The sequence below is a fragment of the Gossypium raimondii genome, chromosome 7, assembly GCF_025698545.1.
Source record: "Gossypium raimondii isolate GPD5lz chromosome 7, ASM2569854v1, whole genome shotgun sequence".
Taxonomy (NCBI): Eukaryota; Viridiplantae; Streptophyta; class Magnoliopsida; order Malvales; family Malvaceae; genus Gossypium; species Gossypium raimondii.
In genome coordinates this window covers 21,793,785-21,865,873 of record NC_068571.1, presented here as the reverse complement: position 1 = coordinate 21,865,873, position 72,089 = coordinate 21,793,785, and the positions used below count along the sequence as shown (strand labels likewise).

General features: G+C 33.8%; 3 protein-coding genes across 5 annotated transcripts; 2 read left to right on the top strand and 1 right to left on the bottom strand.

Moving 5' to 3' along the window:
- Positions 1 to 35,917: 35,917 nt before the first annotated feature.
- Positions 35,918 to 36,376, top strand: LOC128042509 (secreted RxLR effector protein 161-like). The gene has a single exon (XM_052633874.1). It carries the CDS (start codon positions 35,918 to 35,920, stop codon positions 36,374 to 36,376), a length of 459 nt encoding a protein of 152 aa, XP_052489834.1.
- A 6,941-nt stretch (positions 36,377 to 43,317) lies between these two features.
- On the top strand, positions 43,318 to 46,010 carry LOC105784681 (uncharacterized). 3 transcript variants are annotated; one of them, XR_008197888.1, is made up of 3 exons: positions 43,318 to 44,036; positions 44,146 to 44,534; positions 45,656 to 46,010. XR_008197888.1 is itself a non-coding variant. In XM_012610592.2 (2 exons), exons 1-2 carry the CDS (start codon positions 43,548 to 43,550, stop codon positions 44,248 to 44,250), a joined length of 594 nt encoding a protein of 197 aa, XP_012466046.1. In that variant the 5' UTR covers positions 43,318 to 43,547; the 3' UTR covers positions 44,251 to 44,716. The 3 variants fall into 3 exon arrangements, 1 of the variants encoding a protein (XP_012466046.1); XR_008197889.1 differs by having other exon boundaries at positions 45,651 to 46,010; XM_012610592.2 differs by lacking the exon at positions 45,656 to 46,010 and having other exon boundaries at positions 44,146 to 44,716.
- Positions 46,011 to 61,476: 15,466 nt separating this feature from the next.
- Positions 61,477 to 62,775, bottom strand: LOC105784692 (uncharacterized). Its single transcript, XM_012610612.2, has 2 exons — positions 62,311 to 62,775; positions 61,477 to 62,193 (listed from the first exon to the last, which is right to left on the bottom strand). The coding sequence occupies exons 1-2, from the start codon at positions 62,316 to 62,318 to the stop codon at positions 61,638 to 61,640; spliced, it is 564 nt and encodes a 187-aa protein (XP_012466066.1). The 5' UTR covers positions 62,319 to 62,775; the 3' UTR covers positions 61,477 to 61,637.
- Between the last annotated feature and the right edge of the window lie 9,314 nt (positions 62,776 to 72,089).

Here is a 72,089-nt window from a genome sequence, read left to right as displayed (position 1 = left end):
GTCAGGTTGTTCTCATAACCTTGTAAATACCTGTATATTTGCACAAAACAACGGAAAGGGTATTAGTTTGGGAGAGAAAATAACAATAAGGGAAGAAAAATGACCGAATGTACCCGGAAACTTGTCCATTGTATATCCATGGTCTCCATTCATCCACTATCTTATATCTTATCGATCTAGTCCAGGCTTCACTCCCAGTAAATGGAATGTATATATCATGATCCTCGCTGCCATAAAAGTACAATGCAGATCGCTTATCAGAAATTACAGATCCCATGGAGGATTGCGAATAAATATAGAGTTTGCAGTCTTAATGCATCTTCAGATAAATACAATGTTCAGGGGTTTGATCAAAGAGAAACAAATTATAACCAATAAGAGAATATATTGAAACTCAATAGTAGATGACACTAAGTGGAGGTAGTTGCAAGCTTAATGCGTCGTTTTGTAATTCATAGCTCGGGCTCTTACGCATAGAGTTTTGATTATTGTGTGATAGCAGCATATAACATTCCAAGCCATCAATCCCTTAAGTGTTTTCACTTGGATTACATTACCCGCAGAAAGTACTTTGGGGAACCATAAGAGTGACATTTATTTTGTGCAAGATTAATTTAATTATGTGCCAACAATGCCTCCCTTAAATTAAACTTGCTTCGAACTCCCAACCTTTCAACATTTTTCTTGAAGACTTGTCCACTAAGTGGCTTTGTGAAGATATCAACCATCTGATCTTTTGTCTTGCAATACTCAACTTGAACATCACCATCATTCACAAGTTCCCTCAAGAAGTGATACCGAATGTGAATGTGTTTTGTCTTTTTATGAAGAACTGGATCCTTTATGACCGAAATAGTAGAACTATTGTCACAAAACAAAATCGTTGACTTGTTCTGCTTCTACTTAAGACTCTCCAAAATTCCACGTAACCAAATCAATTGACATTCTGCATAAGATGCAACGATATATTCAGCTTCTGTAGTCGAAAGCGCCACAACTGATTATTTCTTTGAGCTTCATAAAACTTCACCACTACCAAGGTGAAAAACATAACCAAAAGTGCTTCTGCTATCATCAATGTTTCCTGCTAAATCACTATCCATATAACCAATGAGATCAACTAATGTATTAGATTTATAGAAAATTCCATAATCAATGGTTCCCTTCACATATCTCAATATTCTCTTGGCAGCCTCCCAGTGATTGGAGTAAGGTTTCTCCATGAATCTACTCACCAAGCTAATAGCATACATGATGTCAGGCACTGTCAAAATCAGATACATCGACTTCCCAACCAAACTTCTGAATATGGTGGAATTGACAAGCTTTCCTTCACCCTATTTAGATAACTTCAGACCTATGATGCATAGAGTAGAGACTGGATTAACATTTTCCATCTTGAACTTTTTTAGAACTTCCTTTGCGTAGCTCTCTTGTGAAATAAAAATTCCTTTCTCGGATTGATGAACTTCAATGCCAAGAAAATGATGAAGTTCTCCCAAATCTGTCATCTCAAATTCTGCCATCATTGAGTGCTGAAATTCTTTCAACATCTTCACATCATTTTCTGTGAAAATAAGATCATCAACGTAGAGACTTACAACCATGAATGTTCATTGATAAATGCCTTTGATGTAGAGAGTATGCTCATATGGACATTTTTGGAATCTACACTTCTGAAAATAAGAATCGATGCAGTTGTACCAAGCTCGGGGTGATTGCTTCAACCCGTACAAAGCTTTCTTCAACTTGTAAAATTTTTCTTCTCCTTTTTTGACAAACCTCAAGTGGTTGATCAACATAGACTTCTTCTTTGAGAACACCATTCAAAAATGTAGATTTTACGTCCATTTGGAACATTTTCCAATTATTTTGGGCAGCAAGAGAAATAAGTAGCCGAATTGTCTCAAGTTTTGAAATTGGTGCAAATACCTCTGTAAAATATTCTCCTTCCTTTTGCTTGTATCTTTTTGCAACCAGTCTTGCCTTGTACTTGTTGATAGAGCCTTTGGATTTATCTTTATCTTGTACACCCATTTGACTCCAATTGAATTCTTGTGCGGCGGCAAATTTGTGAGCTCCCATGTATCATTGTTTTCAATTGAGAAAATCTCTTCTTTCATGGCTTTCCTCCATATTTCTTCTTGATATGCATCATAAAAAGAAATTGGATCTTCTCCTGCAAAGAAGGCAAAGAATACAACATCATTTTGCATAACTTCATCAGTTACATTATATAACTCTTGGATACTTCTCGTTTTTCGGATCGGGCTAGATGAAGAAGAATTTGATGAAGAACTTGGGGAAGTAGGAGGATTTCCTACTTGAGCATCATCTTCAGCATTCTCAATTACTGCCTCTTCTTCTTCTTCAAGTTCAAAAGGAAAAATTAGCAAATTCTCCTTTTCAACTTCTATATCTTCAAACATGGAATTTTCATCAAACCGAACATCTCAGCTTATCACAATCTTCTTTGTCACCGGATTGTACAACTTGTATGGCTTACTTCTTTCACTATAGCCAATGAAAATGCATTTCTCTGACTTGTCATCCAACTTGCTTCTCATTGCATCTGGAATATGAGAGTAAGCAACACTCCCAAATACACTAAGATAATGAACGCTAGGCTTTGTACCATACCATGCCTCGTGTGGCGTGCAATTCTCCAAGCTTCTTATCGTCGATCTGTTTGATAAACTGCACAAGAAACAGCTTTAGCCCAAAATCTTCTTGATAACCTCTTCTTCTTAAGAAGAGATCTAGCCATCTCCATAACTATTCTGTTCTTTCTTTCACACACACCATTTTGCTGAGGTGTATGGTGGACTGTCATTTCATGCCGAATGCCATTGTCTCTGCAATATTTCTTAAATTCTTTTAAAAAATATTCACCTCCACAATCTGTTTGCAATGTGTTAATTTTCAGCCCAGTAAAGTTCTCCACTTCTGCCTTAAAATCTTTGAATCTCTGAAAAGCCTCTGATTTTTCTTTGACACAATACACCCATAACTTTTTTGAGTAATCATCAATGAAAGAGATAAAGTAGCGATTACCTCCCAAAGATGAAACTGTCATTGGACCACAAAGATCCGAGTGAATAAGTTGCAATTGTCTTCTTGCTTTCCACGATGATTGAGAAGAAAAAGCAATTTTGTGTTGCTTTCCAAGCTGACAAGCTTCACAAACATCATCAAGTCGGTCGATCTTTGGTAAACCTCTGACCATCATCTTCCTTGAAAGCATCTCCAAATTTCCATAGTTCAAATGTCCATATCTATCATGCCATAACTTTGAAACTCTTTTATGGGCACCAATAAAACAAGACGTATTCTGATTTTGAAAGGTGAGAGAAAAAAGATTATTTGATGATTCTTTCCATCCATTCTCTGTGCTTGCATTTTCACCTCTTCCACGAGCATTTGAGACTCTTCCTCTAAAGTTTCATCCTCTTCCACGACCACAATCTCTCCCTCTTTGATTTTTAAAATCTCCCTTCTTCTCATTTAGAGACAACTTTGACTAGAGTGCTTCATCTAAATCTACTTCCTTCTTCTTATTGTTTAATCTTTCTTCATGGGCTTGCAACGAGCCTGTGAGTTGATCAATGGTCATGGTACTCAAGTCCTTTGATTCTTCAATGGCTACCACAATGTAGTCAAATCTGGAATCCAAAGAACAGAGGATTTTTTCAACCACACGAATATCATCCATAGTTTTAGCATTTCTTTTTAATTGGTTGACTATGGACAAAACCCATGAATAGTAATCAGAAATAGATTCCGACTTTGTTTTTTTCAATCTTTCAAACTCCCCTCGAAGAGTTTGCAACCAAACTCTTTTCACGTTTTCATCTCCTTTGAATGAATTCTGTAAAATTTCCCATGCTTATTTTTCGGAGGTGGCACAAGCTATTTTTTCCCAAGCCGCTTCATATGATTGAAATCCTTGATATATCCAAATAAGGATTGTTGATTTTTCTTCCTTGATTTCATTATACTCTCTTTTTGAGCTTGTGTTAATCTTTCCTCCTTTCCACCCTCAACTTCATTATAGCATTTTTCAACAGTCTCCCATTATTCTAGAAATCCAAGAACAACCTTCGTTTGGATACTCCATTTGCCATAATTTTCTTTGGTTAATTGGGGAACGGAAGAAAGAGGAATAGAGTTGTTCATTTCGATCGAACTTGGCTCTGATATCAATTTGTAGAAGATTGATTAATATTTGGAGGAGTAAACAAAGAAAATGATAAACAATATAATGGAGAAGAGAAATAAATTTTGTATGGAAGAGGGAAACACCGTTTCTAATAAACTTTTCTTTTCTATTTCACACACTCTATAAATGCTTCATCACATATAACTCTTTATATAGGAGTTGTAAGTGACTATTCATCTACATCACTTAAGTGCTATAGGAGTTGTGACTATTCATCTTCATCACTTAAATGCTATAGGAGTTGTGACTATTCATCTACATGCATGTGTGTAACTCTTCATATTCAAGTCTCTTCACATTTCTAACTCTTCATCTTCAAGTCTCTTCACATACCTAGAAACTACATAATTTATTTTGTGCAAGATTAATTTAATTATGTGCCAACAGTACCATGAAGGTTCTTATACTAAGAGTCAAATTGCATTTTCCCTTTCTACTAAAAAAATGGGCAAAATTAGTCCATATACGTTACATCAAAGAGCAAATCGGTCCTGTTAAAAATTTCGTCCGTTTCTATTGTTAAAAACTGGTAACCAATTTTTAACTATAGAAATAGATGGAATTTTTAACAGAAAGAACTAGTTTGCTCTTTAATCTAACATACAATGGCTTACTTTTACCCATTGAAACCTTAATAAATTATGCAACTGACCACAGAATAGACTCACTTTAATTTTTATTAAGGACAAAAATAGAACAACTAAGTTAATTTTGGGAACCCTAAACCCCTAATGCATCTAGGGAAGACTAAGAAAATCAATTGCAGAACTTCAGTTTACCTTCTTCCACTGCTCATCAATCTCACAGTTTAATAAAACATTTCCAGCAGTCTAAAAAACCCAAATAAATAGAATACTATTAATAGAAATAACACAATATCAGATAGAAATGAAACTTTTTTTTGGGTGAAGATGGTCTATAGCATAATACCATGCTCATAAATAAAACCATTAAAGCTTGAGCATCTAGGTCCACCATGGAGCCAAAGAACCACTGGATCTTGTGATGGTTTCCTTTCAGATTCCACAAAATAGTAAAACAAATTCTTGCCATGAATTTTATCGATATTCACATACCTTTAAGCAAAAAAAAGAAAAAAGAAAAGAAAAAGAGTTTGACCACCAACTATTACAAGTCCTACACTAAAGGAAACAAGAAGAAAACATGAAAATGTTGCAATGAGAAGTTGAATCAGGGAATACCCAGAATAGTGGTTTGAAGGGAAAATGCTAGAAAAGCCTGGAAGATGAGTGATCAAAGCATCCTCAGGAGTTGACTGAGTTAATACCGCAAAACTAAAAAACAAGCAATAATAGTATATGAGTTTACAAAAGCCAAGAGTAGTAGCCTTAGCCAGAGCTATAGCTATAGTGATCGGAATGGGATTGATTGATGATATTTTTGTTGACCTTAAAGAATCTATTTTGGGGACATTTGTTTAATGAGAATAATAGTGATTCATACAAATTGATGGGCTCTTTTATGTTGTTTACCAGGTTGGTATAGTTTCTTTCATGGTTTTAAGGGCTTTAAGACAAAATGAGGGTAAACGTTACAAACAAAAAAAGGAATTTGTCTGACTGTAGCAAGCAAATACCGCAATAAAAGTAAGGGTAAACTATATAGAATTACTCACGCAACAATTACTCTTTCATCAAAATTTTAATTTAGTCAGTAATGTTTTAAATTATTTTTAATTTGAACACTTATATTTTAGATCATTTTATTTTGATTACTCTTCATTAAATGGTTAATGGAAGTGATGATGTAGTCTTTTCTAATCGGTATAATAATACATAATCCTTAATACTTACACATTCTATCAATTAGACTTCCAAACACATATAATTAAATATAAATTATATATTATGAAAATGTAAAAAATATAATTATATAAATAATATTATATGTGTTTATATTTAGTTATAATTACAAGGCTCAAATATGCATTTAGCCCCCAGAATTTAACACTTTTTGTAATAGTCTATTTTTCTACGGCGTCAGAAACAATGATTTCGGGATCACAATTTCGATAAGGGAATTCAAAAACATTAGGAATTCAAATTTAAGAGTTAAGTATAATAGTATGATGTATTTTGATTGGATAGATTTTATTAATTGGTTAGTTAGTCAAGATACAAGTGGTGCGTACCTAAAATCAGTGGTTTTGGAAAATGAGGTATTGGGACCTCATTTTCATAAATCGAGCCTATAAATATTTATAAGGAGTTATTGTGTAAGTAAATTAGCTTTTGGATGGGTAATTTTGTCGAATTAGTGACCAATTAAGGTAAAATGATTAAATCATAAAAGACGTAAAAGTTTATTGCTATAATTGCAAATTGAAATAATCATGGAATTGACCTTAAATTGGACTAAAATAGGATATGTTATGTGATGATGTGATGAAATGAGCTGAACTGATTCAATTTAGACTGGTTGATAGTAATAAGGACCAAATTGAATATAAGTAAAAGTATGATAAAAAAATTATATAGGATAAAGGCAGCCTCTTGAAAGTTTTGTCTCCTAGAGTACCCTTAATTGAGTCAGTCGATAATATAATGGCATGACTACAAGACCAGTTCAAGCAAGAATTGATAAGCAAGATTATTGATGAGCCGGATGCAAATCTAAGAAATTAGGAAAATCTGCAGCATTAAATTGGGTTTGTTTTACTACTTTTCAATTTCATTAAAATAATAATGTTGAACTTTAATTTATCCATATTTGGATGGATTTGTCAAAGTTGCATGAATGTGAAATTTCCTCGCACTCTTAAAGAATATAATGTGGAGCACAAGCTGTATATTGTTAGCCTTTTGGAGCCAAAGGTTAGTGGTGGAAAGGAAGATGAAATTATTACAAAATTTGGTTTTCAATCCTCACATTTAGTTGAAGCTAGAGGCTACGATTCATCTGGAAATGATTCAAAATCACACCCAGTTTATCTTAGCAAAAATATATTATGGTGTTTGTATGCAAGCTATTTTAGTCACCTTTGTATATGACAGTTGTAACACCCCTAACCTGTCTCCAGCGTCGAATTAAAGTTACGGAGCATTACCGTACAATCGGAAACATTTAACATCATAATATTAAAATAAACTAAACATATCATAAACCAATCATCCACATACATTTTGTCCCTAAATCAAGCCTTTGAGACTCTAAAAATAGCTTTGAAGCAATTCGGGACTAATTTGAAACAAAACATAGGTTTTAAGAAAAAATTGTAAAAATTGAAAAACAGGGGTCATGCGGCCGTATGAAATCTCCTTTGGCTGTGTAACATTCGAACAAGAGACACACGACCATGTCCCAGCCCATGTCCTCACCCATATAACTCATTGAGATGCCCCACATGCCCGTATGTCAGGTTGTGTGCTAGGCCATGTAACTCACTGACTTGGAACACTAAGAATTCTCAGATGACATAGGGCTGTGTCGCCAGGCTATGTTACAGCCCATGTCCCAGGCTGTTTGAACCCAAAATTTACCTAAAATCAAGCATTTTCATAACCAATTCATGCATAACTAACCATTCCATTTATGCATATTTTTAAAAGACTTGAGCATCATTCAAATACATATAATCATGCCATTTCAAACAACTTAATTCACCTAACCAATATGCCATTCAAAAGGACCATAATTTCATTCAAACATCATTTACCTAAACATGTCAATATTGCCATTTTTCAAACATAATGCCTTAGTTCAAATATGTACCAAAACATGTCACAAGTAACCATTAGTTCAAATATGTACCAAAACATGTCACAAGTAACCATTTTCAAGCCATCATAAACATGGCAAAAGAACCTTATAAACAAGCACTTTAAAGTAACCAAAATGACATAACTTGATAAGGCATCAAAGTGTACCAAACCAATATATCTCACCAAAACTTATACATGCCGAAACACCATTAACACATTCACCAAAATATCATTACAAATCACCCTATACATGCCATTATAAAGCTTGGCCAAAATATTTAAAAACTACCGAATTAATTGTTGGATAGTGTGATAGGTCTCAGAAAAGCTTCCAACCAATCGAGCTTCCGATAAAATTATAAAACAAAGGAAAAAAATACGTAAACAATGAGTGCTTAGTAAGCTCATATAAACTAAAACATAACTTACCATGTCATTTATACAATTCAAAGATTAAACATAAACATCAATTCCATAAGCTTAGTAACAGTCTATATAACATCACCTACTCACAAGTAATTATACTTGTTCATGATACAAATGAAATCAACCATAAGATGAGTAAATTCCATAGGTAAATACATCATTTAGCCCATAAACCCTTTCCATAAGACATGATTCAATCCATTTACATACTTACCATTTTATTTCTTTTTCTTACCCGTTGAACCATCTAGAATTACATAGGATACTTGGGAAAGCTCACACATAGTGTGCCTTTACATATAACCGTAACCTTTTCTTTACATCAATGCTCACACGAGCTGTGGAATGGCATGCTCACATGAGCTATGGGTCGGAATGTGAGCTACATGATGTTGCCCACACGAGCTATGGAGAATCCACAACAAATGCAGGACCTCAGCCATCGGTAGGACATTCAAGACCAACACTCGAAACATGAAATCCCTAATGACATGTCATTCGTATCCTAGGAATTCTTAAGGTTCAACCGGGACTTGATATCCGTCAATTCATCATAGCATGAATACATTCATATATTGATTCATTTACATTAAAAAAACATAGTAAACATTTAATTTAGTTAACATTAAAACGATTACAGTTCATACGAACTTACCTCGATAGTTAGGGGCGTAGTAGTATCGAACTAATCCAAAGCCTTAGCTTTTCCTTAATTTAGGTTCGATTGTGGTTTATGTTGATCTAAATAAATAATTTCATTTAATTAAGTAATTCTAGAATTTAATTTAATCCATAACTCATATTTATGAAAAAACATGAATTTACCTCTAACACTTTGCCTTTTCGCAATTTAGTCCTTAAGCTTATAACTTAAAATCTAACCATTTCAACCTAAATCCAACTTAACCCATGTTTCAAGAGACCTTAAAGCAACTCATATTTAGTAACAATTCATAATAAAACCTATAGATTTATACCTTTAATAATTTAATCCCTAATTCTAAAATTCATCAAAATTATATAACCAAAACTTATTTATTTTTCAACAAAGATTCATAATCTATCAACTAAAATAAAAACTCATTCAAAAAAATTCTTGGCAAGTCCCTCAACCTTTAAATTTTTTGTAAATTAATCCCTAGGTTAGCTAGATTAAGCTAAAACGGACTAAAAAACATAAAAATTATTAAAAACGAGACTCAATATCACTTACATGAAAGATGAAAGGCCAGCAAAATGCTCAAACCCTATAAAAGTGGTGATTTTTGGTTGAAAAAAATGAAAGGAAGAAGATGATGACTTTGTCACATCTTTCTTTACTTAAATTTTCTTTTAATTGTTCATTTACCATTTTAACCTTTAAAAATTATTAAAATTTCAATAGAAGCTTGTCCATAACTATCCACTAACTCATTCAATGGTCTATCTACCATTCAAGTCCTCTAGTTTAAGATTTCATAGCCACTAAACCCCTATAACTAATAGAACTCAATTTTTACACTTTTTACTATTTAGTCCTTTTTTCTTAATTAACAATGTAAACTTTAAAATTTCTTAATGAAACTTTAATACGAACTTAATATAACCCTGAAAACATTAAAATAATAATAAAATATAACTCTTTTGTCAGAATTATGGTCCCAAAACCATTTTTTTCGACATTACTGAAAACAGACTATTACAGCAGTCTCAACCGCATAAAGTGGAAGGCACTATAGAAGGTCTTAAAGGAAACTATACCTACTAGTTTGACCCCTTGGATGGTATTAGGCGATTTTAATGCTATTTTGTCTACTTTTGATAAGAAATGTGGTGATTCCATAGGTAGATATTGTTCGCATTTTGGCGATTTTATTTAGTCTAATAATCTACATGATTTAGGGTTTCGAAGACCTTCTTTCACTTGGAAAAGTGGAGGGGTCTTTGAAGGGCTCGATCGATCTCTGGGGAAGATGGCATGGATTCAAAACTTTCCAAAGTGTTTGATTACGCATTTAGTAAGAATCAAATCCAATAATCGGCTTTTGCTCATAAAACTTTGCCCAGATTTCAATTTACCTAAAAGACGTCCCTTTAGGTTCTTGGCTAGTTGGACACAACATCATAATTTCTCAGGTATCGTTAAGAAAATCTGGAGGTGTAATGGAGATATGTGCGATATGTTAGACAAACTCACCATGGGTCTCAAAGATTGGAATAAAAATGTGTATGGGCATAGTGGGATCCGTAAACAAAAAATTTTAAAATCCTTGAGTTGGGACCAAAATGAGCTAGAGAAGTCAACTTCAAATTCCTTATTTAGGAAAGAGATGGTCATTAGAGAGGAACTTGCAGAAGTGCTTACTCATGAGGAAATGCTTTGGAAACAAAAATCTAGGTGCAATTAGCTCAAACTAAGGGATAGAAACACAAAGTTCTTTTATAGTCGAACAATGCATAAAAAGAAGATTAACCGTAATAATGCTCTATGTAATTGCCATGGGGATTGGCTATATGATCTAGATGAAATACAGTTAGAAGTAGTTAATTACTTTCGCAAGTTGTATGGAAAAAATCCAAATAGATGGGGGAATTGCCTCATAATTGCTTCCTTCAAATGGAACAGAGTGACAAAGACTTTCTAGGAAAAGAGGTCTCAAATGATGAAATTAAAATGACACTTTTTGAGATGACCCCTTTAAAAGCACCGGGAAGTGATTGTTACCATGCTTTTTTTGTTTCAGAATCAATGGGATAGTATTGGGGATGAAATTTGTGAATAGATCAAAAGAGTTTTCAATGGGAAACTTATCAACCAAGGACTTAATAATACACTCATTGTCCTTATTCCAAAGATTACGCAACCAAAAGAAATCTCCCAATTTCGACCTATCAGCCTTTGTACTGTCCTTTATAAGCTAATGATGAAAATTATAGCCAACATATTTAAAATTGTGTTTCTCAAAATTATTTCACAAGAACAGGTCAAGTTCATCGCCAGAAGAAACATCTCGAATAATATCATCATTGCATAAGAAGTAATCCACTCTATGCAAGGAAAAAGAAAAAAAAGTGGATGGTAGTTAAGATTGACTTAAAAAAGCTTAAGACAGGGTTCGATGGGATTCCATTTATAACACTATTCAAGTAGCTAATATTCCAAATTATTTACGAAAAGTAATTATGTCAGCTATTTCAACCTCTACTATGCAAATCATGTGGAATGGGGTTCCTACTGAGAAGTTTTGGCCTACGAGATCAGTAAAGTAGGGATGCCCCCTCTCTCCTTGTATATTTATGCTTTTCATGGAATGATTAGGGCACCACATTAAAACAACCATAAATTTCGGTGATTGGAGTCCTATTAGGGTGTCAAGAACAGGGCCAGCTTTATCACTTTTTTTTTTGCAGATGATCTGGTGCTTTTCTTAAAAGTTGACATAAAACATGGCTTGCTGCTAGAAAAAACCATTCTCGATCAATTTTGTAGCTTCTGAAGCCATCATGTAAATGCAAGGAAAACTAACATTCTCTTCTCTAAAGAAGTGGAAGAGAATCCAAGTAATACAATAAGCCAGCTATTGGGTTTTTAGAAGGTCCAAGAGTTGGGGAAATATCTAGGAGTTCCATTATTCCATAAAAGAATCACTAGTTCTACAGTTTATTTTATGGTTGAGAAGGTTCGATCTAAGTTATATAATTGGGACGAAAAACATGTAATTGTTTTCTATTTATTTGAATGATGAATAAATAAATAAGGTTAATTTCACATTTCACTATTATGTCTTTTTGTATTTTCTGTCTTTTATATTTTGCATGCATATTGAAATTGTGACTAGAAAATATTAGCTCATTGATTGTCTAAAGTTCAAACTGAAGATAAGTGGCATTGTAAAGAACGTTTACATTACGAGAAAGACAACTTACTTCAGGACATAATCTAAATGAGTCCGTAATCCAGTAAAAGAATCAAAGTGAGTATTTGATTAAAATACTAAGAAGAATTATTATGTCGTCTACAATTCCAATTGGGGTGACTACTAGTCTTGGCTATTGGAGTAGTTGACTCCACGAGTAGAGACATAGATGTATTCATTCATAGAATGATACATTGGACTGGACCTAAGATGAATTAATTCACTTGTGACATTCATGGTGTGATTTATTTAAATCTTGAGTTAGTCACTGACCATGCGTATGCAACTCATGTGCTTTGATACGAGTGGAGGCATATGCTCTAAAGATGATCGAGCCCATAGCCAATATGTTGAGTACATGACTTGTGCATGGCGTGGCTTTACTAGAAACAGTGGAATTCATAGCTCAATTAAAGAGTTAATGATATATTCTCATTGGCATTGTGTGGATTGATAAATATGGAACGTGACCATGGGTTGCTTGTTCTCGAACGAGCAATTTATCACAGTCATTTGTTGACAGTGATCATATTAATCATTAAGAAGACACAATGGTGACAATGAGACAAAATAGGATTGTATTGAGTGAACGGATTTAACTAAAAGGAATCAAGGATATCATATGAGGGTAACACACACATGACGAGGTCATTGGACAATGCAGTTGGATGAATTGTTTTCGTAAATAGTAACAATAAGGAGTTTTCAATCATGGTACTTCTTGTGGACTGACTCCATGATTAAGTAGTTGTGAATTATAGGAACGATACTTCTGGGCATAATTGCAATCACCAGAGCCTAATTGTATATGTTCGATTGGTCCCTCCGCTAGCTCAACAAAAGCTCGATCGGACTGCATTTGAATCATTAGAAAATTCTACTATTTTAAGAATAATTTAATTGAGTCGATTTATTCAGTGTGGAATTAAATTAAGTGGTCGTAAGAATTGTTCAACTAGAGAATTTGATTAAAGAATTTCTTGAAAAATTAATTTGGAAAATCTAAGTGATTTTTGGAAAATTAATTTTGATAAAGTAAAATTAAATTAATCAAAATTAATACGATATTTTTAAAAGTTAATTTTCAAGTCAGACAATTGGCCCAATGGGTAATTGAACTTAAAAATTGGACCTAAGATCATTAATTGGTCCCGGGAGCCCAAAATTGAGACCAAGACCCAAAAACTGGTCGAATCGGGCCTGGTATGTGAAACTGAGCCGACGGTCCAACTTATGGCTAGATTGAATCAATCGGGTCGTCATTGATCTGAACTGAACCGGAAGCAACCAAATCGACTCGAGGTGGGGTAAGGGTGTCACACCTGCACCACCAGACATGACGGTGCTGATGGTTGCGATGGTGGCATTCCGGTGGCCAGTGGCGGTTGGTCATCGGTGGTTGAGCAGTGGAAGAGTTACACTCTTACTAAGACTTTACCAGAGAATTTGATTTCAAATTAATTATTCTAAAAATAATATTATTTTAATAGTTTAATATTAAATTAAATTTAATAGTTAATTTAATAGTATTTTATTAATTTAATATTAAAGCAATTATCTTAATATTAAATTTAATTTAATGTTTATCTTGTAGATAAACATTCTATTATTTTAATAAGATTTAATATTAAATTTATCTTGATAGATATTATATTAAATTAATATTAAAGTGATTAAGTTTAATCATAGTTGAACTCTCCAAACTCTTCCTATATAAAGAGAGCCTTTGGTCATTATTTCACACACTTGAATTCAAGAGAAAGTTGTAGAGAGAAGATTCTCTGAAGAGATTATTCCAGAAAATTTCTAGAGATATTTTTCTGATTTACAACTTGACCCAAAAGTTTATAAAAATTGCAAAATTACTCCACGGGTAATTTTCGTGAAAATTTTTTTGATTCGAAGCGGGCCCACACTCGGCAAACGTGAGCTTAATGATAACGGAGAAGACTACTCGGTCGAAGCGTTCATCCTAGACGAATCGAAAATGTATGATTTTGATTAAGTGTTTATTACTTTAGATATCAAAACGAAGATCTTGTTTTGGAAAAAAAATTTAAACTCTGGTTTTTCCCTAAATTTATTTTCCACTGCATTTTCTAAACCCTTTTTTCCAACATATTCACCCTCGCTCAAACAATCCTCCTCTCTATTCCAAATTATTTCATGGAATCCTTGCAAATTTCGAAAGGAGTGTGCAAGGAGATTGAACGACTAGCAAGGTAGTTCATTTGGGATTCTACCTCTAGAGGACGAAAAATGGCTTTATTTGACTGGGGGACAATATGTCAACCACGTGACTGCAGAGGTTGGGGTCTTCGGCATCTAGAGGACCAAAATGCATCTTTCCTTTTAAAATTGGGATTTAAACTTGTTTCCAACGATGATACGCTATGGGTTCGTGTGTTGTGATCAAATTATGGGATCAATGAAAGAATGCCTGAAAGCATCATAAAGGGGAATTGTTTAGCAATATGGAGTGCAATTGTGAAGGTTTGGCCTCTACGAAAAGAGAATCTCTGTTGGACGATCGGCATAGGAACAGAGATTCATTGCTGGAGGGATACTTGGGTTCCTAATGTGAGGCCATTGATTCTATATGTACCCTCCAAAGATAGACCAGTTACTGATGGTATACTTAGGAATATGATATCGGAAGAAGGAGCATGGAACATTGAAGCATTCAAGGAAAAGTTGCCAGTAGAGATCGTTAACAGAATAACGAGTTTACCTCCCCTTCATCCATTAGCAAGGCCGGGTAAGATCTTCTGGGAAAAAACATCAAATGGAGTTTTCTCTGTTAAGAGCGCATATCAAATGCTAAAAGAGGATACATGAAACTTGTAAGATGATAGGTAGAAAGGCATGTGGAAGTACCAAGGGCCACACCGTGTACGTTTTTTTCTTGTGGCTTGTTTGCAAGCAATGACTATTCACTAATCTTGAGCGCGTGCGAAGAGGACTTGGCCAAAATGCATCTTGTTCAGCATGCTGTCATAATATAGAATATATCTTGCATGTCCTCAGGGATTGTCAGGCTGCTAAAGAGGTTTGGCTTAACTTGGAGCCTAAAAGCCGTCAATCATAGTTTTTCTCAAGAGATCTCTTAGTTCGAATTGGGTCAAATCTGGGAAATCATGAGTGGGTACCAAGGATTGGGATTCCTTGGGCTACTCTCTTTGGTTTACTTGCATGGCGTCTCTGGAAGAATAGGAACCTTTTTATTTTCCAATGAGTCTCATGGAGTTGTATGGACATCATTAAAATATCAGTTAGTTGGGCAAAACAGTATATCAACACCCAAAGGTGGGATCCATTCAGAGAATATAAGTTAGATTCTGAACACTCATTAGAAGGAGCTTTGGAATAAGTAGGCATTTATAGTTTTTTTAGGCTTACTTAGTTTTGCAATTTATACACCAAAAAAAAACTTAAACCAATGTTTTTAAATGCCAACTAAACCATTAGACATAAAGTAGATGGTTTGTTGAAGGAATTATTAAAGAAATATTAATATAAATTAATAGTAAAAGAAATATAAAAGAAATCACCATCTTTTATGTGTCTTCTTCTTCACCCAAAACCATCAAAAGAAAGCCAAGAAATCTTTTTTTACTTCAAGTTATTTGGTCATTGAATGGTAAGCCCTTTAAAGTCCATTTTTTAGTAATTTTATATTTAGATTGTAGCATTTAGGTCTAGTAACCCGTATCTTTGTTTTCAAAACTGTTAAAGATTTCTAAAATTTTCATTGATGTTAATTGAAGTTAATGAATGTTTATGGTAGATTTTGAAGCTTAGAAATGAAATATAATTAATTTGTTAAGTAAATTTTGTTAGTTTTGAGTTAGAGATTAAATTATGAATATCTTGAAATTGGTATGAAATTTTATAAACTGTGATAATAGGAGGTCGTTTATGGACATAATTGAAGTGGGTTTAAAATTTGGAGTTCAAATTCGGAAGATATAATATGTTCGATTTTAGGGCTAAATTGAATAAAATACAAAAGTTTAGGGCCATTTAAATAATAAAATTAAGTTGATAAATACTATTAATAGGATGATATAAAATGTTTGGAATTGATAAATTGTATTGAATTATTGAATAGATCAAAAATCAAACCAAATTGAAGATAATTAGGAAATGGAAAAATTTGCTGATTAGTCCTTAGAGAGTTGTTTGTTTGCTGTCTTGACCAAGTAAGTTCATACGGTGTGTTTGTGTTAAATTTTTATGCATTTAGAATTATAATCATGTTTAATTGAAATTTTAATTGCTTACAATTAGGTACAAAAATGTGAGATAAATGATTAAATTGAATGTGATGAATTGCAAATTGAAATAATCATGGAATTGACCTTAAATTGAACTGAAATAGGATATGTTATGTGATGATGTGATTAAATAAGCTGAATTGATTCGATTTAGACTAGTTGATAGTGATAAAGACCAAATTGAATATATGTGAAAGTATGATATAATGTTGTAAATGTGAAATTGAATCAGTATAATTATGTGATGTGCTATTATATTTGAGAATTGATTGTTTGGTTGATGAAATTATGTAATGAAAATTGAGAAACTATTACCCTATTAACTTTTCAGGCAGAGCTAGATATAGTTGGCATGTCATAGGATAGGAAGAGTTCAGGATCATAAGACTACATGTCGGGGAGTGTTGGGCACCTCATTTGTCTATTATATCAACTAGTGCTAGGAACATCTATTTTTCGATTTTATTGACCAGCGTAGGGCGCAACTTATTATTTTCAGATTTATCTGACAAGCACTAGGTGCCAAATTGGTGTGTTGGTTGGATCTATGTATCTGTCCGAGTCCAAGTCAAGTTAATAAGGACATGTCTATTGTAAATGGAATAAATTATATTCAGATTGAGTTGATATGATAACCAGATGATACATATACATATTGAGAATCAATTATACAAAGCCCATGGGGACAAAGTGAAAATGTGACAAATCGATAAATGTGATTCAAAATTCATATTATGAAACAAGTAGTGATTGACATTAAATTGATATTAATATCTATTTGGTATAAAGATGAATTGATATGATACGGAATAAATTTCATATGGTTTAGTATGAATTAGATTGAGAAATTCAAATTATGAAATGAAAATAATGTTTGGCATTAATATAAAATGGGTTGTATTGTAGGTAAGTAGATTGTATGATATGATTAAGACAATGAATTGATACAAATGATTATTTGTTTTCGAATATTAATGAAATTTTGAATAAGAGAATTGAAATGTTATATAATTGAGTTACTATACGGTATGATAAATGTTGAACTCACTTTTTTTATATTTGATTTGCTATGATAGACAAACTTTACCAAGCTAAATAACATTTAATGTACATTTATAACCTGAGGTAAGTTACTTGGTTTAATACCTGTGAACTTATTAAGTATTGTATATGCTTACCTCGTTTGTTTTTCCCTTTCCCTATAATTGTCAACTTGCGGAACACGTTAAGCGGATCGTCTGAAGTTTACATTATCCTGATATTGATTTAGTAGTCTTTTTTATCGTTTAAAACTTGGTTTTGTGGCATGTATATAGGCGATTCGTTTTTGGTCAATCTTGAATGTTGGTACTTTGGTTCTTGATTGTTGTTTATGTTTTGAATGGTTATATGTCATGTATATAGGTTATTTTGGGATAATGTGGTAAATGTTTAATGTGATTTATATGGTGTATATGTAATGTGTTCTTCAAGGTTATTTAGCATGTTTGATGGAATGAATGGTCTAAACATGCCTTTGGATGTATGCTTATCCTTGAATCATGAAAAAGATTATGAAATGGTAATGTTTTGATGAATGATTGCTTATTAGTTATATGATATGCCTTGAATCATGAATGGATGAATGGAAATTGAGGCTTAGATGAACTTTACATGTTATAAGTTTAATTGTTTGCTTGAGACTTATATGGTCAATATTGGTTTGTATTAAAACATATTTTTGGTTGATAGAAAGGTAAGATTTGCTAGGTATTTATGGTAAAATGCACAATGAAGCTTATTTATGCTTGTGTGAATGGTTAAGTTGTATGTTTAATATTTGGATGTGATGGTGCCATAATGGCATATTGGTTAGGATGTGTTATATTTTGTTTTAAATTGAGTTTATGAAGTGATATAGGCAGGATAAAATGCACCTAAACTTATGTTTTGGTAATATGTAAAGGTTTGGATTGCATCTTTTGAAAAATGGTCATTTTTATGTTACATGGTTTGCCACACGTCCGTGTGTCACACACGGTTGGTTGACACGGCCTTGTGCCCCTGATAAATTAGATACAAGATTATTGACACGGTCTTAGTCTCTCACATGGCTCAGCCACACGATCGTGTGAATGTTTGCAATATTTTGCAATTAGGTCCATACAGCCATAGTTAGTTACATGGCTTGGCGACACGGTCGTGTGAACCTGCAATACACGGCCTCAGCCTGTTACACGGCCTAACCACACGACTATTTGACCCCTATTTTGCATTTTTACCACATTTTTCTAAAATGTTTTAAATTAGTCACTACTTAGTTTAAATTTTTTTTAAAGCTTTCATAAGCTCGATTTAATCCTAATTTAGTATGAATAACACGTTTTGAATGAATGATTGATGATTATTGATTGTTTACAGAAATTTTGAAATGAAATAGTATGATTTTGTTACGTTCTTTACTGTAGCATCCCGTAACCCTAATTTGCGACGGAGAAAAGTGAGGGGTGTTACACTTTCTCTCAAGTTGGTACTTATGATTTTTTTGTCCAAAGTTGGTACTCAAATTTTCATAACATCAAGGGTTTTGGTAATTTTTGTTTGTAACAGTTTTAAATATAGGACACATGGCACTCCTATATTATGACTTGTGGCACTGATGTTGTCATAATATATTTTTATAAAAACATTTGAAAATTTAAAAGAAAGCATATAAAAAGTATATATTTTTAAAAATATAAAAGAAATTATAAAAAAATATATGTATCTAAAAATAAAAAAATCTAAAATTCAAGTTAGAAATATAGAAACCCCAAAAAATATCTTTTTAAATAAATCGCAAACAAATTAGATGGAGATAAATTTCACAATAAAATTTTTACTTAGAGATGAGTGTATATTATTATAGGATTCTTCAAGTTGACAAGAATGCAAAATGTGATGATTTGGAATAGGCTTAAAAGCTTTTTCGTTTTCTTTTTATTTGTTAATTACTTGTTAAGTTTCATAGGAAAAATTGGATTCCTCGCTTAAGAATGTTATTTCCACAATCATGAGTAAAGTTTATAAAAATCACAAATTTATGAGTTTTAGGGGATTCTGAGTTTTTGGGTTTATCAAAATAACAAAATTACATATAATTTTATTGATCGAGTGCGTAGAAAAAACAAATAATTTTATAAAACAATTCTAAGAGTGCGGTTTTAACTGTAAGTGTATAGTGCCAATTGTAATATTTATAGTGTCCAATGGAAGAGCGGAGTATTTCAAGGGTTGAAACCAAAGGAGTCGGTGATTAAGCAATTCCTAAACTATAAACATGCAACCGAAGGAGTCTAGCTAACTACTCACTAAGTACTATATTACGGTAGGTCATTCACGAGTTTAATTACACTAATTAATTACCTAAAAACAACGAATAACTAGATTGTAAATAAAACAAAATATGAAACTAAAAAATATGAACAAATAAGATAATAGACAGCAGCTAGTTGATTTCCATGTGGCTGGTTAACCTTTGAATTAGGGATCTAAATTGCTATTACTCCTCAATTGGTTAAAATTTACCTCTCGACCTCAACTTTACCAATTTCAAAAAATTAGTCTGGTTCATCTCTCAACCTCACCAAACTAACCCGGGACTATCAAATTGATGCCGATAAGATCTCCTATCAGTCTCACTTATCTTAATTTTCCCTTACGGACGTTAATACTAAGTTTTGAAGTCTATTTGATTTAGCTTAATTTTTGTGATTTAGTCCTTAAACCCAAAAATCATAGTTACCCATCATTTCCACCAACCAACCACTTAGAATTTAGCTGCTCATGGTTATATTTCAGAGTTACCCATCATTTCCACCAACTAACCACTTAGAATTTAGCTACTCATGGTTATATTTAAACTCATTGGCAAAAAAGAATCAAACAAAACTAACATTAGCTTAAATCAAAAGTAAATCAATAAAAACCCAGGCTTTCTTGTAAAAGCTTGGATAAGATAACAATAGCGGCAAGACAAGTGATTGAAAATACCAAATGAATGATTTTTAACAGATAAACTTAAGGAAAATTGAATAACATTAAACTGGGATTAAAGTGCAAATACAATGAAGTTTGAAGTGCTAAACGAGTAAATAAATCCTAGCGATAGTACTAACTAACTTAATTACCAGCAATGAAACTAATAAAAAACTATAAATGAACATGAAAATAAACCCTAAGTTGTGGATAAAAATGTAAAAACTAGCTAATGTGAAGTGTCCTCTCTCTCAGCTAAATTTGGCCTATTTTAGCATTTTCCTGACCAAACATTTACACCCAAAATGCCTTTTAGCATGTATTTTTTTATTGGTGTTGAAGTTAGACAAGGTCTTCCCTTGCAGTCATTTTTTTGTCTTTTCTCGTTAGGGGTACTGCGATACCCATGATTTGGTATCGCGATACCCACATCAGTCTTGACTTGGGAGAATCCTTGGGAGTTGGGTATCGCGATACCACTGTGGATGGCCTCAATCCTCTTCAATTCAACACTGTCAAGGGTATCATGACTTCCAGGTTCGATATTGCAATACCTCTATTCTAGGTGATGTTTTCTCTCATGTTTAAGCCTCAAATGACTCCCTACAACACTCAATCAACTATTAGTTTCCGTATGGCGCATTTGACCATTTCAATCCTCAAAAGTAACATAAAACACACTATTTCACTTATTAAATCACGTAATTAAAACTAAGCAAATACACGAAAAAGACTTTCAAATTGCTCAAGAATAAGCTTGTTAAGTGTAATAGAGAGCCTAATTTGACATATCAAATTACAACAGATCATTTATCAAGATTTAATTATATGTGATTAAATATACTTATATTGCATTTAATTATATGTGTTAGAGGATCAAATTGATAGAATTTGTAAATTCAGATGGTTAAATTTATTGAATTATTTAGAATCATGATAAAATTGATAGAATGCATAAGTATTGAAGATTAAATGTGTTATTATACCAGTTAGAAAAAACCACATCATCACTTTCGTTGACCATTTAATAGAGAGTGATAAAATAAAACGATCTAAAACGCAAGTAACTAAAATAGAAATGATCTAAAACATTACTGATTAAATTGAAAATTTTATAGTTGGGTGACCAAAATTGAAACAAGCAAATAATTAAGTGACTAGTTCTATAGTTTATCCTAAAAGTAAAACATATATAGTTGATGTAAATTTTGAGTTTTCAGTTTGAGTTTGTAAGTAAGATACTATTATCTATACTATTACTTAAGCTCTGATTGAGTTAGTTTTATGAGTCAATCAAGTACCAACTCGGTTAGAGAAATTACAAAAATATCCTTTCGTATTTAAAGTAAGTTATATTTTTTGAGGTATTTTAGTACCAACACCAATGTGTAAAACTTTAAATTTACCACCCAACCAAAGATTTATTTTGAATTTGTTTATCCATTTTAATTCTATTATGCACACATTATACATTCTAAATTTGTGGTTTTCACACTCATACACGTTTAGGGGTGAGTAAGACTCGATTCAATTCGAAAAAATAAAAAAAATAAATTTTGAATTAATCGAATTAAGTTATTCGAGTCAACTCAAATAAGTAACTCGAGTTTCGAGTTCGAGTAGAGTTGAACTTTACAATTCGAATAACTTGAATAATTTGAATAATTCTGTAGCAGCATATTTTTCAACGGCGTCAGAAACAGTGATTATGGGATCATAATTTTGACGAGTGAATTTGTAAACATTAGTAATTAATATTTAAGAATTAAATATAATATTATAGTGAATTTTGATTGAATAGATTTTATTAATCGGATAGTTAATTAATATTAGCTTTTAACGTGCATTCTCTTCTTGTTCAGGCTTTGCTTTACAACCTCGGAAACAATAGTAATTATCTTTTGGAGACGATCAGTTTGGCTTACAATAGCAATTACTTCATTTAAATTAAATTACAAGTTTAGGATAAAAAATATAAATTTTTAATAAATTACAATGACATTGATATACGATAATTACATGGAAAATCAAGCATTTAAAAGAAAATATCACATCATATCTCTATTTGAAATTTTAACGGAAGTAACTAAAATGAGCAAATTATCTAACGTGGATGTTTAAATTACAATTTTTTTATTTTAGATGTTTAACATGAAAATATTTCATAGTCGAGTGACTATCTATGTAGTTTACCGTAAATAATAATTTATATTAAAATTAATAAGTAAATTCAAATAATAAGTCAAAATAAAAAATTAATAACTTAAAGATGTAAAATAATAACTTAGATTTATTTAGAAAATATTATCCGGTTAAAATTATTCTAAAAATATTGTTTTGTATGAAATTTAGAAAATGAAATTATTTAGTTAAAACTAATAATATAAAAACCCATTAAAAGTTTAAATATTAATGTTATTAATTAAAATAGTATTCTGTAATATTTAAAATATTATTTAAAATATAAAATAACTAATTTTGTTACCCGATGCACATCTTGATTGTATGTATTGATAAAATATATTGTGATCTTTTATAAAAGTTTGCCGCCAAATTTTAAAAGTACATTTTTTGTGCAAAATTATCACTATACTTAAAGTGAAATTGAAAATTGCCACTATATTTCACTTTATTTGATATTTATCATTGTGCTTATAAATTAAAAGTAAATTTACCACTATAATTTAACTCTATACTAAAGTTTACCACTTTACATTTATTTGATTGAAGTTTGTATCTAAAGTTTGAATTTTTATTGAAATTTTCTACTGAATTTTAATTTAAAATAACTTGAAAAGAATTTAATAAAATTCTTTTTTATTTTATCTTAATATTTAACATCTATAAGTAAAATATAACGTCAAAATTAATAAAAACGATTATTTTATAAAATATAAATTTACTTTATATATTTATTTCATTCATTTTAAAAATTCTAAACTAATTTTTATATTTTTATATTTTATAAATTACCTTATTATTAACTTGTTTTCAAATATTCAAAATTAATATTGAGAAATAGAATATAATTTAAAAATGACAGGTTGGTGGAAAAAATTAATAAAATTTAAAGTTTAGTGGTAAAATTCAATAACATAAAAATTAAGTGTCAAATTTACTTATATTTTCAAGAAAAAATGGAAAATATCAATAAAAATTAAGTATAATGGGAAATTTCAATATTTATCTATATAGTATGATGGTTAATTTACACTTTAAATTTAAAAAAATATTTGAATTTTTAAAATAATATGGTAAAAATTGTAAAAGTATTATTAGTATTTTAAAACATATTTATCATATCGGTTATTTTAAAATTTGACTAAACATCATTTTCTTGAAGCCCACACTGTTAAAAATTAATTTGTTAATTATTATGCTTTAATTACTAAACAAATACAATCAACCGTGCATTGCACCATAGAAGAAACTAGTATAATATATGAATAATTAAAATATGTTTTAAGATAATACATATTAATTACATATGATTTAATATAAGAAAAATGTAATTTCTTTTATGTTTACTTTTTCTTTTGCAAAAAGAAAAGTAAGAGTTTTTTGCCAATCATGATAATTTATACACAACTAAGAAATAAATTTAAATAAATATTTTTTCGAAATTAGGATGTCCAGTGTCAATAGTAGTGACTAATCCTTTCGGCGTTGGTGCTCTTTAAAGAGGTAAAGGACTCGCCGTGAAATGTGGTTCATTCCCATAGTCAAGAATCGAACTCTGACCTCATAGTTAAGAGATGAGGTGAACAATCACCGCGCCACACCTGATGGTTAAATATTACTAATTAAAAAAAGTCCAAAATAAAAGTATTTGTTTCAAAAGTTTGTGTTATACATACATAAATAAAATATATAGAAATGAAGCTAAACCTAATAATAAAGTCAAAAATCAATCTTCATGATTTATAGGACAAATATGAAAGTTGAGTTAGCTAAAAAAACAAAAACAAATTAAGAATACTATCTCTTTGCTGCAGCACCGTTTCTCTCTTTTTCTCTTTAATATTCTGTCAATTTTTTTTTTTTTGACATTTCAATAATAGCAATATTAATTGAAGTAAAAATTGAACAATAATGGACAACAGCCCAAATGGTTAAACATGCGTGTTTCCACCTTCCTTACCCAATTCCAAATCTTTTATTCATTTTAGTCGAAATTTTGGGTAAATTACCCATGCCACCCTTAGGTTTCCAAACCCTAGGCATTTAAGCAATTTATCCCTTAATTGGTTTTCAATTGTCCTTTTTTTTTCAAATCCTATTAGAATTTAGCCTTTTTCTCCCTATATTTCCCCCTTTTCTTTTCCAACTCTTCTTGGCATCAAATTTTCTCTCCATTATTGAAATTAATTTTGCTCCCGATATCAAATTGATCCCCGGTAAATCAATTCTCTACCGATTGTTGAACTCATTGTTGATAGCCTTCGTAATTCCATCAAGTTTGGTAAATGCATCTTGATCTAAAGTTTAAGATTCCAAATTTTGTAGAATTTCTATCCAATATTGATCTTTCAAATCAATTAGTCAATCTTTCACGATTCTTGACAAATCTTTTGTTAATATCGTTGAATCTTGATAAATCTTAGAAAAAAAATGTTAACCCGTGTGAAATTGTTGTTTGAAGAACCCGTTTTAGGTGCATCAGACTAGATTTTAGCACGAGGATTGTCTTTCAAGACCCCGATGACAAGTGTGTGTTCTTTTACAAGCGAATTGGGGCAACTCGTGCCTAGGATTAGGGTCATACAACCATGTCCCCCTAAAACCCTTGGAAATTTGATTCTCACATGGCCTGCCACACAGTCGTGTCTCTCCTATACCTCGATTTTATAATTTCCACACGGCTTCAGTCTGTTACACGGTCGTGTAACCCTTCCACACGGCTTAAGGCATTTCTCATGACCTGGCCACACGGCTATACGCACCTGTTTTTCAAATTTTACAGTTTTACCTAGAATTTTATATTTTGATTAGTTTAGTCCCTAAATGATCCCCAAACTATTTTAGTGCCCTATTTTATTCAATTAAGTCCTTGATAATATGAATAATGATAGAACCCATAACCTAATTGGCTAAATTAATGTTATATATAATTGCATGAAGTGTGAATGATATATATATGTTTGTTGTATCTGTATTTGTGATTGTATGTACAACCTACCTTATGTTACTGTTAGATCGAACACATGATAAGCATGCCCTTTTGTCATTGAATTAGTCTATTATAGGAAAAATATTTGCCACTGAATCAAACTATTATAAGCATAATGATTGCTACTGTAATGTTCTGTTAAAAACTTATTAAATGTTATTGTATTGAGTTACTTTGAGCGTGTCATATTGCATTGCATAGGGTGGGACGATATGAATGGAGGAAGTTGAGCAGTTTATCTACACCGTTGAGTTGTTTATCCACACCGTTTGAACAGCTTTATCTGCACCTTTTGAGTAGTTTAACCACATCGTACTAGCAACTTTAATCTGCAAACATGTTGTGTATTCACAACCTACTAACAACTTGTCTGCAAAAAAAAAAATCCTATCAAAAACTCCAAAACTTACCCTGTATTAATCAAAAATCATATTTTAGTTCATTTCTAAACATACTCAATTAACCAGTAATGTCCCTAAACTTTTAAAATAATATTATCAGATTAATAAAATGAAAATTTCATCATTTAATGTTCAAATTATCCAGTGATTAGCCAAGACCACTTTGGCACTCAAATGTAGCATTTCTATATCCGATTAGATAGTCGGGTCGAGTATAGGAGTTTTACATTACAGTTCTTAAATGATAGGAATTCTAAATAATAATGGGTAAAAATAAAAATATTAATAAAACTTCAATCCGAGCAGAGCCCTCTAATTTGTTGATTTCTCTTCCTAACCTAGTGGGTTATCTATAAAGATGTAAAGTAAATAGGAGTGAGTTATGAAGCTCAGTGTGAGTTCGTTCACAAGAAAACTGAAACAAAACTGTAGGCAAAGCATGTGAATTAGCAATTCTGATAATAATCACAATCATAAAGCACTTTAGATTAACGGTTTATCATAGCATCACTTCATTACACTATTTCAGAAAACACAGTTTCAAATACACATGTTAATTTATGGCAATGCAAGTTCAATTTATCAGAAAGATCCTACCCAACTCCGCTAAACACCTCAATTATTAGTCTACCATATCACTCCGAGTCATGGATGAACTAACGTTGATTTGCAGATAACTACCACTTGTTATGGATACACAACGTAATTGTAGATAAATGTAGCCACTGAGTTTGTAAAAATTGTGGGTAAACCACCAGTATTTTTAAATAAAAACATTTGCAGCTAAGCTACTACTTGGTTCGAGATCGAACTACAAATTTACAATTACTGACATGGCCACACCTCGAAGCTCAACAAGATCTAAACCTAATCCCATCAAGCTCCCTAAAGGACCCATGACTCGAGCTCGAGTTAAGCGCCTTCAAGAAGCTGTTTCAGCTTTATTTGCTCAACTTTGGAATGAAAATGAGCTCTATGATAAAGGAGAAGTTCGGTCCAGCTCATTAAAGGCTCCTTGCTTCTTAGTGCAAGCTGATCTCAGCTCATCACTAGCTTCACGAGCTCCATCTAGCTCAAATCAGCTCACTTGAGTTTAATTTAGCTCGTTTAAGCTCGATTTAGTTTCTTTCCAACTCATTCCTTTCATCATTTTAATAAATTAAGTATTAGTTTCATTTTAATTAAATTGATACAGCTCAAGACCGAATTCCCTAGCTCAATTTAGCTCATTAAGTATTTTCACTTGTTTTTGAGCTAGCCGAATTTAATATACTAGCTAGTCCATAATTAAGTGTTTTAATTTATCCTAGTATGTTATTTAATTTGTCTAGATGATGTTTTGATTATTTTCAGTAGAATCTATAACTAGTTTAATGTGTTCATATGCTATGTAGATTTAGCCGAATGTGGGAGGAGCATTTAATGATGTTCATGCACGGCTTGGTTCAACGTATGCAAGGATGCATCTATGGCTACTTTCAACGAATGGTGGCTAATCCATTGGCTTTCCAAGGTGTCTATTCAGCCTAGAGACAACTTCCACCTTTAATTCACCAAGGGTGGCTGAATGTCTTCCCAAGGCACCATCACTCCGTTCACACTTGGTGTTCATACCTAGTGACCATTCGGCCGAAAGTGTTCACATACAAGGGACTTTTCAAGGCTGACTTTTTCACACCACAAAGGCTATTTAAGGACCCTCCTTAAGGCTTGTAACCATTCGGCCAAACACCACAACATCAATGCCCTATTCATGCCTATGACCGAACCTAGACAAGGCTAATGAGCTTCCATACATTCATCACCATTCAAGTTGGTTTTACTTAATCAAGAAGTTGACCATTGAAGCTCCATTCAGCCGAATATAGACTTAGCAATTTAATGAATGTGTTCTAGATTATTCTAGCTCATTACTAGCCGAATTACTAAGCCTTTAAGCTAGTCATTTTGTCCATTCGGCTATCTCAAGTAAGGCTATAAATATTTAGCCCATTTTTTATGTAAATTTTTTTTTGCCAATTTATTAAATGAACATTTGTTCTTGTGAGGTTCTTCCTCTCTGTTTCGTGTGAGTCTCGAGTGACTTATCTAGCATGCTAGTGGCTTCAATCTGAACTCCTTTTTGAACTTATCACCAACCTTTTGGTGTGGTGTTCACCTATCCTTCTACCAAACCAGTTTTCCACCTTAAACAATATAAGAACCGAGGTGACATTCTTTATAGTGTTGAATCGCTCTTGACGTTTAAGTTCACTATCCATTTCCATCATCTATCTTTATCTATCTTATTATCTTAAAACTGAGCCCATCCCCCAATAACTTCCATCCTTTAGTTCTTTATAACCGAACCTACCATAACAAAAACTTAGCCAAATTGAACCCCGTTCCATTAATATTAAACCTATTTAACTGATTCAACCCAATTGAAGACTTCAGAATCGACACTTCTCGACGACGATTGGGCAACATACGTAGACTTGACTTATTCAACCGAGCTAGATTACGTCATTTGGTATTAGAGCTATTAAAATGAGGAGCACCAACGTTCGTAACAATCTCAAAGTATGTTCGTAAAAAATTTTTGAATTAAACAAATTTCAAGTTGTATTCAAAGTTCTCTTGTATTCATTCAATTGTATCTAAAGTAAAAAAAAAAGAAGTATACGAAGTTAAAAAAATTCGAATATAATAAAAAGTGAAGTGTTGAAGTTCTTGTTTATTCATCCTCTTGCAATCCCGATCAAGTGAGTTCCATACTATTAATTACTACCCCCCAACGTCACATTAAAATCGAAATTTCTTTATTTTAACCTACTTTCACCCTTCTCATATTACCTTTGTAACCACTTTGAAACTGACCCCTAAGCAGTAAATAAGTCCAAAAGAGACGAAATACAAAATCGTAAGAGAAAGATCGAGTGGTAAAAGGCAAAGATCGAGTAATTAAAGGATTTGTATGCCAATGATGCTGATCTTGGTGAGATTTACTCTGCTTGTGAGAATAATGCCTTTGAGAATTTCTATAGGTATGACGGGTTCTTATTCAAGGAAGGAAAGCTATGTGTTCCATAAAGCTCTGTCTGAGATTTATTTGTCCATGAAGGGCATAGTGGAGGCCTCATGGGACACTTTGGTGTTCGCAAAACCTTAGCAACACTTAACGAACACTTCTATTGGCCTAGGATGAAGCGAGAGTGGAACGAGTATGTGAGAGGTGTTTGTCATGTAAAAAGGCCAAATCAAAGGTTCAGCCGCATGGTTTGCATACCCCTACCCGTACCCGAAGCACCTTGGACGGATATATCCATGGATTTCGTCTTTGGATTACCTAAGACGAAAATGGGGAAAGATTATATTTTTGTTATAGTTGATCATTTTTCTAAAATGTCCCATTTTATTGCTTGTACAAACACTGATGATGTCGTTCATATTTCTAATCTTTTCTTTAGGGACATTGTTCGCTGGCATGGAATTCCGCAAACCATCGTGTCCAATCGTGACGCAAAATTTCTTAGTCACTTTTGGAGATCTTTGTGGAGTAAACTCGGAACTAAGTTACTGTTCTCAGTTACCTGCCATCCTCAAACAGATGGACAAACGGAGGCGGTTAACCGAGACTTATCTACCTTACTACGGGCTGTCATTTGAAAGAATTTAAAATCATGGGAAGACTGTCTCCCTCATGTCGAATTTGCCTACAATTGATCTGTTCATACGATGACCAAATATACACCTTTTGAAGTAGTTTACGGTTTTAATCCATTAACGCCCCTAGATTTAATTCCTTTACCTAACGATCAACTAATTCATTTTGATGTTAGGAAGAAGGCCGATTTTGTGAAAAGCCTACATCAAAAGGTACGAGCCAATATAGAGGCAAAGGCCGAGTCATATACACAATAAGCCAATAAGGGTTGCAAAAGAATGGTTTTCGAAGCCGGAGGTTGGGTTTGGGTTCATATGCGTAAGGAGCACTTCCCAGCCCAACAAAGGTCCAAGTTGTTACCTCGAGGAGATGGACATCTCCAAGTCATAGAATGTATAAATGAAAATTCATATCGACTTGATTTGCCAAGTGATTACAATATAAGTGCCAGTTTTAACGTGTATGATCTGTCTTCCTTTGATGCAGATTTCGGCTTGAGGACAAGTCGCTTCAAAAAAAGGGGGAATGACATGACCACACCCCGAATCTCAACAAGCTCTAAACCCGATCCCATCGAGCTCCCTAAAGGACCCATGACTTAAGCTTGAGTTAAGTGCCTTCAAAAAGCTGTTTCAGTTTTATTTGCTCAACTTTGGAATGAAAACGAGCTCTATGTTAAAGGAGAAGTTCGGTCCAGCTCATTAAAGGCTCCTTGCATCTTAGTGCAAGCTGATCCCAGCTTATCACTAGCTTCCCGAGCTCCATCTAGCTTAAATCAGCTCACTTGAGTTTAATTTAGCTCGTTTGAGCTCAATTTAGTTTCTTTCCAACTCATTCCTTTCATCATTTTAATAAATTAAGTATTATTTTCATTTTAATTAAATTGATACAACTCAAGATCGAATTCCTTACCTCAATTCAGCTCATTAAGTATTTTCACTTGTTTTTGAGCTAGCTGAATTTAATATACTAGCTAGTCCCTAATTATGTGTTTTAATTTCTCCTAGTATGTTATTTAATTTGTCTAGATGATGTTTTGATTATGTTCAGTTGAATCTATAACTAGTTTAATGTGTTCACATGCTATGTAGGTTCAGCCAAATGTGAGAGGAGCATTTAATGATGTTCATGCACGACTTGGTTCAACGTATGCAGGGATGCATCTATGGCTACTTTCAATGAATGGTGGTTGATCCATTGGCTTTCCAAGGTGTCTATTTGGCCAAGAGACAACTTCCACCTTTAATTCACCATGTTTGGTCGAATGTCTTCCCAAGGCACCATCACTCCGTTCACAATTGGTGTTCATACCTAGTGACAATTCGACCGAAGGTGTTCACACACAAGGAACTTTTCAAGGCTGACTTTTTCACACCTCAAAGGCTGTTCAAGGACCCTCCTTAAGGCTTATAACCATTCGGCCAAACACCACAACATCAATGCCCTATTTATGCCTATGGCCGAACCTAGACAAGGCTAATGAGCTTCCATACATTCATCATCATTCAAGTTGGTTTTAATTAATCAAGAAGTTGACCATTGAAGCTTCATTCAGCCGAATATAGACTTAGCAATTTAATGAATGTGTTCTAGATTATTCTAGCTCATTACTAGCCGAATTACTTAGCCTTTAAGCTAGTCATTTTGTCCATTCGGCTATCTCAAGTAAGGCTATAAATATTCAACCCATTTTTTATGTAAACAAATTTTTGCCGATTTATTAAATGAACATTTGTTCTTGTGAGGTTCTTCCTCTCTGTTTCGTGTGAGTCTCGAGGGACTTATTTAGCATGCTAGTGGCGTCAATCCGAACTTCTTTTTGAACTTATCACCAACCTTTTGGTGTGGCATTCACCTATCCTTCTACCAAACCATTTTTCCACCTTAAATAATATAAGAATCGGGGTGACACTCTTAATAGTGTTGAATCGATCTTGACATTTAAGTTTGCTATCCATTTCCATCATCTATCTTTATCTATCTTATTATCTTAAAACTGAGCCCATCCCCCAATAACTTTCATCCTTTATTTCTTTATAACCGAACCTACCATAACAAAAACTTAGCCAACTTGAGCCTCGTTCCATTAATATTAAGCTTACTTAACCGATTCAACCCAATTGAAGACTTTGGAATCGACACTTCTCGATGACGATCGGGCAACATACGTAGACTTGACTCATTCAACTGAGCCGGATTACGTCAGATACTGCCACTTGTTGTGAGTGCACAAAATATTTCTAGATTAAACAATTTGCTACTAGGTTTGTAGACAAGCCACCACTTGGTTGTAGATTAAACTGCCACTCTTCCTCCGTAGTTAAAGTGAGGAGCTTTATTATCCTGGTCGACTTTGTAATAGTAGATTTTGAAGAGGACTGTGAAATACCCATTATGTTGGGTAAACCCTTAGCTACATCAAGGTCCACTGTTTACCTAGAAAATAATGAATTAACAATGAAGATCAATTGTGAGACAAAAAATTGTAAATGCGGTCACCAATAGAGTGGGGAGATAGGGAAAAGTAAGGAAAGCATTGTTGTGAAATATCTATCCAAAAACCTAACAAACCTGAGCCAAGGAAATTGCTCTCTATAATTAGTACAGGTCAAAATAACAAGTTTCGAGAATGAGATAAGCAAAGGAAGGTGGAGTGGCATGACGCATGCTGGACGAAAACTAATAGAACTAAATACGTGTCTATGAATACACTAACAAAGTTGACGGATGAATCTGGCAGGAAAACTTGACATTTTTAATTATGTTTTTGGACATTTCAATATTAGCTATAATCCTATCTGAAAATTCAAACTAGAATTCATTAGATAAAGCAGCAAAATTGCTTAATGGGGACATTGTACAAAATTTAACAAACCTTAGGTATTTAAGCAATTTATCTCCTAATTGGTTTTCAATTGTCCTTTTTTTTTCAAATCCTATTAGAATTTGGTCTTTTTCTCCCTATATTTCCCTCTTTTCTTTCCCAATCTCTTTTTGACATCAAATTTTCTCTTCATTACTGAAATTATTTTTGCTCCTATTATCAAATTGATCCCCGATAAATCGATTCTCTATCGGTTGTTGAATTCATTCTTGATAGCCTCCGTAATTCCATCAAGTTCAGTAAGTGCATCTCAATCTAAAGTTTAGGATTCCAAATTTCGTAGAATTTCTATCCGATTTGATCTTTCAAATCAATTAGTCAATCTTTCACTATTCTTGACAAATCTTTTGTTAATGTCATTGAATCGTGATAAATCTTAGAAAAAAATGTTAACCCGTGTGAAATTATTGTTTGAAGGACTCGTTTTAGGTGCATCAAACCATATTTTAGCGTGAGGAATGTCATTTGAGATCCTAGTGACAGGTGTGTGCTATTTTACAAGCGAATCGAGGCAAACCATACCTAGGATTAGGGCCACACAACCATGTCCCCCTGAAACCTTAGGAAATTTGATTCTCACACGGCTTGCCACACAGTCGTGTCTCCTTTATACCTTGATTTTACAATTTCCACATGACTTCAGTCTGTTACACGGTCGTGTAACCCTTCCACATGGCTTAAGGCATTTTACACGACCTGGCCACACTCTCATGCGCCACTATTTTTTAGATTTTATAGTTTTGCCCAGAATTTTATATTTTGATTAGTTTAGTCCCTGAATGATCCCCGAACTGTTTTAGTGCTCTATTTTATTCAATTAAGCCCTTGATAATATGAATAACGATAGAATCCATAACCTAATTGGTTGAATTAATGTTATATATAATTGTATGAAGTTTGAATGATATATATTTTTATTGTTTCTATATTTTTTGTTGTATGTACAACCTACCTTATGTTACTGTTAGACTGAACACATCACAAGCATGCCCTTTTGCTATTGAACTAATCTATTATAGGTAAAATACTTGCCACTGAATCGAACTATTATAAGCATAATGACTGCTATTGTAATGTTCTGTTAAAAGCATATTAAATGCTATTGTATTGAGTTGCTTTGAGCGTGCCATATTGCATTAATTAGGGTTGGACAATATGAATGGAGGAAGTTGAGCAGTTTACCTACACTATTCAGTAGTTTATCCACACCGTTTGAACAACTTTTATTTGCAGCATTTGAGTGGTTCAACCACACCGTATTAGCAGTTTTAATCTGCAAAAATGTTGTGTATTCAAAATGTACTGATAGCTTGTCTGTAAAAAAAACTTTTTATCAAAAACCTCGGTGGTTCAACCACCCTTTTTATTATTAGTGGTTTATCCACAACGAGTGATTTGTGTTGAGAAATGTACCCATATTGTAGTAAACATGTAATTGTTTTCTATTTATTTGAACAATGAATAAATAAATAAAGTTGATTTCACATTTCACTATTATATATTTTGTATTTTCTGTCTTTTATATTTTGCTTGCATAGCGAAACTGTGACAATCAAATATTAGCTCGTTGATTGTCTAAAGTTCAAACTAAAGATAAGTGGCAATGTAAGAATGTTTACATTGCGAGAAAGATAACTTACTTCAGTAGATAATTTAAATGAGTCTGTAATCTCGTAAAAGAATCCAAGTGAGCATTTGATTCAAATATTGAGAATGACTATTATGTCATCTACAATTCGAATGGGGGAGATGGCTAGTCTTGGCTATTAGAGTAGTTGACTCCACAAGTAGAGACATAGATGTATTCATTGGTAGAATGATACATTACTGGACCGAAGATGAATTAATTCTGAATTCGTTTGTGAACTAATTCACTTGTGACGTTCATGGTGTGATTTACCTAAATCCTGAGTTAGTCACTGACCATGCGTATGCAACTCATGTGCTTTGATATAACTAGAGGCTTATGCTCTAAAGATGATCGAGCCCATAGTCGATATGTTGGGTACATGACTTGTGTATGGCATGTTTTTACTAGCAACAGTGGAATTCATAGCTCAATGAAAGAGCTAATGATATCATCTCATTGGCTACATGGATAACTTTAAGCCTTGAAGTAAAATGGTACTCGAGAAACATTCAAGAGTGGTAGAACAATCACCAAGTTTAATTCTCGAGAAAGTTGTAGAAAAACCTGCAAACGATCAACAACATAGGGGAATCCTTTGTAATAGGAGAGTTTCTAAGAAACCAGACTTATTCATCTATGATGGTAGTATTTATAATACAGAAGCTAATCATGAGGATAATGATCCACTGACTTACGAAGAGGCTATTCAGGATTTTGATTCCAAGCTGTAGAAATAGGCCATGGATGCCGAGATGGATTTTGTGAAATTCAATACGGTGTGGGAACTTGTAGAATTGTCGATTGAGATTAAACCCATAGGGTGTAAATCGATCTACAAGAGAAAGAGAAATGTGGAAGGGAAAGTGGAAACACACAAAGCTAGACTTGTAGGGAAATGCTACATACAGAAATAAGGCATCGATTACGTTGAGACCTTTTCTTCGATAGTTATGCTCAAGTCTATCTGCATAGTCTTATCCATTGCTATTGCTCTTGATTACGAGATCTGGAAAATGGATGTCAATACAACATTCTTGAATGGCTATCTTGATGAGACCATTTACATGGCTCAACCCACCGGCTATGTTCTAAAAGGAAAGGAGCAGAAAGTTGCAAATTGCTAAGATCCATTTATGGACTTAAGCAGGCGTCCCGCTATTGGAATAAAATATTTGATCAAATGATCAAAACTTTTGGATTTGAGTAAAATGCTAATGAACCTTGTGTTTATAAGCGTATAAAGGACAAAAAGGTGGTCTTCTTCGTTTTCTATGTCGATGTCATTCTACTTATTGAAAATGACGTAAAAGAATTGTCATTGGTTAAACTGTGGTTAGCTCAACAGTTTATCATGAAAGACTTGGGTGAACCTAATTATATTCTTGGAATTCGAATCCTCATGGATCGAAAGAATAAAATGATCTCTCTATCTCAAGCTTCATACATCGATAAGGTATTGGAATATTTTACAATGATCGATGCAAAGCCAGCATTCAGCCGACTGCATCAGATTTTCATCTTTCTTTAGATGACTGTCCTAAAATAGCGGAAGAAAGAAAACATATAAGTAAGGTTCCATATGCTTCAACAGTTGGAAGCCTTATGTATGTGATGCTTTGCACACATCCAGATATTTGTTTCGCAGTAGGAATGGTTAGTCAATATCAAGCGAATCCAGTTCTCAAGCATTGGCAAACTGTAAAACATATATTAAGGTATCTTAAAAGAACCGGGGATTATATGCTTATGTATTCTGAGGAGAACCTTACTCTTGTTGGATGCACAGACTCAGACTTCCAAACCTATAAAGATTCAAGGAAATCAACGTCAAAAAATGTATTCGATGTAGGTCGTGGAGCCATAGTATGGAGAAGTGTAAAACAGACTTGCACTACTGACTCTACTATGGAGGCTGAGTATGTGGCTGCTTCTGAGACAATGAAAGAAGCAATATGGCTTCGAAAGTTCTTAACTGAACTTAAAGGTATTCTTGGTATGGAGAAAGTTATATCACTATATTATCATAACCGTGATGCAATAGCAAGTACCAAGGAAATGAGAAGTCACAAGAGGAAGAAGCACATTGATCGAAAGTATCACTTGATATGAGAGGCAGTAGCCGAAGGAATTGTAGATGTGATGAATAACCTTGTGGATCCGTTTACTAATACTCTTGTCACTAGGAGTTCTAACAAATATGTTGAGGATATGGGAATGCGAAACATGACACATTTACTTCACTAGGTTAAGTGGGAGACTGTTGGGAAATGTGTCCATACTGTAGTAAACATGTAATTGTTTTCTATTTATTTGAACAATAAATAAATAAATAAAGTTAATTTTACATCACTATTATGTCTTTTGTATTTTCTGTCTTTTATATTTTGCATGCATAGCGAAATTGTGACAAGCGAATATTAGCTCATTGACTATCTAAAGTTCAAACTGAATATAAGTGGCATTTTAAGAACGTTAACATTACGAGAAAGACAACTTACTTCAGTAGATAATCTAAATGAGTCTGTAATCCCGTAAAAGAATAAAAGTGAGCATTTAATTCAAATACTGAGAAAGATTATTATGTCGTCTACAATTCTAATTGGGGAGATGGCTAGTCTTGGCTACCGGAGTAGTTGACTTCACGAGTAGAGACATAGATGTATTCATTAGTAGAATAATACATTGGACTAGACTTAAGTTAAATTAATTTTGAATCCATTTGTGAATTAATTCACTTATGATGTTTATGGTGTGGTTTACCTAAATCCTAAGTTAGTCACTAATCATGCGTATGCAACTCATGTGCTTTGTTATAAGTAGAGGCTTATGCTCTAAAGATGATCAAGCTCATAGCCGGTATGTTGGTTACATGACTTGTGTATGGCATGGGTTTACTAGCAACAGTGGAATTCATAGCTCAATTAGAAAGTTAATGATATCATCTCATTGACAATGTGTGGATTGATAACTATGAAACGTGGCCAAGGGTTGTTTATTCTCAAACGAGCAATTTATCATAGTCATTTGTTGACAATGATCATATTAATCATTAAGAAGACACAATGGTGACAATGAGATAAAATATGATTGTATTGAGTGAACGGATTTAATTAAAATAAATTAAGGATATCATTTGAGGGTAACACACACATGACGAGGTCATTGGACAAAGCAGTTAGATGAATTGCTTCATAAAGAGTATACAATAAGGAGTTTTCAATCATGGTACTTATTATGGACTAACTCCATGATTAAGTAATTGCGAATTATCGGACGATGCTTCTGGGCATAATTGCAATCACTAGAGCCTAATTGTATAAATCCGATTGGTCCTTCCGCTAGCTCAACAAAAATTCGATCGAATTGCATTTGAATCATAAGAAAATTATATGACTTTGGAAATAATTTCATTGAGTCGATTTATTCGATGTGGAATTAAATTAGGTGGTCGTGAGAATTGTTCAACTAGAGGATTTGATTAAAGAAATTTCTTGAAAAATTAATTTGGAAAATCTAAGTGATTTTTGGAAAAATTCTTTTTGATAAATTAAAATAAAATTAACTAAAATTAATATGATATTTTCAAATCAAAAAATTACCAAATTGGACCTGAGATCGTAAATTTGGCGTGGGAGCCTAAAACTAAGACCAAGACCCAAAAACTAGTCGAATCAAGCCCAGTATGTGAAACCAAGCCAATGGTCCAACCGGTGGTTAGACCAGACCGATCGGATTGTCACTGTCTCGGATCAAACTAGCAGCAGCCGAAACGGCTCGGGGTGCCGTAAGGGTGTCGCACCTATATCACCAGACATGGCGCTACGACGATAGCGTCCCGATGGCCTGCGGCGGTTAGTCATCAATGTTTGAACAATGGAAGGGGTACACTCCTAACAGGACTCTAGCAGAAAATATGATTTCAGATTAATTATTTCAAAAATTATTTTAATATTAAAGTGATTAAGTTTAATCATAGTTGAACTCTCTAAACTCTCCTTATATAAATAGAGCATTGGGTCATTATTTACACACACTTGAATTTAAGAGAAAGTTGTAGAGACAAAATTCTCTAAAGAGATTATTCTAGAAAATTTCTAGAAATATTTTTCTGATTTACAACTTGACTTAAAAGTTTAGAGAAATTTCAAAATTATCCCATTGGTAATTTTTGTGAAAATTTTTTGATTTAAAACGAGCCCTTACTTGACAGACGTGAGCTTGAGGATGGCAGAGAAGACTACTCGGTTGAAGCACTCATCCTAGACAAATCGAAAAGGTACAATTTTGATTAAGTGTTTATTACTTTAAATATCACAACCAAGATTTTATTTGGAAAAAAAAATTAAAACTCTGGTTTTTTCCTAAATTTATTTTCCGCTACGTTTTTCAAACCCGTTTTTCTAACAGTTTGTCCACAACGACGAGTGGTTTATCCACAACGTGGTGTAAAGGTAGAAGAGTTCTGGGAAACTCCTACTGTGGTGTGTAACGATGGGGTAAGACCCTTTCCTAATAATTGAATTTGCATTGCATTCATAAGCATATGCATAGTGGTGAACATTGAGATAATGTGACTACAAGATGAACTAAAAAATCGATATTCTGAAATTACTATTGTGAATTCTATGATACTATTGATGTTTAATTTGAAAAATTGATTCTCTGATTTGCTATTTGATTACAATTATACTATGCGTTATTATTTAATATGACCCATCGACTGTTTGCACTGATTTTCTTGTGATTGAACACACTAAGCTTTATAGCTCACCCCTTTATTCTTCATCCTTATAGATAACCCATTAGGTTAAGATGCAGACACGATATTTGGAGGGACTCAACTCGATTTTGTTTAAAATATCTAACTCTTTTATATTTGAAAGTAATGCTTTAGAAATAAAATTAGATTTTTCTTAAATTGCTAAATAGAATAATTAAGATAAATAAATCAAAACTTAGACCGCAACTAAGTATAGCAAGATAATGTGATATTATCTTAGAATAGGCATTGTAGGAATGCTAATCATTCTTTGCATGTAATTGAACTTTTGAACCCATATTTGGTTAAATAAGATTGGAATTTGTTCCTTTTAAGATTAGTTAGCCAAGTTTAAGATAATCTTAAGGTATAATAACAAATTTAACTTCTAGCATTTACCTCTTTTGTCACATTGGGTACTTTTTCAAAATACTTTGACTATTAACCTTCAAATTTTAGTCAAATTATTATTATTTGGATAAAAAGCTAACTAGACTACTGATCGCCTATAAATGTGTTATCGTTTATATTATAAATATTATATAAAAATATATAAAAATTAAATCGGCAATGTTCGCAAGTATACAAGTCAAATTGTAATATAGTATTTGTGTTTACAACGAAACACATAGAAGTATTTTGAGGATCGTACTCAAGGAGGATGAATTAAATCTATTGAAAATCTCTTTACAATAAAAAGTCTAAATAATAGTAATTAAATCCTATATGACAGATCATAAAAGGGATTAATATGAGGAATTAAATAACTAAAATAAATAAGCAATAAAATAAACAAACTATTAAACTGATAAGACTAATCTAGAAGATTAACTCATTTCAGGGGTTGTAATTAACTTCAAATTAGGGTTTTAGGGTGGATTAGCTATCAATTAACCAATTATTACCTCCCGGCCTCTAACTAATTAATTAATTACTTGATACTCATTTATCTCCTGACCTCACTTTCTCAAGCAGGATAAACTATGTTTTACTCGACAAAACTTATCTCCCGACATTTAACCTATGATTACTTCCTAGGGTTGTCAATCCTAGGGTTTAGGAATGCGTAATTTAAATAAACTAATCCTTTCGAGAAACCCTAAATCCTCCGTTAATCACGTGCCCATCTACTCGTTAATCTCCTCTAACGGATTTAGCCACTCATGTTATCCATAATCTCAAACTCAATTGAATTAAACATGTAAATAACAGGAATAAATCGGAAGAGAAAAGAGATTGGAATAATCTTGATTTAATGTCGAGTGAAGAACATAGTAGAAAATCTCTTTATCGGAATAATGAATATCGCCGCTTGCAAAAACAAATATATTGAAATACTTCTATTAAATAAAAGAACTCTTAGGTTGCAACCGATTCCAAGGGGAAAGAATAAAGAGTTTATGAAAAGTAAAAGAAAACTTAATCTAATCCTACTCCTAAACTACAAGGGTTTTTGGATGCGTCTAAGACGACTTAGTTACATCAAACCCCTAAAGTTTTATTTACAGAAGTGTTGGCAGCCCGAATTAGGTCATCGACACGTCCTAGGTTTTTATATAAAGTTGATTGTGTGGACAAAAATAGCCCTGAAATACTTGGGCTACACGTCGACCCTATGTCGTGCCATGCAAGGCCTGTGGCGCGACACGACAAGCCTTTTGTGCCTTCTTTGGTTTGTTTTATGCTTTGACAGCTTAGGAAGCTTGTACATCACTCATCCTTTACTCCTACGTCCATTGGACTTATAATTCATTATCCTACATACTCAATTACATAAATTAAAATTACCTAAGGCCCGTATCGGTCTAATAGGTCACAACACTCACAAAATGTGTTAAAAACACTTATTTTTACTAACTTTTAATACTAACCACTAAATATCGAAAATGCAATACTTAATACTGAAAGTGCTAGAAAACAAGCTCCTTAAGTGCGGAAATAAACTAAAATAACTATCACATTTGACGTCAAATCAACTAATAAAAATTTAACAACATTGATATGACAACTTAAAAAAAACATTGATGTGACCAGGTCACATTTACTTTATTGATGCATGGATATTTTTAGAATTTTTATAAATTTGTTTAACATTTTCTAAATTTTTATGTAATGTTTTAAATTTTATGAAGTGAATAAAAGACTAAATTTATTAAAGTGTGAAAAAAGAATTAAGACAAAATGTAAATATATAAATATTAAAGACTAAATTTATCATTAACTTTTTTAAGTGTTACAAGCTTAATTTTAAATAAAATAAAGTTACAGTTAACCAATTACACTTAAATAAAAAAAATATTGATTGTTTGAAAGATTTTATGTCTAAAAATATTTTTACAATATATTATAATTAGATGTGTCCATGGGTCGGTCGGGTCTAAGCATGATATTAAAATATTTTATGCTTGTCCAAGTTTGACCCGGAATATGAGTCTAGAATTTTACCCAAGCCTGCTCATATTTGTAAAAAATTAACACAAGCCCATTTTAGACCCGCCCATATTAATTTTTAAAAAATATTTATATTATTTTAATTTAATACTTAATAAATTTATATATTTTTTATTTATTAAAATTTCTTATATAGTCATCTTAAAATTATTTTAATGCTTACATTAGAGTAATATTATATATTTAGTATAGATTTATTGTTTTATGTGTTATAAATTACATAATATATAAAAATAACATAATATAAAGTATTATAAACTTAAAATCGGCCCGGATCAGGCATTGAATGTTCAAGCCTAAGCCCTTAATATTTTTGTCCAAACTTATTTTTTGAGCCTAATATTTTTGTCTAAACCTTTCCAAATTTCAAGTAGATTTTCAAGCTTGTGCGAATAGCCCGACTCATGAATAAGTCTAATTATAATATACAAATAATATATTAAATATTAATTCATATATTTACTACAAATTACTCTCAAATAAACATTCTTTCCGAAAAAAGAGAGTTGTTTTTTGTTTCATTATTAATAAGTTGGTATGTAATGGTAAATTAAATTTAAAAAAAATTATAACATAGATTCCGGAAGTATTTATAAAGAAAAGGTGTTGGGTTATAGCATTAGTTAATTATTAAAACTTGGTAGGCTAAGAAACATGATGGGTAATGAGTTAGTGACGTATGGGAGTTAATGATAATGTATGAAGAAAGACCCCAACTTGTTTATTTTCCTTGAAAAGGGAAGGAAAATGGATGCACTTGCCCAAGCCTATCCTCATGAAAATACCCACCAATTATTCACAAAAGACATGCTTTGGAGATTTCTTTTCCAATTAATGCCATGAAATTATTTTATGTAAAGACAAAATCATCATCATCATGATCACTCTACCAATGTCCAAATCTCTCCATCTTTCACATGCACTGTCCCCAACACTTGTTTTATTTTCTACTGCTTATATAATCTATTTTAAATTAAAATATTGTCATACTTGCTAACTATGCAATAATTTATTACAAAGTGTTAACATTGGTTCATTACAATATTATTTTTCTAGCTATATAATTTTTAAGTAAGTATTTTTTTATTTTGAAATATTTTGATGATATTACCAATTAGAATTAAATTTTAAATTTTAAAAATAGATAGACTAAATTCTTAAAAACAAAGTATAATAATTAAATTCTAAATATCTGAAGAGTACAAAATTTATAATACATTTTAACCTAATTTGTAATTTTAAAGCAGCGAGTTAATTTTGTTCAGAAATAAATGGTTTTGCATCTTGACATTGATGTAGTGATTATAAAACTCTTAGACACATATTTGACACGAGGTACTTATCCCTACCCTTATATATAGTATAAATAATGATTTTTGTGAAAATATTATTTTGTATATAAATATTTAAATTATGTAGTTAAACTCATAATTTATTAAAATTTTAATCTTTTATTAATTAAATTGATGTTGAATTAATTCTAAACAATAAAAAAATCAATAACAAGAGTTTACTGAAAGTAGAGATAACAAATATGGATATTAATTGGGGGGATGTTTGTCCCTTAATCCAACGCTCTAACCATAATCACCACAGGCGGCGCAGTCACTGTGGGTTACCCCACCACGTTCCTTAGAAGCGCGTCTATCACACAAAACCTTCTCGTGCGTGAACAGCAAATGAAGGGCAAAAAGTAAAACCGAAGCCCCCGGAGAGTCGCGCATTAAACTTTTATAATCACAACATAGCCATCAACGTGGCAGTAAAATATTGGTGGAATCGTACAACAGAAACAAACCCCAACCGTAGAAGATAACGGCGACTGTCCCCCCCCCCCCCAAAAGAAAAAAGAACACAAAGGGAAAATCGAGGGAGCAGTCTTTTACTTCCAATAATTCATCATTCTCCTAATCCTCTCTGTATTCAAGCTGGCAACACCCTCTCCTTCCTCTTCTTCTTCTCATCTCAGATTTCCCATAAACCCTAACCCTAGATTCCCGTTTCTATGACCAACAATTCTTCAACCCCCATGCTCTAACACAAAATTCCTTGTGAGAACCCCTCCCCAAAATGATGATTCCTTTAATTGTTTCCACATTTATTCACCTTGTTTTCATCTTCGCGGCTGTCAGCTGCGAGAAAGATTCTATTTACGATATCCTAAAGGCCCATGGGCTGCCCATGGGGTTGCTTCCGAAGGGTATATCCCGATTTGATATCGACGATACGGGCCGCTTCGAGGTTCATTTGGATCAGGCCTGTAATGCCAAGTTTGAAAGCCAGTTGCATTTTGATACCAATGTGTCGGGGACCTTGAGTTATGGGCAGATCGGGGCGTTGTCGGGGATTGCGGCTCAAGAGTTGTTTCTTTGGTTCCCGGTTAAAGGGATTGGGGTCGATGTTCCCAGCTCCGGTCTCATTTATTTTGACGTCGGTGTCGTTGTTAAGCAGCTTCCTTTGTCGATGTTCGAAACGCCTAAGGACTGTATGGCGGTAGGGGATTTTGAATCCGGTGATTCAATTCCAGATGACGATTTGTTAGCTGAATCAATTGCCAAGGTTCAATTTCTCTTTTTTTTTTTACTTGCTTCACTCTTAATTGATTAATGCTTTATGAAAAACATGCTAATGAATAGCGGAATTGATCGTTTCTTTATAAAATTTGTAGAGTCAATCCGCGAAACTTGGACATGAACTTGATCAAGGAAGTTTGGGAGGAACCATATGTAGAAAGGTGGGCAAAAGCAGTTGTGTATTAGTGCAATCAGTTTAGCTATCAAAGGGGATTTTGGGGTCCCGGTCACCCCATGCTGTAAATTTTGTTGGAGAGTCTGCTCTAGGTTCCTGTGTGCTTTGCTTGCGTTTTTTTCTTTATTCTATATAGTGCGGAATTGCCGACATACCAAGTCCAGCCGGCTTCTAGCTATGCCAGGATGGCCGATGAGAGGGAAATTGGAAGTTTTCAAACATACATTTTCGATGATCATCATGGTTGGCATATCATATGGATTATGGAATATAAAAATGGAGATGGGAGCATTTGGACGGTGATTTCAGGTGATAAAATCTACGAAATTTTATTCATATGTTAAATTTTTATTTTATTATGAATGTAAGCATGGTTGTTGAATCGAGTCACTTTTTGTTGTAGTAAAAAAAAAAAAAAAGATTTAAGAGAGTTCATGAATGAATCATGATACTAAGTTCAATAATAAAACTGTCTTGCTTCATTTCCATTATTTATTGCTTGGTTAACATTCTGTAAGGCCTTTGTAATCATGCTTCAATATCGTGTTTCAGTTTTTTTTTTTTGTTGATTATTTTCTAATCTTGAGTTTCCCCTGTTCTGCGTCAGATATGCATGTACTATGAGTCCATAATCCATATTATTTCAGTGATAACATGGGTGGGTGTACTGAGGACATTGTTATTTGATCCCTCTTTTTTCTTTTTCTCTTATTTAAGGGACTTACATTTGTTATGCTCAGGTGTAAACCTTGATGGAATCTGTTTTCACTTTTCTTTCTCAGAGAGTTTTTACATAGCTTTATGGCTCTGTAATGCTGGTCATTGGAGTATATCCGTCCTGTGGATTTTTGATCTAGCATTCTCGTCTCCCAAAAATATTTTAAGTTTTACATTTTTCCTTTTATTTTCACTGGGCTTTGGGAGAGGTTGTTAAAACTTTTGCAAAACCAGTGAACTTTTGTGGTATCTACCAGATTGGTTCAATGCCATTTGCTTATTTTCTTGGCATATGGTGGAAGTCGTGACTCGTGAAAAGCATTAAAAAATAGCTCGTTTTAGCATGTATAACCTAAGTTGTCGGATTTTGGATCAGTTAATATCCAGAATCAAAGAATCACTGCAAACGTGGTATACTCCAGTACAGTGCTCTGCATCATGGTGAGATCTTTTTAATCTATGAAGTGTATAATCTGTTTCTTCTTCATCGTTTACTATTCATACGAGATACTGGATGCTTTAGCAATCTTGTAAACAAATAATTTCTTTGCCTTGAGCTACTTGGTTGTGAAATGTTGAATAAGAAAGTGGACGTGTACCTATTAAATAAGGAATGTTTCATCTGAGAATGTCTGAATTGGGGTGTAAAGATCTTGATTTCCTCTCATGTAAGATTTACTGTTTGCCTATACTGGGTCCATGGCATAGTGTAGGGTGATGAAATACAGATGGTTTTGAGCTAGGCCAGTGGACCGACATTAAATTTATTCAACAAGTTGAAGTTTGGTGCCCCACTTGTATGAAAGGACGCGGTTTGTTCTGCACTGTTAGACATAGACATTCCAAGACGCTGAGCCTTGTTTTCATTTCCTAATGGGGGTAACATGTTTGTTTACTTAAAATGATTAAAACGATAGTATCTCGGGTGAACATGCTATTCTTTTGTGTTCATTACTTGGCCCTTGTAGTTAAAGGTAGATAGATAATGATTATGTAAAGAAGCTGTTGTTCTCAGTTGTTGATGGATAAGGGAATTGGAACAACTTGACTGCCTTGTGGTTTTGAACATTTGTGATTTCTTCCTTGCAGAACGATTGTGTGTTTATTGTTATGGATTTATACATCTACAACTTGGTAGACACATAAAAATATTTGTATTTGTTTTAATGCATGAAATGAAAACATTTGTTGAGGATAATAATGCAATCTTTCCATTCTAATTAGGCACCACAAAATCTAATGTTTAATACAAACATGCATGACAAGTTTGATTTTCATTGTATCTATGAAATTTTTATTTCCAAGTCACATATTCGGTAAAATGTAAATGTTATTGTACAGGTAACAAGGTTAAATTATACCAAATCATTCTTGTGTAATTTTGCAATTTATTCATCTATAACATAGGCATAAATTATTAGGAATGTCAAATTTTAACTTCAAATTTAGAATATGAGTGATTGTTTAGTGCAATTAACCCATTAAATATATTTTTTTTCGTTGAAATAAATATATTAATTGTCTAAGTATATTTTGTATTATATTTAATAATGGTATTGTGTTGAAAAGTAGTAGGGTTGGTCAATGTTATATATACACTGTTTTTATTTTATTTTATTTTATCTCGTGCTCATTTATTTTATAAAATTTGTATTTTATTTAAATAAAATTAATAGAAAAATTAGATACAATCAAAATTGTTTGAAAATTAGAAAAAAATAAACAATATCGTTTACGATTTTGATTGTATCTATGTTGCTTACAACCTTTTATTAGAAAAATTATAAACGATATTTTCAACTTTAAAATTTTGTAAAATTGTATTTTAAATTTTGAAACTTTTAAAATGCATAAAACTTTTGATAAATTGTTTTATTACGGTGTATTTATTTATTTTGAGGGTTAAATATGAAATAGTTTAAAAATTAAAATCAATTTTAGATTTTTAAAATGTATGCAAAAAAATCATTTTAAAAATTTATGGAAATGATTTAGTTTTAATATTATTGATATAGTGATATTTCAATTTTAGTTTTTGAAAATATTTTTTCAACATTTTAGATTTAAAAATATTATAGGTTTGCAAATATACTTTAAAAAGTAAGTATTCATGTAAAATTGCCTACTTCTACTACTTTAGCTTACCACAACTAAGGTTTGAAAAGGATTATCACTTCTAGAAGGTTGATATATAACAATTAAGCACTCTCACACAACAATATAACACTTAAAAGAATGAATAACAACTAAAACCACAAGTGTGTACAAGAGAAAATGATAATAATAATAATGAGCTCTTAATCTGTGTGTACTTGTTTCTTACCTTTATATGAGTGCCTTCTGATTGATGATTGAACTACGGACATCTGAAGCCGAGTTTTTAGCCGTTGTCCAAGCATCGGTTTCTTGATGTCAAGGTCAAAGTGACGGTAGTTCCCCCGTCCGTTTGCTAGGGGAATCAATGAGAATGATAACAAAGTATGTTCGTAAAATGTCTCACCCAACTTTTTAAAGATTTTTTAGTGTATCTATTTTTAATTTAAAATTGGAATTTTGTTGTACATTTTGAGTTCAACCTTGGTTATCTTATTCTTGTAACTATTAATGATACATCATTTTGTGTGCCATTATATTCTTTTTACAAATAAATCAAGAAATTCATGATTATTTTATAGTAATTAATACATAATTTCTATTTAACTTAGTAAACAATTTTAAAATGCATGGATATTTTTATATTTTTATTGAATTAAGACAAATAATATTAATTGTACTTAAAATTTTAAGAAATTATTATATTTATGATTATTTAAAAATGAAAACACAATAATAAAAATTAAATTAAATTAAATAATAATTTTAAAATCGAATACTAATTAAAAATAATTTTAAATCAAATTATTAAAAAGATTTCCTGGTGAGCTAAACCACTACAAGATGAAATCAAAACAACCATGACTGAAAGGAGCAAAGACTCAATCAAAACTTAATTTAACAAATTCATCCAAATTGTTATGCAACTCCTAACAATATTGTACAATATAAGAAATTCTATCACACATGTATGCGTGTGAAAACTATTGATTTAGAATACAAATATATTTAAAAATAACATACAATAAATAATAAAACGTATAGTTTAAAAATAATTAATCATAATAACATAAGAAATATATACGATATTAAAATAAAAAATTAAATTATAAGTAAAACAAAATTTAAACACATAAAAACACCAGATTAACAACACTAAATGCCTTTGTTATTGTTTATCATGATATTGTCATTAATCGTGAGTTAATATCGAGTTGACTTGTGACACTAAATCAATTAACAACATTATTAATATATACAACTAGTGGAGCTAATAAATTGTGCATATTTAAATAAGAACATATAAAAAATATTAAAATGAACTTTTGGTTGAGTGATAAATTTAATATTTTACTAATCTAATTAGCATGGATTCAAATCTCATCATATATATTTTTTAATTTTTATTAAAATAAAAACTAAAGTACTATTAAATAATTTTAATTACGAAACTTTCACTATTTTCTCTAATTAAATTGTTTGCTCAAATAATTATTGAGATCAACTAATTCAGTAACTTAAATTAGGCACAGACGTATTAACCTGAAATAGCTACAGTATCATTTCCCAAGTTACATGCAAACAACATTCACCAAAGATGAAGAGCTCATCAAGTAATAAAAGGAAAAATAAGAAAGCCCTCGAGATAAGGCTAATTTACAAAAAAAGCCCTTTTTTTTTCAAAATTTACCGAAATGGGCCGATTTTTTGATTATTTATCGGAATGGTCCATTTTCCAGGAAATCGCGTCCACGTCAGCGCGATGTCAGGGTACGTGTCAGGACATCGCGTCCACGTCAGTAGGTCGCGTTGATGTGGACGCGATGTTCTGCCACGTAGCGTGTTCCTGGGGACACGATTTTGACGTTGATTTCACGTTTGGGTTTTCTGGCTGTTTTCTGGCTTTTAGGGTTTAGGGTGCAGGCTTTTTAGGGTTTAGGGGTCCCAGAATAAATTATTTCGAGTTGACGTTTCTAGTCAAATAGTATAAAATCGCTTCTACCAGGATGCTATTTAAGAAGAAATTGTGAAATCGTGCCCTCGTGGACGCGATTTCGCTACAGTTGGTCATGTAAGAAATAATTTTTTTTTGACGTTTCTGAGCAAATAGTATAAAATCACTTCTACCAGGATGCTATTTGAGAAGGAATTGTGAAATCATGCCCTCGTGGACGCGATTTCACTACAGTTGGTCATGTAAGAAATAAATTTTTTGACGTTTCTGAGCAAATAGTATAAAATCGCGCCCTCGTGGACGCGATTTTGCTACAGTAGCAAGTTTCAGCTGAGGCTATAAATTAGGTAGAAAATGTTCTTAGAATGCTTAAGTCATAGCAGAAACATTTTAGAGAGGCTAAGAAAGTTAGAGTTTCAAAATGAGTGAACATATTAGTGCTGTCATTTACTACGATGGTGAGATTTGCCACACCGAGAATTGTGTTGTTTTTTTCTCGGAGAATACGGTGCGACTGTCATTTAACCAGAACATAGATTTGACAGAACTTCGTAAAAGAATTAGGCGTAAAATATTCGAAACGACGCCAATGAAAATTTTGTCAATCACGTATCGATTTTGTTCTTGTGTTGATTCTATGACATATGACTCGTTCGACATAAAAAGTGCTCGTAGCTTAGAGGCAATGGTGCAGACTCATCTTGCTAGCGGAGCAACTTATATTGAGTTATATGTACAATTTACGTCTCCAACTGATGTACTTCTGTCCGGTGTACGTTGGTGGCTCGACGTTTGACGCTGGAAATACGTACTGGGGAACTGCATCAAGTTCTAGTGGATGGCAATCTACATCCAATTGGGGACGTTATCAAATGCCCAAAAGAAGGGATGACGTACTACCTACGACATCAACCGGTGAGGGGACGTCATACGCTGCAGATGATTGTGGGTTAGAAGATGACTCCGATATGGATCCACCTCGAGAGCCCGGGCCGGATGGTGCAGAGGTGAGATTATTTTCTGAACCAGAGCCTATTCCAGCAGAAGGTGAAAATGGTGAAAGGAGTTCAGATGATGAAGAAAATCCACGATTCAGTGCATACTCACCTCCAGCCCACATGCATAATGTCGATCTGTCAACGGATGATGCGTTAGAGTTTCCAGATCTACCACACCAGATGCGTGATCGTACAAGTTCGGGGGTAGATTTCGGTGAACTTGAAGTTGGTAATCAGTTTACCAATAAGGATAGTTTTATTGGTGCTTTGAAACAGCATAGCATCAAAAATAGTGTTAATTACCACGTCGTTAAATCAAAATCTGATAAGTTTGAGGCGAAGTGTGCGGTGCAAGACGGCACATGTTCATGGAAAATCGTCGCCTCATTAAGGAAAAGGATAGGGTTGTGGGAGATAAAAAAGTACAAAGGTCCACATACATGTGCTACAGGTACAGTATTGAATGTATCTGAATAATAATTTTATTTTTCAATGTTGCATTATTTAATGTACTCCCTCTGTAGGTGTTTCACAAGATCATCCCAAAATGGATTCAGCTATGTTGGCTAGCTTGATCACGCCTACGATAAAAGCAGATCCTAGGACTTGAAAGGGGTGATAATTGCCAATATCCGTAGCCAAATGGGGTACACGCCCTCTTACCGCAAGGCTTAGATAGCTAAGCAAAAGGCGTTGGAGAAGCTGCATAGTGGGTGGGACGCCTCATATAATGAAATATGGCAGTGATGTCAGGTGCTAGAGAGATACGTCCCAGGTGCCATCACAGACCTTGAAACGGAACATGCGTACTACAACGGCCAATTGCTTCGTGGATGCCAAGTGTTCAAACGCCTATTTTGGACCTTTAAGAAATACCGAGACGCATTTCCATACTGCAAGCCATTGGTACAAATTGACGGTACCTTCATGTTCGGTAGGTATACTCATCGGCTATTGGTTGCAGTGGCACAGGACGGCGGTGGGAGAATTCTTCCAATTGCATTTGCAATAACACCGGGGGAGTCGTCTGATGACTGGGATTTCTTTCTCTCTAGGTTAAGGAGGCATGTGTGCCCCCAACCTGATATCTATGTTATTTCAGATCGGGGCGCCGGTATACTAGCTGCATTTGATCGAGAGGGAAGCTTGTGGCAGCGCACACACCATAGATATTGCCTAAGATACGTTGCTTCGAACTACTACAGGCAATATCCATCTAAGAGCGAACGACGACAAGTGACCAACATGGGTATTTACTCTATAACTGTATTATTTCGTTTGTCAATTTGAATTAGTTTTATTGGTAGAAGTGGTATAAAATATTCGCTATAAACTTATATTGGCAGGGTATGAAATAAATAAAGATCGTTTTCACGAGATGTTGGCAATTTTACGATCCCAAAATGAAGAAGGGGCGGACTACCTTTGTAACATACGTTTCGAACAGTGGGCACAAGCATACGACGGAGGCCTACGATATGGCCATATGACGTCGAACCTAGCAGAATGCATAAATTCTATTCTTAAAGGAACGCGCCATCTACCGATAACATCGGTTGTGCGAGAGACATATTTCTGTTTGGCGGCGCTATTTCCAAAGCGAACAGCAACTTATGCAGGCCAGATGCAGGGTGGCCATGTATGGTGCAGTAAGGTAGTTCAAGAAATTAACAAGGCGAAGGCGAGGGCAAACATCATGCACACAGTGTGTCACGATCGAGACAATTTATGGTTTCGCGTGACGGAGTTTGACAGACTGCACCAAGGTGTTGTTGGCGGGCAATATCGTGTACACTTGCGAAACAGGACTTGTGACTGTGGTAAGTTTGATGCACTTCGTTATCCATGCGCTTATGTTATTGCATCTTTTCAGAAACTCCGTCTGGATCCGCTGAGTTATGTGGACGAAGTGTACAAATTAGAAAACGTGTACAACGTATGGAGACACGTTTTCCCACCGGTTCTAGATGAACGTAAGTGGCCGCCCGTATCTCTTGCTCCTTTTAAGCTGTTACCGGATAGAGAATTGCGTCGCAAACCAAAGGGTCGACCTTGCTCCACTAGAATACGGAACAATATGGATATCCGAGAAATAGCCAGTCAACAGAAGTTTTGCGGATGGTGTAGGAACCCAGGCCATACAAGTCGATCATGCCCTAATCGCAATAGTTGAATGTAATTTTAGAAAAAATTATCAAATTAGTTTAATTTCTTAATTGTTAGTACCAGTCAAAACATTTTAACAAATCTAACATTATGTAAAACTATGTAAAATTATTAAGCCCAAAAAATTTTGTTAATGGTTAGGGTTTTAATTAAATTAAGTTAGGGTTTAGGGTTTTAATTAAATTAGGTTAGGGTTAGGTTTTTAATTAAATTAGGTTAAGGTTTAGGGTTTTAAAATAAATTAGGTTAGGGTTAGGGTTAGGGTTTTAATTAAATTAGGATAGAGTTAGGGTTTTTAATTAAATTAGGTTAGGGTTTAGGGTTTTAAAATAAATAAGGTTAGGGTTTAGGGTTTTAAAATAAATAGGGTTAGGGTTTTAATTAAATTAGGTTAGGGTTAGGGTTTTTAATTAAATTAGATTAGGGTTTAGGGTTTTAAAATAAATAGGGTTAGAGTTAGGGTTTTTAATTAAATTAGGTTAAGGTTAGGGTTTTAATTAAATTAAGTTAGGGTTAGGGTTTTAATTAAATTAGGTTAGGGTTAGGGTTTTAATTAAATTAGGTTAGGGTTAGGGTTTTTAATTAAATTAGGTTAGGGTTTAGGGTTTTAATTAAATTAGGTTAGGGTTAGAGTTTTAATTAAATTAAGTTAGGGTTAGTGTTTTTAATTAAATTAGGTTAGGGTTAGGGTTTTTAATTAAATTAGGTTAGGGTTAGAGTTTTTAATTAAATTAAGTTAGGGTTAGGGTTTTAATTAAATTAGGTTAGGGTTAGGGTTTTAATTAAATTAGGTTAGGGTTAGGGTTTTTAATTAAATTAGGTTAGGGTTTAGGGTTTTAATTAAATTAGGTTAGGTTAGAGTTTTAATTAAATTAAGTTAGGGTTAGTGTTTTTAATTAAATTAGGTTAGGGTTAGGGTTTTAATTAAATTAAGTTAGGGTTAGGGTTTTAATTAAATTAAGTTAGGGTTAGGGTTTTAATTAAATTAGGTTAGGGTTAGGGTTTTAATTAAATTAGGTTAGGGTTAGGGTTTTTAATTAAATTAAGTTAGGGTTAGGTTTTTAATTAAATTAGGTTAGTGTTTAGGGTTTTAATTAAATTAGGATTTTTTACATCAAATAGAACTTCTATTTAATTATATCAAATAATATCAAAATAACTCGAAAATTTTTTTATGCGTATTACATAAAATAAACTTCTATTTCATTACATAAAATAATAAATTTTAATACGGTAATCAATTTCTATGCCCGGGGGATTCGGTTCCACATGGCGTCCGTCGATGGTTACGCGCTGGATTCCTCCTTCCTCTAGCTTCAGGCGGTGGTTGTTCTTCCTCCGGTGCTGATTGTTGTTTTTACGGTTCGGCATCTGGTTGTCGGACTTGGGACGAAGATCCACCTTTTAAAGAATAGTGTATGTGGAGGTGTTTGCATCATGAACGGCGACGGTGTTTGAAAGCCATGCGTTGCTGGAGATTGGTAAAAAGGAGAGCTCCACGACGGCCCTCCTTGCGACCCCTCCTGCGCCGCTGGCCTAGTTATCGGTGGTCCGCTCGGAATAACAGGAAATGGAGCTGATCCGGACATTTGGCTCCAACCTGCTATAGGATTCGGAAAAGGATACATGTACGGGTTAGGGTCCATATAAGGGCTAGGAAACACACCTGGCATCATAAGGAAAGGCGATTGCGTGGGTATCATCTGTTGAATTGCTGCGTCAAGCGACTGCGTCGGTGCTCTCATTGGGGACAGTGATTGCATGGCCGCTGATGATGAGCCGGGTGAATGTCTAGGCCTCGTTGAGGTTCTGCTTTCGTAGTCTTGTTGCCTTGGATTTAGAAGCCCGCGCCTTTCTCTTCCGCCACGTATTTGCTGTTGCCTCTCCTCTGGCGTAAGTAAATACGGCTTGCCATGGATCCTAAACCACGGCATGTATTCTGGAACGCACGCTAACTCTGTAACGATGATTTCTTCCCGAGTAGGTAGATATTCATGCCGATTTTCCCACATTTTCGTGTACTCTAACCAGTATCTAGGCCAATCCATACCTAATAGCCGAAGATCGATTTTGTGGTGATCGTCAAACACCTCAGGGTCCTCAGGAATCGGTTGTCTACATCCAAACTGTCGTAGGACTCTATCTGTCTGGTGGGGCTCCACGGTTGCATAGTTGATCAACACCAATTTCGCGTGCCAAGCGTTTGGATTTTGTAAAAACTCTTCCGGGATTACTGTTCGGATTGCCGGATCCTCGTATGTAGTCCATTGAAACTACATTAACATGATAGAAATATTAGTTATATACATAATACAAAATACAAAATACTAAATATCAATCCACTAGCGAATGTATGGAAATATCTATTTGCAATAATACTTACTTCTGGTTCCGACCATTGCTCCAATAGAAGCCGTATATCTTCAAGTTCAGACGGTAATCCACGATAACTTGCCGGATGGTTCCACCTAATTAAATAAATTTTTAGCATACTTTTATTCTTACAAAATCTACATAACAATTCCAAAATGTAATATAAAATTTACCTCGTTACGAGTGGGAATGTATATGGGTGGTTCACTCGAGGACGTAGAAATGGAAAGCGAAACCGTGCCCATGATTGCAGTAGTGACAGACAACCTCCGATATAATGTTGCCAAGATGGTAGACCCCCAACTAAATTCACCGGCTCCTCTAAAATCAATGATTTTTAACAGCCACCTTAGATGTACACGGCTCCGTGACGTGTCAGGCATCCGATAACCTCTAATTATTTGAAGAATGTATGATCGAGCATATCGGATTCTTTCAATTTCGGTTGAATTTGCATTCGGATCGGGGAAGGTGGCACGTAACCAGCCCATCTCCACCTTACCTCCATCCATTTTATCCGGAACAACGCCCAAAAGCTCGTAGCACACCGCCTCCCAATTGCTAGATTGGGCAGACCCGGTGACTGGTGCCCGTCCACCGGCAATCCCAATTGCAGATGGGCATCTTCTAGAGTGATAGTGCACTCTCCACATGGAAGATGAAATGTGTGCGTCTCGGGTCTCCACCTCTCGATCAACGCACTGATCAGTTTCGGCTCCAACTTGCATCCTTGGCCTACCGTCGCCACATGCCAAAAACCCATTTCCCGCAGGTAGTTCTCTACTAACGGTGATGGAGGAGTATGCATATTCCGGATATTGCATTCCAATACCCGTTCTTCAGACTTTTATAACAAATAATAAATTAATAATTATCTAAAAATACATAAATAAAAATATCTTAAATAATATTTAAAATTAAATTTAATACTTACCGTTTTCATTTGCTCCACCGATATGTGATTGCTATCAAGACGAATCAATGATCCGACCATTGATGAAAATATAAAAAAATTTTAAATTATTTTTAAAAAATATAAAAAAATTAAAATTATTTTAAAAAAATGAAATTGAAGGGAAATTGAAATTTAATATGGATTTGAGAGATTTTTGGAAGGAAATTGAGAGGATTTTGGAAGGAAATTGAGAGTTTGAGAGAATTTTGGAAGGAAATTGAGATAGGATTTGTTTGTGGAAAAAAAAGGGGTGGGGGGTTTTTATAGTTTTTTTTGACCGTTGGGGTGGGGGGCAACGGTCAAATTTTTTACCGTTAGGGTACTGTTCACGCGCAGGGGACATCGCGTCCACGTCAGCGCGACCTGCTGACGTGGACGCGATGTCCTGACACGTACCCTAATATCGCGCTGACATGGACGCGATTTCCCGGAAAATGGACCATTCCGGTAAATAATCAAAAAATCGACCCATTTCGGTAAATTTTGAAAAAAAAGGGCTTTTTTTGGTAAATTAGCCTCGAGATAAACCATTTTTAGTAAGTCCATACCCAATGTCTACAAACGTTCCCACTATTCTGAAAAGATGAAATTATTATTTTCGCTATTTCTTTTACGTTTGAATGATTTAATTTTCAAGCATATTTAATAATTTAAACTAATAGAAAAATAATTGATAGAATTTTTCAACGAAATAAAATTGAAAATCATAAGTAGATAAAAAGTTATTTATCACTTAATGTGGGATTTTTCAATTATTTATATTCTTTTAACATTATCTTTTAAGGCGATTGAGTTTTAACTTGATTGATATTGACATTGTTATTAATGCAGGAGGACTTGGGTTCAAGTATGCTGAAGTGCATTGTCCTCTTATTGAAGGGGTGAGGAGGTACTATGAATATTCTAGGCATTGTATCAAAAAAAAAACCTATAATGAGATTAATGTTAAAAAAATTATCCTTTAAATATTTTACCTTTAATTTTTTAAAAAACAATCTAATTACCGCCATATTTATTTTAAGTAATATAACTAATGACTTTGTAACTTAAATTAGTACTTAATTTTTCAGTTTATCAAACAACATCTTAACTATAGTAAATTTAATTTAACATAACTTGATCTATCTATTTTACAATATCATTAGTTAATCTAAATATTTAATTATTAACCATTTTAATTAAAATAAAAAGATTAAAAAAAACAACTTCAAACTTATCTCAATTGCATATTATTTTGTGTTTAGAGAGGTATTTTTTATTAAAATATCACATCAATTTTAATTAATTATAATAATTAATAATATTAATTATTTAAATTAACTAGAATTAAATAGAATAAATTATTTTAAATTAAAGATTAAATATTAAATTAGAACATTTCAAAATGATGAGTCTTCGAATCCTAGAAGAAAAGCTTTTAATTACTTTAAAGCTTAAACTTTGCTTGGTAGAGTAGAAACAAAAGCTAAATTAGCAACATAAGCTGATTTATTTTTAATTAGGCCTTTAGGTTGTTTCTTTTATTTATTTAGAAAAATAGGCCATTTTTAATTAAACTTTCCCTTTCTCTATCCTAAAAGCCCTAACCATTTTAAAATTTTTTAAGGTTAGAGTTTAGGGCCTGGTGTATATTCTAGGGTTTAGGATTTTTGACTAGAATCGTAGAAGTTCATAGGTAAATTTGAGGGGTCAGGAATGTGATAACATGTATTAGAACACATACATTTCATATGTCATGGCGGGGTAGAACCATCACCTCAGAAGCCCATCGTGGGGAAATCTAGTTTCGGGGTAATAATGCTTGATACGATTAGGGGTCAAAGTCTAGGTGGAGGTCCCAGTCAGCAATCGTGATGCGGTCATGGGTTCAAGTATAATCGGGGGCCAAGTGACAATCGTTACGTGGTCAAGAGTTCAAGCTTTTTGGATACCCTCAAACAATGCCCTATGTATACCATATATCAAATTGATGCCATAATCATACGAAAAAACTCTAGTGACTTCCGATATAATCAATGTAACTTTTTTTCTCTATTTCCAAGCAGTTAGTATCTTTGACCTTTCATTCTTATCCAAAGGCTAACACCGAGGTGGACACAAGAGGGCTCTCAAGTGGAGAGCGGATGTTCTGGCATAGTAAAGGTCAAACTCAGGTCGGCGCATCAATGGTTGTACTTAGTAATGGCTTATTTAATAACCGTCGTTGCCCCAAAAGGAGCATAACCTTTACTGCACCACAATAGTCGCTCCCCACTTGAGAGTCCTCTTACATCCACAACGTTGCCGGCCTTTGAATAAAAAAAGAAGGTTAAAGGTACCGATTACTTGAAAATGGAGAAAAAAATTACATCGATTGTAGCGGGAAGCCCCAGAGTTTTTCTGTACGAATATGCCCTCAAACTTCTGTATGGTATTTATAAGGCATCATTTTTGGGTATCCGAAAATATTGAGCTTGTGGCCGCGTAACGACCATCAACTAGCTCCCCCATTATACCCCGATCTATTACTATATAACAGCAGATGATTGAGACCTCCACGTAGGATTATTTTCTTTCAAATAATATAGTAGATGCAATGCTTCCTTTATTCAGACGATCCAAATGTGTTATATATTGTTAACTTACGCATAATTTACGTTACAAAAAAATGAAGATAAATGTAATGTTCGAATAAAACGATTTATTTATTTATTTATTTACTTTTGTATATATTACATAGCAATATTGAGGTACATTCGGAGGTACGAGCCTATAAACTTCCTCTTTAGCGTCATCATCGCTAGGACTCTCACCTACTAATGCTTCATAGCCTTCATCTTCGAGTTTGCTAGAATCATTCTCGTCCTCCGTGGTTGATTGCTGCGTCGTCCTAGCCTCTCATCGTGTATCCAACACTCTAGCGGGCGATGGTTGCGTCGATGACCCACCTGATAAAAAAATGATGCAGGCGGTGTTTGGGTCACTATAGCTGAGTAACCATAAGGTGCCCCAAATCTCAAGTATGTCGGCATTGCCCCAGGCATCTATATCGACGTCGAGTGTTGCATGGGCATCTGCATCGGCATCGTCATCGGTGGTGGTGCATGCCTCGGTATTTGACCCGACATTTGGGTTGGTAGGGGGTGAAGTATGTGAGGGACGTCGGTGTAGAGAAATATGTACCTACAGGAACAGAAGAACCAACCACTTGCTGTAGTGGTTCGTAGTGTGGTGGTGCTTGTGAAAAAATTTGGGGTTAGTGAAATGAACTGGAATAAGTGGAGTGAATTGACCCATATATTGCATAGACACAGAAGACGCTTATTCTGCCCGGGCCGGTGACAATCCCGTCGTGTGACCGCGTCTTATGTTGGTGCTGTGGCAGTCGTCGTTACCTCATGCGCTAAATTTTCCTTATCTTCTCCTCCAATGACAGCAGATACAACTTGCCGGCGAGTCTGAGCCACGGTAGGTACTCGACATCTACCATCATGTCCGCTGAGAAAAATGTTTCGCGGATGAGTAAGGATTGCATCCTACGATCCTAAGCCTCAATGTGCTGCCCGTACTACTACGCCCAGTCATCGTCATTCTTCCCCCATATGTCCACACTGTGTAGCTCCTTCAGGTCTCGCGGTGGCGGCAGAATTCGTTGTCTCTACCCGAACTACCACAACACCTAGTCTGATTCATGCATTTCCATTGTCGCGTACACTACCAATGACATCTTGGCGTCCCACATCTCCCGATTAGCCAACACTCCCGACAGGATGCAAGATATGATATCGGTATCGGTGTATGATATCCATTCAAACTGAAAAGAAGAATTGTAAATATCGTTATGTACAAATTTTTTTATGAATCATTGCATAATTAATATAGGTTCGAAAGGATAAGTAACTAACCTCAGCTTCCGAGCGTTGATCTAATAACAACCTAAAATCTTCCAACTTGTCGGGCAGTCCCATGTAACTCAGCCCATGATTCCACCTGTACAAGCGTTATGTTAGTTGAAACGTATAATAAAAAAAAATTGATGTACAAACTATGTATTTATTAATAAATTATGTTTACCTCATCACCAACAGGAACATGTATGGGTCGATCACTCTAAGACATAGAAACGGTAGTCACCACCAGGTCCAAAACTGCAACAAGAGCAGACAACCGCCAATCGATATCATATTTGGTACCGTGGCCTGACGCATCTCTCGGTATAATGTGGATAAGACAACAGATTTCCAACTTGGTTTTCCACATTCATTGAAGTCCACTAGCTGTAGTAGCCACCTTACGTGCACCAAATTTCGAGATTTTTCGGGCATTAAAATGCCTCGATTAACCTCATGATGAATGCTCAGGAGCTTGTCGAAATTATCCTCCAACCAATTTATCGATATCCGACCACCTTCAAACTTGTCTGAGACCTTTCCTAACAGTGCTTTGCAGAGGTCCACTTTACCTGGAATGATTGCTAATCCCATGATGACTGGCCACTGGCAGATTGAGTTATAGTGCTACGTCCTTGATTGTGATTGTACATTTGTCGCATGGAAGGTGAAAAGTTTGTGTTTCGGGCATTCATCAATTCACCAACGTGTTAATTAGTGTAAGATCGAGTTTGCAGCCCCTAGTCATGCGGGGCACATGCAAGAATATAGCCTCTTGCAAGTGACCACGAATTTTAGAGATCATAGGTTTTTCCATAATATGAACGAAGCCCTTTAGAACATAACCATCCACCTATTTATACAATAAAAAGTTCAAATAAAAAAACAATTAAATTTAACATAATTGAAAATAATGAAATTTAAAATTTCATCTTATCATTACTGCTTGGGCGACAAAAATATGCTTGTGGTTGAAGCGGATTAGAGAAGCAACCATTTGTGAGAAATCGATTTGAGCGAATAAAAACGAGATAATTAATAATAATAATATTTTTAAGTGAAAATATCAAAAAATTTAAAACGGGAGAGTTGAGAAAATGATGTGAATGACAAAAATTAAATTTGGGGGGTATTTATAGGGTAAAAAAAATTAACCATTGGAAAATTTTAAATTTTTTTACCATTGGTGCGGCAACGTTCAAAAAGTCGTTGCTTTGTTATTGTTAGAAGAAAGCGCGTCTAGTTGACTGCATTTTTCCTTTCTCTCTCCTAAAAATGATCTATTTCCTTAAAAAAAGAAGGCCTAAAGGCCTAATTAAAAAACAAAATCGGCATTTAAGCCTAATTTTGCCATTAAGATGAAAAGTAACCATCTAACCTATCTTCTCTCCTCTTACTTTTCTCCCATAGGAAACACACTTAAAATTTAAGGTAAATTTCATTTTAATTACTTAACTAAAAAAAATTATAATTTGATCACTGGACTATTCAAAATTTTTTATTTAACTAAATTATTTAAAAGTTTTTATACAAGGCATTGGTTTGTTAACTTCTTTTTTTTTAAAAAAAAAAGTACCGCCAATGAGCTCCAAGTAACAATTCGATGCTCGGTACAGTGGATCAATATCCATCAATTAATTGAACATACCATTTATCCAAATCGATCTAACAGTTTGTGTTAAAGGTCGAAAAAAGAATTGTTTGAATTTCGGTTTAGAGATTCTTAATATCCAAAGCCATTTCATGAATATAAAAACATAAACAGTAGAAAAGATGGAGGAAAAAACTTTTGATTGATGAAAACAATATAAACAAAAAGAAATATAATATTAAATTTAACAACTCAATAACTTTAATGAAAACTTTTAAATAATTTAATAAATAAATTATAATTTTTTAAATTAAAGTACCAAAACAAAAAACCTTCCACATAATTGATATAATTTATTCTAAAATTTATGGTATTTCTACTTTTGTATTTCTTCTTTCATCCTTGCACTTTGGAACTCAACCCTAAAGATTTAGGGTTGCCGTCGAATGCTTCTGCCCGGAGACAATGGATCATCAAGTCTATAGGACACCTAGAAATTCATATTATGCCCATATCTAACATAAGAACACCATATTGTAAATCAAGGGTAAACATTTCCCGGTAAACTAGAACTAAAATTCAAATTAATACTTGAACATATGTCCCCAACTCAACGAGAAGATAACAACACAATGTTGTTTCCAAAACTAAGATTAAACTTGATAATTATGGGCATCCTATTTTCTTTCATTCCATCAATGCAAGAAAGCATAAACAGCAGTGGAAATGTAAACCAAGAGAGCAGAAGAAACCAGAAGAACTAAAGCCGTGACTGAGTGAACCGCAGACTTACTCCCACAAGACAACATCCCCAATCGGATCTCGATCACATTCACCATCGAAAGCATCAAAAACAAGCACCCCATAACCGACCCCACCGCCGACCCCATCATCCCTAACCTCAGAACTTTAAGGTTAATGTGGGCCCTGATAGCTTCGTCCACGTCTTTGCTGTTCAACAAGTTGATGGCAAGCTTCAAACCCTGAGCTACCAGGGACGAGAATAGGAAGAAACTGAAGGAGACTACCTCGAAAACCAAGAGCTTTTTCGCAAAGTCGATGCCGGCGTCGCAGGGGGCTCGATTCTCGAGGCTATGTTGGCCTGGCGTGGTTAAAGAAAGGCCCACGAAGACGGCGATGGTGAAGAGGGAGTTGACGTTTACCAGGCCGTCCAAGGCCGTGACGTGAACGCTTGTTGTGGATGAAGAAGAAGACGATGTGGAAGTCAGTCTTCTTGGGTCCTGCTCAGATCTGAGAAACAGATGAATTTACAGTGTGAAAGTGAGATTTTGAAAGCAAAAAAAAAAAAAAAGAGAAAACAATTTCAATGAAAATGAAATTAAGGGAGGAAAAGGAAAAGGACTTCACTCATCCATTATCGAGTCTTTGAAAATCGGGATCTTGTTGCTGCTTGAAGGGTTTATGTTTCCTGGAAAAGGAGAGGGAAGGCAGCGCTTTCCTTTTAATCTTTTAGATTTTTTTTAAAATTTTTCTAATTTGTTGGACTTCCTGATAGTCGATGAAGAGAATTGATAAAGTAAGTTTTAAACAATGGCTAAATCATTTATAAAAATAAAATAAAAAATCAATGTCTCTCAAGATACATAGGTTAGGACATGAATATAAAGTGGAATAACATTGAACCATCCAACTAATGCTTTCTTCTTTAGGTGTTGAACACATACGACCTTAGTGTGTATTTTCAACTGCCCTTTCTATCTTTCCTCTCGCCTCTCTCTTGATTTGGTAAGTCTTTTTCCTTTTGCCTTCTTTGTCTTTCGGAAAAAAAAACTTCGAGATCTCCCCTCTCCTCCTCAAGCTTTTGGCTACTAGAATGGTGGTGGTGGACCACCACATGATTTTTCCAAGTCTCTCTTGGAGATAGCTTATCTCCTTTTCTCTAGACGGGGCTCCTGGCCTCTCGATTTCTTCCGCTTCGTCAAGGTTCCTACGCTTGGTAGAGCACCGTATCCCAAAGGCTTCGGATCTCCTTAAGTCGGTGACTCCCAACAATGTCCACGGTGGTGACGCTGATTGTGGCACTCCGAAAATTTCGATATAATATGTGACATAATTCTGAGTTTGAATATCGAGAAAATTTTAAGAACAAGGTATGGAACAAATCAGATAAAAAAAATTTATGCAAGAAATTTTATATTTGAAAATGAATACGTGAAAGCAACTGTAAAGGTGGGGCAAGATACTAAAAAAAGCCAATCTTTTTTAAATTTACCGAAATAAGCCTGGTATTTTTTTATTTATCGGAATGGGCCCTTTTCCCCTAAATCACGTCCACATAAGCGCGAAGTCAGGGAATATGTCAGCAAATCGCATCCATGTCAGTGCGCTATGCTGACGTGGCAACAAAGCGCGTCCTTGAAAGCGCGATTTGTGTCCACGTCATCAAAGCGCGCTGACGTGGACGTGATTTGCTGCCATGTCGCGCGCACTTGGGGACGCGATTTCGCCGTGTTTCCCACGTTAGGATTTTCAGGCTTTTTCAGATTGTTAGGGTTTTGGAGAGAAATTAATTAATTAATTAAAATTAAATTACGTTTTGTAATTAAAATTTATTAAATTTTAAGGTTTAGGGTTTCGTAATTAAATTAATTAAAATTTATTCAAAATTGGATTACGTTTCGTGTTTATGAGTTTTTAAGATAAAATCAAAGCAGGATGATTTATCAGAAGGATTTTTGCAGTCGCGCCCACGTGTACGAGCTTTTGCTACAGTAGGTTCTGGAAAAATAATTTCCAGTTGACGTTTCTGAGCAAATAGTATAAAAAACGCTTCAAGTAGGATGCTATATGCGAAGAATTTGTGAAATCGCGCACTCCTGGAAGCTATATGCGAAGAATTTGCGAAACCGTGCCCATAACTGCAGTAGTGACAGGCAACCTCCGATTTTTGCTCTCCTCGGTCGAGTCGCCCCGCACATCTCCCTATATAATGTGGCCAAGACGGCAGACCCCCAACTCAATTCACTGACTGCTCTAAAATCAACGAGTTTCAGCAGCCATCTTAGATGTACGCGGCTCCGTGACAAGTTCGGCATCAGATAACCTCCAATTAACTGAAGAATGTATGCCTAAGCATATCAGATTCTTTCTATTTCAGTTGAATCTTCATTCGGATCCGAGAATGTGTTTCGCAACTAGCCCATCTCGATCTTACCTCCGTCCATTTTCTTCGGAATAGCGCCCAGAAGCTCGTAGCACACCGCTGGCCAATCGCTAGATTGGGCAGACCCCGTGACTGGGTAACCGTCCACCGGCTATCCCAATTGCAAGCTGACGTCTTCCAAAGTGACAGTGCACTCTCCACATGGAAGATGGAATGTGTGCGTCTCGGGTCTCCACCTCTCGATCAACGCACTGATTAGTTTCGGGTCCACCTTACATCCCCGGCCTACTGTCGCCACGTGCCAAAAATCCGCTTCCCGTAGGTAGTTCTCTACCAACGGTGATGGAGGAGCATGCATATTTCGGATATTGTATTCCAATACCCGATCTACAGACTTTTATAACAAATAATAAATTAATAATTATCTAAAAATGCATAAATAAAAAAATCTTAAATAATATTTAAAAATTAAATTTAACACTTACCATCTTCATTTGTTCCACGGATATGTGATGCTTATCAAGACGAGTCAATCCTCCGTCCATTACTAAAATTGTACAAATTTTTTCGGTTTAAAAATTAGGGATTTAAGAGTACTTTTTTTATTTAAAAAAATCAAAATTATTTAAAATTATTTAAAAATAGAGATTTAAGAGAAATTTAAAAGGAAATCGAGAGTTAATTGAGATTAAATATGAATTTGAGAGAAATTTGGAAGGAAATTGAGAGGAAATTGAGAGGAAATTTGAGAGAGGATTTGTTTGTGAAAAAAAAAGGAGTGGGGGTATTTATAGGTTTTTTTTTTTACCGTTGGGGGGGAAACGGTCAAATTTTTGACCGTTCACTGTTCACGCGCGGTCTAAATCGCGTCCCCAGGGACGTGCCACGTCATCAAATCGCGACCATGTCAGAGCGCTTTGCTGACGTGGCAATAAATCGCGCTCTCAAGGCCACGCTTTGTTGCCATGTCATCAAAGCGCGCTGATGTGGCCGCGCTTTGCTGATACATCCCCTGACATCGCGCTAACGTGGACGCGATTTACGAGACAGGGGCCCATTCCGGTAAATAATAAAATACTGGGCCCATTTCAGTAAATTTAAATAAAATTTGGCTTTTTTTGGTAAATTGCCCATCAAGGTGAGTTATTATTTATTGATTGACTAAAGGATAAGTTGAAATATGCCTTGCAAATAGATTTTGGGACTAAATTGAAAATTTTAATAATATAAGGATTAAATTGTAATTTTTATTTTTATTAAGAAAATAATTTTCACAACTCATGAAATTGTATTAAAATTAAATTTGTTCTAATTGCCAAAAGTTAAGAAGAAATAATGAAAAGAGTAAAATAATAATTTTTCATAAAAGATAATTTGATCAATTTTTAAACCTCTATAATTAAAATAACATTTAAATATGATATTTGATATTTAAAATTATTTTAGATCGTTGAAATTTTGTATTAAAAAATCAGATCACAATTTAATAAAATTAGACTTGGATAAATTGGGTTTGGACCTTAGGCCCATTTGATGGTCCTTTTTAATAGGAAAAGAACCTTCATCAGCACTCATTTCCCCCTTCACCAGCCAGCACCAGCCTCCATGGCTCTTCTTCTTCCACCTTTCCATTTTCTGGTTTTCTTCTCCATTTTCTCTTAAAAGTTTCACCTCCCACCTTTAGATACTGTTTTCCATGGAAACAACCTTCTAAGCTCATGTCTTCCATCACTTTAATTAATTTTAGTTTAGGGTTTATAAAGTTTTAGTGAGAAAAGTTAAAGTCAAAGTGAAAAAGCTTTAAGAAGGTAAGAAATGACTTCCTACAACTTCATTAGCTTGATATTTGTTGTGAAATGTTATGAGAATGCTTGGAAGGAATTTATATTAATTTTTGAATGTATTTTTTTTGTATGAAAATGAGGAAATGATGATTTAAGATTATATGTTTCTTTTAGTTTGTAATAATATTTTGTATATTATAATATTTAGATTTAATGTTTAAGATTATATTTTAGTTAGTAAAAAAATTGTGTTTAAGTTTTAGGAGAAGAAAAGTTGGTTTGTGTTTATATTTATATATTTTTAATAAAGATGTTGAAAAATTATGGGTTATGGTAATTTATTTTAATTACTTTTTGTTTAGTTGGTGATTAAAATTTTATTATGTGAATATTTCATTTAAATAAAATAAAATAAAATTATTAACTAAAATGGGTTGTGGTAAACATTATTATGTGGAAGCGTTTATGTTTTAAAATGATATGTTTATTCATTTTTATTTGTGTAAATATTGAAATGAGTTCTTTAATCAGAACAATTGATTACACAGCCATGATGAGTATGGATTAGTAAAATTTTGATTACTTGCTATTCACGAGTACATTTATAAAGTTTCACTTCATTATTTTTTTTAATTGGTATATTTAACTAATACGTTAATTTATTATGGAGAGGGTGAGTACTGCATCTTGAGGGCACGTGTCCATAGTTCGACCTATCGGCCGGATGAACTTATTTTTCCATATTTGGATGTCACTAGATTTAGAACAATGACATTGATTATAATGTATGGGGAGTGCACCATCACTTTTGAAGATGTCGCATTGCAACTCGGGCTCCCAATTGACGATGATGTGATTACGGATTCAATTAAAGTGTTTGACTGCATTATTTATAGTAAAACATAACACCAAAAATATATATGAATTTAGAATGGCGGTGTCCGCAAGTGCACGAGTCAAATTGTAATATAGTTAGTACAACGAAATACTTGAAAGTATTTCGATGATCATACCCATGGGAGGATAGAATAAATTATGAAAGTATTTTTACAACAATAAGTCTAAGTAGTACTAACTAATTCCTATATTATGATAAACCATAAAATAGATTAAAGAGATACAAATAAATAACGAGAATAAATAAATAAAAAATAAACAAACGAATTAAATAAACGAACTAATCAAGAAGATTAACTCGCTGCAGGGTTTGTAATTAACTTCAAAGTAGGGTTTAGGGTGGATTAACTATCGATTAACTAATTATTATCTTTCGACCTTTAATTAACTAATTGATTGGTTGATACTCGCTTATCTCCTAACCTCACTTTTTCGATCAAGATAAATTACGATTTACTAGGTTCAACTTATCTCCCAACCTCATCTAGCCTATGATAACTTCCTAGGGTTGTTAATCATAGTAGTTTAGAACACGTAATCTATACCAACTAACTCTCTTGGGAAAACCCTGAATCCTCCGTTAATCGTATCCCCACTCACTCGTTAATCTCCCTTATGAGATTTAGCCACTCATGTTATTTATAATCTTGACTCCAATTGAATAAATCATGAGAAGAACACAATTGATTCGCAAGAAAAATGAGATTTGATATTGAACGGGGAATGTAGTAGCGAATCGCTTGATTGGAATAAAGAAATAAATCGAATGCAAAAGAGAAAGTAATATAGGATACTTCAATAAAAATAAATAAACTCTTGGATTGAAACTAATTCCAAGAGGAAAAATAACTAGTTTATGAAAAGCTGAAAGAAAGTTAATCTATTCCTACTCTTAAACTACTAAGTTTTTTGAGTGCGTCTAAGACGGATTAGTTACATCAAACCCCTAATGTCTTATTTATAGAAGTATTGGCAGCCTGAATTAGGTCTTCCGCACATCCTAAGTCTTTGTATAAAATTGATTGCGCGAACAAAAATAACCTCGACATCCTTGAGCAACACGTCGACTAGTGTCGCACCACCCAATGTCTATAACGCGACACAACATGCAAAATACACTTTGTGTTGTTCGTTTTGTGCCTTAATGTATCAGGCAGCTTGTACGTCAGTCATCCCTTGCTTCCATGTCAATTGGGCCTATAATTCTTCATTCTACTCAGTCAATTAAATATATTAGCACAACATAAGGCTCATGTTGGCCTATTGGGTCATAACACTTATAAAATGTGTTAAAAACACTTATTTTATTAATATTTAATCTTGAGGCCTAAATCTTGAAAATGTAATATTAAATACTAAATTGTCTAGAAAATAAGCTCTTTAACTGCGAAAATGACCCGGATTAACTACTACATTGACGGCAGGCCAAATACCCCACACTTAAGTCTTTGCTTGCCCTCAAGAAAACTAAACAAAAAAAAAAAAAACTATAGATACAAATAGGAAATTATAAAGTAAACAAGTTAAATACAATTAAATATATATCTCCATCAAAATGTATATACGAATATAGTATTTATTTTTGCAGGGTATAGTCAGTTCGAATAATTTTTTCCTACTCAGTTTATTTTTGTCCATGCTTTGAACTCTAATGTAGTAATATTTCCTCGTATAATCCCTTATGATTTTTTTTATTTGTGGCCAATACGATTGAGATTTTTCTCAGGCACTTTTTGTAAGGGTTATACTGGTCATACTACACTGTTTCAATAACCATATATTTTCCTTAGTATTTTCTTTTAATTCAAACATCCTATGCTTCTACAAATATAATTACCTATTTGTATCTACTTTTATCACTTGATATTTTAATCTATTTTTTCCTATTTACGCTTTAATGAACTGAACTAATTAGTCTAAATATAAAAACCTAAATTATTAAACTTCAAAGCTAAATTTACAATTTAAACAAACAATCTAGGTATATGCTCCTAACCAATCACTTGTATTTCGTAAGCTCAAGCACATAAAAAACATGCAAATAAAAATTAAAAACTAAAAACAAAAGAAAGAAAATAAAGTAATATAATAGAAAAAAATTAAAAAAATTTCTAAGTCACCCCTACACTTTATTCGACACATTGTCCCTAATGTGCAATTAAAAATGTAAGGGAAAGAGGTTACCCAATTGGCGTGATACGTGCAACTCAATTGGTGGGACTACTCCTCCTGTTAGTTTTGGCTCAATGTTGTAGTGCCTTCAAAAATTTTGGGTTCCTACTAAAAAAATGCAATATCTATATATATAAAAACATCAAAGTTCTTAAAAAAAAGAGATCAAAACAAACCAATAACCATCATCCCCAAAAAATAAAACTTAAGTACCAGGTCCAAAGTAAAAATAAATTAAAAATTGTTCAAAATTAGTTGGAATCAGGCTCTGACTCATCCCCATCATCTTCTTCTCCTAGTGGTGGAAATCACACGATCATGTCTGGTAGTGGCGTTGGCGTCGGCCATCCATTTTGTTGCGCAATGCAAACTAGGATATCGCCCATGTCTTGCATCCAACGTGTTTTCCATTTAAAGATTGACATGTCTTATAATCCTGTCATTTGTGATGTTTGTGCTTTGGTCTTCCTCTTACCCAGCCTTTGGGGATCCCGCTTGTGTTTTGTTTATTGTTCGGCTTCTTGCTTTTGCTTCCTTTGGTGTTCAACAAATTGTTCATACATGTTGTCCCCAATTACGCTCCTCGTTGATCGCGTGAATGGTTTGGCAGGAGACATGGGAACTTCAGCTCTTCTACATAGTGTCGTGAACAAGTGCGGGAAATACATACTTTGTTTACGGCTTCGTAAGCACTTCACCATCTCTTTGTAGATCCAATGGCCAATGTAAATTTGTTTTTTCTTTAAAATCGCATAAAACATAACCATTCTATATGCAGTGATGTCAGATGCATTGTGTGTATGTGCCTGACGAGTGTAAATAATTTGCATCCACATTTTTGTCATTGGAAGCTTGATGACTATGTTGAATTTTAAAGGCACTGGTGTTGGCATTGCGAGTCCACTCGCCACAATCCTCTATCAAATAATTACCTCCATATCTATGTTCTCAAATGTGAATAAATTTATATTTTCCAAATAATCGTGGGAATAATATAGGGCATCATAAAATTGATATATTTCTAGTAGCGTAGTCAACACTTCTTTTCCCTGAATGGTGACTTAGGTAATCATTTCACCCTGTCTATGATTTTCTCGATACTTTAGTGCAACATAGAATCCATAAACTATTACTTCAACCACCAGTTCGGTTGGTGTGGTGCAAAATTTATTCTAACGGTGGTAATGCACCAAATCCCATATCTCGTCGTAGGTAGACACGGTGGGGTCGAATTCACATTCTTGAATGAATGATTGGACACTCATCTAGAGATAGAATCTCTCTACTTCAGAATTGGTGAATCGATTATCATTAAAGTTGATTGGTGCCTCGGTAATGCATTGTTGTTTTCTTGATTTCATTGAAAAAATTGTGACAACCCAAATGGTTAAAATTAATTGAAAAAAAGTTAGAGTACAAAGTACAAAGATTGATCTTTTACTGATGTAGATTATATGTTTTGAACAAAAGAAGACAAGTAGTCGACGAGTCGAGCAAGATGAGAATGGAGGATGGATCACTTGTAGTGTTTGGGGATCGGGGATATGAAAGAACGAAGTTGCTATTCAAGATTAATGGACGATGTCTAAGGGATGTTGTAACTCATTTAGGGTGTTTGAATGGTGCGTATTTAGAGTTAAAGATGGTGACTATAAATAGAGCTTCAAACGGGCTTTTAGCTAAACGATAGGCCAAACTTTGTTGAAAATTATTGGCGTGTCGCACTATAGCATGTGCATGGCATGACATGATGACTAAAATATCCTGTATTAGCTATGAGGACATTGTGTTATGCCATAGAGACCCTATGTTGCACCACGACAACTGGTTTTTGGGGATTTGACCTTGAAATAGTTATGTTGTGCCATGGCTTCGGTGTGTTGCAACACGAACTTGCCTCTACCACTTTTCTTGGTGCACTGATGTCCTCCGATCGTTCATTCTTATCCTTGATTGGCTTCGATTTCCTCTATTTCATTCGGAAACCTGTTTGCTCCTAATTTTTCCATGCAATATTAATAATAAACTTCTATATTCTAACTATTGAATACTACTATACAATATGAACTACTTAATTTACTTCTGATGGGTTTATCTATGTAAAGATTACGAGCTCGTCTAGCGTCTGATTCCACTGCTCTTCAAATTTTCATATGCCACCCTTCCTCTTTGATATAACTCTATATTCTAAGGCTTACTTCTCAACCTCGGATTTAAAGGTACCTCCAAAATATCGTTTCAATCTTTGTCCATTCACTAGGAAGTTCCTACCATCTTTTGTTGTGAGTTCCACGACGCCATGGGGGAAGACGCGATCTACCGTAAATGGTCCTGTCCACCTTGACCGTAGCTTTCTTGGGAAAAGTTTTAATCTAGAGTTGAAAAATAGTACCTGCTGTTTCGGTGAACAGGATTTCGTTTTGATCATTGTGCCATGTCTCTTTTTATTCGTTTCTTTGTAAAGTTTGGCATTTTCATACACCAAATATCTTAACTCTTCTAATTTGTTTAGCTGAAATAATCTTACTTGCTTGGCTAAGGTTGGATCCAACTTCAGTTCTTTAATTACCCAATACGCCTTTTTTTTCTCACTCTATTAGCAAATTACAGTTCTTCCCATAAACAAGCTTATAGGGTGACATACCCAATGGTGTTTTGTATGTAGTTCAGTAAGCCCATAAAACATTATCTAATTGCATGCTCAAATCCATTCAACTTGGATTTATTGTTTTTTCTAAAATTTGCTTGACTTTTCGGTTGGAAACTTCTGCTTGCCCATTGGCTTAAAGGTGATAGGTCATTGTAATTTGATGCTTGATGTTGTATTTGGCTAGTGCAATGTCCACTTGTCGACTGTAGAAATGGTAACTTTTATTACTAATTAAGGCATTGGGATTCCGAATCGTGCGAATATGTTCTTTTGCAAGAATTTCACTACTACTTTCGTATCATTAGTTGGTAGAGCAATTGCTTCTACCCAGTTTGAGACGTAATCCACCATGAGAAGAATATATTGGTTTCCAAAAGAACTACAAAATTATCCCATAAAATCTATTCCCCAGACGTTGAAGATCTCTACTTCCAAAATCCCATTTTGTGGCATCTCATCCTTTCTTGAAATGTTCCCTATTCTTTGGCATCTGTCACATCTTTGCACAAATTTATAAGCA

Bases quoted from the DNA above. Each gene is read 5' to 3' on its own strand.
- LOC128042509 (XM_052633874.1), top strand. From the start codon at position 35,918: ATGGTTAGTCAATATCAAGCGAATCCAGTTCTCAAGCATTGGCAAACT.
- LOC105784681 (XM_012610592.2), top strand. From the start codon at position 43,548: ATGATGATTCCTTTAATTGTTTCCACATTTATTCACCTTGTTTTCATC. The intron at 44,037-44,145 runs GTTCAATTTCTC...TAAAATTTGTAG, and splicing joins TAGCTGAATCAATTGCCAAG to AGTCAATCCGCGAAACTTGG.